Genomic DNA, 72089 nt, shown 5'->3' with positions numbered 1-72089 from the left:
TAAGTGAAATTGAACCATGAAGCAAAAGGTTGGACCTAAAGTTAGCCTCAAAGTTAGACCCCTAACTTGAAGGCTAACGTTAGGCATGAAGAATTCTCCCTGGGCTCCCCACGTTTGAGCCAACGTTAGCCCCCTAACTTGGAGGCTAACGTTGGCAAGAGAAACTTCCTCCCTGGGCCACCAACGTTTGCGCCAACGTTAGCCCCCTAACTTGGAGGCTAACGTTGGCACATAAATCACAAAGGGGGAAAAGGCCAACGTTTGCGCCAACGTTAGCCCCCTAACTTGGAGGCTAACGTTGGCGCCACTAGCACTAAGCATTGCCAACGTTAGGGTCAAAGTTAGACCCCTAACGTTGGCACCAACGTCCATACCAGAAGAATTTTGCTTGCTGCTATGAAAAGTTGGAGCCAAAGTTAGACCCCTAACTTTGGCTCAAACTTTAAGTCCAACTTTGGCTAACTTCAAAACCGGTTCAATTGGTTCACTTCGGTTCTTCTCCAAACTTCAAGAGCAATCAACCAAGGCCTCTTTCAACCCAATTCCACCAAGAACAAAGGCCCAACTCAAGGCTTGAAGATCATTTTGGAAAGTGTATAAATAGGATAGAATTCAAGTTATTCGGGGAGCTTTCCTTTTAGAATTTTCATAAGAGTTTTTGGGAAGCTTTTGTTACTGAGTGAACTTTAATTTCTTTGTTTCCATTGCTTTTAATTTCATTTTACTTTTGTCTTGGATCTTGGATTGGAGAATTGAAGAAATTCTGTTTCAATCTCAATCTTGGATCTCTCTGTTTCTTTACTGTTAATTGAATTAGCATTTCCGTTTCTGTTACTTGATCTTCATCTCTTTTCTTTGCAATTTACAATTTCCTGGCAATTGTTTTTGTTGGATCTAGGAAGGCATTGAGATCTAGACTTGGTTTTCTAGTCTCTGGGTCCTGAGATCTAAATTTCCATTTCAATTCCCTGTTTACTGCTTCTTATGTTCATTTACTTTTCTGCTTTATTTCCGGTTCAATCCCAATTCCTTTTTACTCTTCTGTTTGATGCAATCTAATTTTTCCTTGTTTAATTTCTGCATATCCACATCCCAATCCCCTTTACATTTCAAGCAATTTACATTCCTTGCACTTTAAGATTCCGCAATTTACATTTCTTGCACTTTAAGTTTCTGTCATTTAATTTCTTGTTCTTTAAGTTTTAGCAATTTATTTCTTGTTCTCTTTACTTCAATGCAATTTAATTCTGCAAGTCACAAAACCATCAACCAAATCTTGATTCGCTTGACTAAATCAACCACTAAACTAAAATTGCTCAATCCTTCAATCCCTGTGGGATCGACCTCACTCCCGTGAGTTTTTATTACTTGATGCGACCCGGTGCACTTGCCGGTTAGATTTGTGGTGTTTTGGAAGAGATTCGTTTCTCACCAAAATATCTCATCAGGCATGCAGGATTCTACAGGAGGTTTATAAAGGATTTTTCAAAAATTGCAAAATCCCTGAGTAATCTGCTAGCTGCTGACACGCCATTTGTGTTTGACACAGAGTGTCTGCAGGCATTTGAGACTCTGAAATCTAAGCTGGTCACAGCACCAATTATTTCTGCACCAGACTGGACTTTACCATTTGAACTAATGTGTGATGCCAGTGACCACGCCATTGGTGCAGTACTGGGGCAGAGGCATGACAAGCTTCTGCATGTCATTTATTACGCTAGCCGTGTTTTAAATGATGCCCAGAAAAATTACACAACCACAGAAAAAGAATTGCTTGCAGTGGTTTATGCCATTGACAAGTTTAGATCATACTTAGTAGGATCAAAAGTGATTGTGTACACTAACCATGCTTCTCTTAAATATCTACTCACAAAGGAGGATTCAAAACCCAGGCTCATAAGATGGGTGTTGCTTCTGCAAGAGTTTGATATAGAAATAAGAGACAGAAAAGGGACAGAGAACCAAGTAGCTGATCATCTGTCCCGGATAGAACCAGTAGAAGGGGAGTTTCCTCATGCTATTAAGATCTCTGAGACCTTTCCGGATGAGAATTTATTTGCCATTTAGGAAACACCATGGTTTGCAGACATTGCAAACTATAAAGCTGCAAGGTTCATACTCAAGGAGTACAGCAGGCAACAAAAGAAAAAATTAATTACTGATGCAAAGTACTACTTGTGGGATGAACCCTATCTCTTTAAGAGATGTGCAGATGGAATAATCCGTAGGTTTGTGCCTAGAGAAGAAGCACAAAGAATCTTATGGCATTGCCATGGATCACAATATGGAGGCCATTTCGGAGGTGAGCGAACAGTCACCAAGGTCCTCCAATGTGGCTTCTACTGGTCTACCCTCTATAGAGATTCCCGAGAGTTTGTACGTAACTGTGACAGTTGCCAAAGAGCTGGTAATCTGCCTCATGGTTACGCCATGTCTCAACAAGGGATCTTGGAGATTAAGTTGTTTGACGTATGGGGAATTGACTTCATGGGCCCTTTCCCACCATCATACTCAAACACTTACATTCTGGTGGCAGTCGACTATGTATCCAAATGGGTAGAGGCCATTGCCACACCCATTAATGATACTAAGACAGTACTGAAGTTCCTCCAGAAACATATCTTCAGCAGGTTTGGTGTCCCTAGAGTATTAATCAGTGATGGGGGCACTCACTTCTACAACAAACAGCTTTACTCTGCCATGGTCCGGTATGGGATTAGCCACAAGGTGGCAACTCCATATCATCCACAGACAAATGGGCAAGCTGAAGTCTCTAACAAAGAACTAAAAAGAATCTTGGAACGGGCTGTAAGTACCTGTAGAAAGGATTGGGCAAGAAGCTTGGATGATGCTCTGTGGGCTTACAGAACAGCATTCAAGACTCCTATAGGGACCTCTCCATACTAGCTTGTGTATGGTAAGGCCTTTCATCTGCCCGTGGAACTGGAACATAAAGCCTACTGGGCAACCAGATTCCTGAACTTTGATGCCAAATTAGCCGGGGAAAAAAGATTACTCCAGCTAAATGAGCTAGAAGAATTTAGACTCACTGCTTTCGAAAATGCCAAGCTTTATAAGGAGAAATAAAAAAAGGTGGCATGACAGAAAGCTGTCATCAAGGGTCTTTGAACCAGGACAAAAGGTTTTGTTGTTTAACTCTAGGCTCAGGCTATTTCCTGGGAAACTGAAATCCCGGTGGAGGGGACCGTATGTGATTACAAGTGTATCACCATATGGTTATGTGGAGCTTCAAGACATTGATTCTGATAAAAAGTTCATTATTAATGGACAGAGAATCAAACACTATCTTGAAGGCAATGTTGAGCAAGAGTGCTCAAGGCTGAGGCTAGTTTAAAAGCTCAGCAAAGTCCAGCTAAAGACAATAAAGAAGCGCTTGCTGGGAGGCAACCCAGCCATTGGCAAAACTCTTTCTGTTATTTTTCCCTATTCTTTATTTTATTTATTTATTTTTAAAGTATATAAGTTCAATGTTAATAAGGTAAAGATTCAATTACATAGGCTCACAGGGTTACAGAAGGATTCAGCACACAAAACAGAGAAAAAGAGCTCACTGGCAAGAAAACGCCAGTAAGAGGCACAATTGGGCGTTAAACGCCCAAAACGAGCATCTACTGGGCGTTTAACGCCAGTAAAGATAGCCATCTGGGCATTAAACGCTAGAAAGAAGCAGCTTCTGGGCGTTTAACGCCAGATTTACAGCATCCTGGGCGTTCAGAAAAACGCCCAGTGACAAAGGGGTTTCTGGCGTTTAACGCCAGCTAGAGGCAACAGCTGGGCGTTAAACGCCCAAAACAAGCACCAACTGGGCGTTAACATGCAGCAGTTGGGTGTTTAACGCCAGGATTGTGGGGAGTAGGCAATTTCGTTTTCAATTCAAATTTTTTTCAATTTTTATGTTTCAATTCATGATTTCTTGCACAAACATGTTACAAATCCTAATTTTTCAAATCCTTTTTCAAAATATATAAAATGTATCGTAATTCATAAGCCCTTTTTCTTAATCCTCTTCAAATCCTTTTCAAAACAAATCTATCTCTTTTCACTCTAAAATCTTTTCAAATCATCAATATCTTTTTCAAATCTTCACATCATCTTTTTCAAAATTCAGATTTATCTTTTTCAAATATCTTTCATATCTTTTCAATTTTAAAGTATATCTTTTTCCTATCATACTTATCTTTTACAAATCATATCTTCTATCATATCTCCTTCAAAATTCTCGAACCCACCCCCCCTTTCCCCTTTAAATCCTAATTCGGCCTCCCCCTCTCCTCCATAAGTTGCGCTTGGCTCTCCCTCTTTCCCTCTCCTTTCTTTTCTTTTGCTTGAGGACAAGCAAACCTCTAAGTTTGGTGTTGGTTTATCCGTGATCACTAAGCCAATATCCACTAAGATCATGGCTCCCAAGGGAAAACAAACCGACTCAAGAGGCAAAAAGGAGAATATTCCGAAACCACTTTGGAATAAAGGGAAGTTCATAACCAAAGAACATTCAGACCATTTTTACAAAATAATGAGTCTAAGATCAGTGATCCCAGAAGTTAAATTCGATCTGAAAGAAGATGAATATCCGGAGATCCAAGAGCAAATTCGAAACAGGAGCTGGGAAGTCCTAGCTAATCCTGAAACAAAGGTGGGAAGAAACATGGTTCAGGAATTCTATGCTAATCTATGGCAGACGGACAGGCAGAGGATAGCTGGAACCGCATTCTATGATTATAGGACTTTGGTCAGAGGGAAGATTGTTCACACCCACCCTGATAAAATAAGGGAGATATTCAAGCTGCCTCAACTGCAAGATGACCCAGACTCCTTTAATAGGAGAATGATGAGATCAAACCTGGGCTTGGATAAAATTCTAGAGGACATATGCCTCCCTGGAGCCAAGTGGACAACCAACACAAAAGGTGCCCCGAACCAACTCAAGAGAGGAGATCTCAAACCAGTCGCCAGAGGCTGGCTGGACTTCATTGGGCGCTCTATACTACCCACTAGCAACCGCTATGAAGTCACCATCAGAAGAGCAGTGATGATTCATTGCATTATGCTGGAAAAAAAAGTGGAAGTTCATCAGCTGATTGCTTGTGAGCTTTACAAAATTGCAAATAAGAACTCCAAAGATGCCAAATTGGCCTATCCAAGCTTAGTTTCTCTGTTATGTAAAGATGCTGGGATAAAGATGGGAGTAGATAAGTATATCTTAGTTGAGCAACCAATCACCAAAAAGTCTATGGAAGGACAACAAGTGCAGGACGACCCCATCAAGAAAAAAGCAGAGGAGTTCCTCCCGGAAATCCCTCAATTTAAATACTGGGAGCGCCTAGAAGCATCTGTCACCAAGTTGCAAGAGGCTGTAGATCAACTGAAGGAAAAACAGCAAAATCAAAACAGCATGCTCTGCAAACTGCTTAGAGAACAAGAAGAGCAAGGGCGTAAACTGAAGGAATTAAAGCGTCAGAAACTATCTGTTGAAGGGCCAAGCACTCTACAGACTAAAGAGGCATCCACCTCCCAAATTCAAGGTTGTTGAGTTCTAATCTTAGCCTTAACTCTGTGATAATTGTTCTTATTTGAGTTTTACCTTAGAAGTTATATATGAGTAGTAGTAATTAGTATCTATATTGTGATTTTATCTTCAATTAAGCTATAATTTATTTTTCTCATCATCACTAAACATGAATAAAATAGCAGATTTTCTTTAGAATAAGGAGGCAATGTTTTTCGAGTTTTTAATAAGAAAAATTCTAATTATTTACATATAGTGGCAATGCTTTTTGTCTTCTGAATGAATTATTGAACAGTGCATATGTCTTTTGAATTTGATGTTTATGAATGTTAAATATGTTGGCTCTTGAAAGAATGATGAAAAAGGAGAAATGTTATTTGATAATCTGAAAAATCATAAAAAAATGATTCTTGAAGCAAGAAAAAGCAGTGAATATAAAAGCTTGCATTCAAAAAAAATGGCGAAAATAAAAGAAAAAACAAGCAGAAAAAGCCAATAGCCCTTAAAACCAAAAGACAAGGGTAATAAAAAGGATCCAAGGCTTTGCGCATCAGTGGATAGGAGGGCCTAAAGGAATCAAATCCTGGCCTAAGCGGCTAAACCAAGCTGTCCCTAACCATGTGCTTGTGGCGTGAAGGTGTCAAGTGAAAACTTGAGACTGAGCGGTTAAAGTCAAGGTCCAAAGCAAAAAGAAGAGTGTGCTTAAGAACCCTGGACACCTCTAATTGGGGACTTTAGCAAAGCTGGGTCACAATCTGAAAAAGGTTCATCCAATTATGTGTCTGTGGCATTTATGTATCCGGTGGTAATACTGGAAAACAAAGTGCTTAGGGCCACGGCCAAGACTCATAAAGTAGCTGTGTTCAAGAATCAACATACTAAACTAGGAGAATCAATAACACTATCTGAATTCTAAGCTCCTATAGATGCCAATCATTCTGAGCTTCAATGGATAAAGTGAGATGCCAAAACTGTTCGGAAGCAAAAAGCTACTAGTCCCGCTCATCTAATTAGAATCTGAGCTTCACTCAAGAACTCTGAAATATTATTGCTTCTTGAATTATTTGTATTCTATTTTATTTGTCTAGTTGCTTGGGGACAAGCAACAGTTTAAGTTTGGTGTTGTGATGAGCGGATATTTTATACGCTTTTTGGGGTTAATTTCATGTAGTTTTTAGTATGTTTTAGTTAGTTTTTAGTATATTTTCATTAGTTTCAAGGAAAAATTCATATTTCTGGACTTTACTATGAGTTTGTGGGTTTTTCTATAATTTCAGGTATTTTCTGGCTGAAATTGAGGGAGCTGAGCAAAAATCTGATTCAGGCTGAAAAAGGACGGCTGATGTTGTTGGATTCTGACCTCTCTGCACTCGAAATGAATTTTCTGGAGCTACAGAAGTCCAATTGGAGCTCTCTCAATTGCGTTGGAAAGTAGACATCCAGGGCTTTCCAGCAATATATAATAGTCCATACTTTGCTCAAGGATAGATGACGTAAACTGGCGTTCAACGCCAGTTCCATGTTACAATCTGGCGTTAAACGCCAGAAACAGGTTACAAGTTGGAGTTAAACGCCCAAAACAGGTTACAACGTGGCGTTTAACTCCAGAAACAGCCTAAGCACGTGTAAAGCTTAAGTCTCAGCCCCAGCACACACCAAGTGGGCCCCAGAAGTAGATTTCTGCACTATCTATCATAGTTTACTCATTTTCTGTAAACCTAGATTACTAGCTTACTATTTAAACAACTTTTAGAGGATTATTTTGTACCTCATGACATTTTAGATCTGAACTTTGTACTCTTTGACGGCATGAGTCTCTAAACTCCATTGTTGGGGTGAGGAGCTCTGTTGTGTCCTGATGAATTAATGCAATTATTTCTTTTTTCTATTCAAACACGCTTGTTTCTATCTAAGATGTTCATTCGCACTTTAATATGATGGATGTGATGATCCGTGACACTCATCACCATTCTCAACCTATGAACGCGTGCCTGACAACCACCTCCGTTCCACCTTCGATTGAATGAGTATCTCTTGGATTCCTTAATCAGAATCTTCGTGGTATAAGCTAGAATCCATTGGCAGCATTCTTGAGAATCCGGAAAGTCTAAACCTTGTCTGTGGTATTTCGAGTAGGATTCAGAAATTGAATGACTGTGACGAGCTTCAAACTCACAAGGGTTGGGCATAGTGACAGACGCAAAAGGATCAATGGATCCTATTCCAGCATGAGTGAGAACCGACAGATGATTAGTCGTGCGGTGACAGCGCACCTGGACCATTTTCACTGAGAGGACGGATGGTAGCCATTGACAACGGTGATCCACCAACACACAGCTTGTCATAGGAGGAACCTTGCGTGCGTGAAGAAGAAGACAGGGGGAAAGCAGAGATTTAGAAGACAAAGCATCTCCAAAACTCCAACATATTCTCCATTACTGCATAACAAGTATTTAATTCATGCTTTGTTATTTTTCGCAATCCAAACTGATAATTATAATTGATATCTTGACTAAGAATTACAAGGTAACCATAGATTGCTTCAAGCCAACAATCTCCGTGGGATTCGACCCTTACTCACGTAAGGTATTACTTGGACGACCCAGTGCACTTGCTGGTTAGTGGTACGAGTTATGAAAAGTGTGATTTACAATTCGTGCACCAGAAACCCCTCATTCTTCTTACCCGTTCCATTCTCCTTCTCTCCCACAGCAGCAACGGCAATGGCAGAGCCTTCACAACGGCAGCGGCAGCTCAGCGATGGCGGCGACAACAACGCCGTCCTTCCCTCGTCCGCGCGCGTGCTTTCTCTCTCTCGTCGAATTCCTCCCTTACATCCCTCTCGTTCATAGTTCAGTTTCTGACACGGCTCAATGACGATCGGCGGTGACGACCAGATCTCCAGCAACGACAACGAGGTGCGGCAGCGCAAGCAACGCCTCCTTCTTCTTCGTTGCACGCTCCTTTTGCCCTTTGTCTTTCTTTCTCTGCCCGATCTCTCTCTCTCCCTCTTCCTTGTGCGACGACGGCGACAACAGCGTGGAACACGGCGACACGTTGTGACGCCGAGCTGGGTGGTCGCGGCACGGACAGCTGGACGTAGTCTCCCTCTCTTCCCTCCTCTCTTCTCTTCGCAGCCTTCTCGTCTCTTTCTTTCTTCATTTCTTCCATGTGGGGGGGGGGGAGGGCTTGGGGTGAGTGGTGAGGTGATGCGGTGGCTAGGTTAGGTTTGGGTTAAAGTGTGTTTTAAATTTTAAAGTTAGGGTTTAATTTGGAGATTTTGGGATTGATTTGAGTTTGGTTAATTTTAATAAAAATTAGGAATCATATAGTAATTGAAAACTAATTTTAATCCAACAAAATTATATTTAAAAGAAAGTAATATTTATTTATAAACTTACAAATTATTTTCAAATAATTACTCTAATTCAAGACTTAGAGACAATAAAAATTAATTTTCTTTAAAATCATAAAATAAAGTTCAAAATTTAATTATTCAAATTAAAGCATATAAAATCCTTATTATTATTTAATTACTAAAATTTTAAATCATAAATAATTTATTATTTAATTTTTAAAAATCTGGGATCTTACATCCTACTCCACTTATAAAAATTTTCGTCCTCGAAAATTCCTACAAAATGAAAGAGGATTATATCATCTTCACTTTTGAAAGCATGTAGGGAAAAAGCAAAAATATCTTAGTATATATACATACAATTTCAAATACTTAGATTTTCATATGGCATAAAGATATAAGGGTGGAAGTGCGATGCAAAGTAGAGGTTATAAGGCAAACTTGATGTAAAAGATGACATGGTTCAAATATGCGATGGTAAAGTAAGACGGCGGAAGGTTATAAAATAGGCGGGCTTAAAACGATGTGCTTCACGTCCACACACTAATCTCGTACCAACTTCAGAGCTTTAACTTCCCAAACTTCAACTTCTAATATTTTCCAAACCCCACAATATGCGTTACCTATTATTTCTATTTCGCCAACGATAACCTGTTAGTGCTCTCATATACATAAACCATCAGTATTAAGTCGGCCAAACTTAATACTGTGATGTATACAATTGTAGACTAACGGCATTAATCAATATGCAATCATGTGCATAAAACTCTAATTCTCGTCATCAGGACAAGACCTGCAACATGACAGATGCTCAGAGTATGCAACTGAAGCATAGTCAGTCCATTCCTCAGGCTCTATAGGAAAGACAGATCTGATACCATAATTTGTTAAATATAATCTTAATTAAATATAATAAATCATAAATAATTTATTATTTAATTTTTAAAAATCTGGGGTCTTACAATGCTGCCAAAATTTTTATAAAAATTAGAGACTTCATTTGAAGTGGTTATTTAGAAAGATTTGGATTTAAGAATTTTATGATTTGATTTTGAGTTATTAAGAAAAGGATTACATTTTGAGTTTAATTTATTTAGAAAAGAATGAATTGTGTTTTGAGTTTGAATTATTGATGAACGAAATGGAAGGTGTGATAATAAGGAATGAAGGATGATGAGGATTGATTTTAAAGTATGATTATTGAATGAATTGAATGATATTGAAAATGGATTTGAAAATAAAATTGAATTTGATTGAGATATATGTGACCTGGTAAGAGGTAGTGGCGTTGTCCACTTGCTCCAGATAAAAGTTCGAGACACAGGTAAGAGCCGAGGGTTGAGTTCTGTCACCACTTACTCCGGGTTGAGAATTCTAACACCGCCTGGGTAAGAGGTAACGGGTGAGGTGGTTACCCTTGTTCTGGGTACGCGGGTGAGATGCAAGGGTTACGGTTTGCTCCCACTTGCTCCGTGTTTGGTGTTCTATCCAGGATTCGCTACCAGACATGTCGGGTTTGGCTATATAACTGACAGATGAGACTCATCAGTCATAGGGCAGACATGCATCATATGCATTTGCATGCTTTGTTTGAGTTTGAATTTGTTTTGGTTTGCCTAATTGCTTAACTGTTATTAACTGCTATCTGAGCTATTTGTTGTAACTGCTATCTATACCTGTGCTCTCGTTATCTGTTTTGCCTGTGTTTGCTTCTGAGAGATCCCTCTGGCAGGTAGAGGAGGTGCCGAGAGTTGTTTCTGATGTGGTACTTTTGTGATTGAGTATTGGTGACGAGATGATGATAGTGTTGATTGATTATGTGATGGACTGGAGGACATGATTGGTTTTTTATTAAGATTTAGTTAAGTATGAAAAATCAAGCTGGTTCAGCATAGACTTAATGAACATATGCTTGGAACAGGTTCGTCATTCATATAGTCTAAGAAACTTTTAAGATTTTCTTATAAGAAAAGAAAGGTTTTGGATTTTGGATAATTAACTAATTTCTTTTAAAAAGGTTTTGCATTTTTTTTTGGATGTTAAACCATTAGTTTTTAAAAGATTCATAAGACAACAACTGTGCTTGAAAACAGTTTTTTTTTTAAATATCTTTTTATGATAACTCTAAAAATTTGTGGTGAGACCATGTGGTTAAGTTCTCACCCCCTATAGCTTTATCTTTTTAGGAATCGGATGAAGAAGCTTACGAAGATGTTTAATTGTGTTTTTCTTACACAATATTGTTATATTAGTTTTTAAAAGAATAGTTATACAATATCGAATTTTACAAAGGCTTATATTTTATTATTAAGTATATGAAAGTCATCGTAATACTCCTAACTATCAGAGTGGCACAGCCAAAAGCATGACATTATGATAGTAAGGGTGTTATACTAATTCTATTACCCTTCTTTGTGTTTATATTGACGATATAACTGATAACAATGATATCAAACTTCAATTACTAATTCAACAATTACATTTAATATTCTCTTTAAAAGATCTTGGCAAATTCAATTTCTTCCTTGATTTAGAAGCAACATACATTAATAACACAAATTCTTCATGACACATGACAATTCAGCTCCTACTCCAATGGTTAATTCTAAAAAATTAAGCTCTTTAGATTCAACACACTTTGAAGATCCTAAACTATTCAGATTTATTGTAAGTGCACTCTAGTATTTGACACTGACAAGGCCTGATTTGACATATGCAGTCAGCAAAATATGTCAATACATGCATAATCCTATAGTGTACCATTGGAGAGCACTGAAATGTATTCTCAGATACATCAAAGGCACCATGGATCAATGACTCCTTTATACATCTTGTACTGACTCGAAATTATTTGCCTTTTCAAATGCTGATTGGGAAGCTGATGCAGATGATCTAAAATCTATTATAGGATATTATGTATACTTGGGCACCAATTTGATTGCTTGGAAGAGTAATAAACAACATGTTGTTAGTAGATCAAGTACCGAAGCAGAGTTTCCTGCACTAGCAGCAGCTCAATCTGAATTGATTTGGACACAGAACCTACTTCAAGAATTACATCACTCCCTTACAGCACCTCCAACTATATACTGTCATAATCAAAGTGCTTGTGTACTTGCAACCAATCCCATTTTTCATAGCAAGTCTAAGCACTTTGAATTGGACCTCCATTTTATTAGAGATCAAGTAACTCAATGAAAAGTAATCGTCAGCAACATTCCTTCTTAAGATAAAGTAGTTGGCATCTTTACTAAACCAATCTCTATCACTCTTTTTACCAAATTTTGTAGCAAACTTCGAGTGAGCTCATATCCCACTCTTAGTTTGAGGGGGCCATGAAGGATAAAGATAAAGATCAAGAAAGAAGAGTTGTATTAGAGAATGGTTAGTTAGAATCTATTAGAAAGTTAGCATAGAAACTGTTCTGTTAGAGTTAGTTAGTAAACTTCCTATATATAGCAGTTGGCTTCTATTCCAAGTAATGCATTAATGCTTAGTTTCCAAAACGTAATACAAATTTGATTTTCTCTCTACTCTTTGTCAATCTCTCTTCAATCCTTCTATCATTCATTCTTTATTTTCATTAATTCATTTCAATCTATCTTCTCTGCATAACTGCAAATATTAACAAGGACCATGACTTAAAAGTTGATAAGATCACAAAACAAAGCAAATCAACCTTGTCAGTGCTGTACACGTGGTTGCTCGCCTATGCAGTAGCTAGAAGCTGGTACATGCGGACGACTGCATGCGTGGTGCACGAAATCGTGATTGTTCATTCCCAGCAACGGCGTCAAAAACTCAGTACGCACGTTCTGACTCTTAATTATTTTTCATAATTCCGATACAACTAACCAGCAAGTGCACTAGGTCGTCCAAGTAATAAACCTTACGTGAGTAAGGGTCGATCCCACGGAGATTGTCGGCTTGAAGCAAGCTATGGTCATCTTGTAAATCTCAGTCAGGTGGATTCAATTAGTTATGGAGATTTGATAATTAAAATATAAATAAAATATAAGATATGATAGAGATACTTATGTAATTCATTGATAGGAATTTCAGATAAGCATATGGAGATACTTGTGTTCCTTCTGAACCCCTGCTTTCCTACTGTCTTTATCCAATCATTCATACTCCTTTCCATGGCAAGCTGTATGTTGGGCATCACCGTTGTCAATAGCTACATCCCATCCTCTCAGTGAAAATGGTCCAAATGCACTGTCACCGCATGGCTAATCATCTGTCGGTTCTCGATTATGTTGGAATAGGATCCAGTGATCCTTTTACGTCTGTCACTACAGCCAACACTCGCGAGTTTGAAGCTCGTCACAGTCATCCCTTCCCAGATCCTACTCAGAATACCACAGACAAGGTTTAGACTTTCCGGATCTTAGGAATGGCCGCCAATAATTCTAGCTTATACCACGAAGACTCCGATCTTTTGGAATGGAGGCTAAGAGATACACATTCAAGCTTATTTCCATGTAGAACGGAAGTGGTTGTCAGGCACGCGTTCATAGGTGAGAATGGTGATGAGTGTCACATAATCATCACATTCATCATGTTCTTGGGTGCGAATGAATATCTTAGAATAAGAATAAGCTTGAGTTGAATAGAAAAATAATAGTACTTTGCATTAATTCATGAGGAACAGCAGAGCTCCACACCTTAATCTATGGTGTGTAGAAACTCTACCGTTGAAAATACATGAGTGATGAAAGTCCAGGCATGGCCGAATGGCCAGCCCCCCAAAGGTCTCTGAACATAAAATTATTCAAAGACTAAGCATAGATCTAAAATAAATCACTAAAATTAGTTTTTATACTAAACTAGTAGCTAGGGTTACATGAGATAAGTAAATGATGTAGAAATCCACTTCCGGGCCCACTTGGTGTGTGCTTGGGCTGAGCATTGAGCTTTCATGTGTAGAGACTCTTTTTGGAGTTAAACGCCAGGTTGTAGCCTGTTTCTGGCGTTTAACTCCAGAATAGGGCAGGAAGTTGACGTTTGAACGCCAGTTTGCATCGTCAAAACTCGGGCAAAGTATGGACTATTATATATTTCTGGAAAGCCCTGGATATCTACTTTCCAAAGCAATTGAGAGCACGCCGTTTAGGTTTCTGTAGCTCCAGAAAATCCATTTCGAGTGCAGGGAGGTCAGAATCCAACAGCATATGCAGTCCTTCTTCAGCCTCTGAATCAGATTTTTGCTCAAGTCCCTCAATTTCAGCCAGAAAATACCTGAAATCACAGAAAAACACACAAACTCATAGTAAAATCCAGAAATATGATTTTTGAATGAAAACTAATAAAAATATAATAAAAAGTAACTAAAATATACTAAAAACTATGTAAAAATAATGCCAAAAAGCGTATAAATTATCCGCTCATCAATGCGCTAAGTATTGCCACTTACGCGGCTGCGCAAACACATGACGTGCTTAAGTAAAGCACGTGAGATCACGTTTTGGGCCCAAAGACCCCCCAAATATTAAAGGGAACAAGGGTAAAATAGTTTTAGGTTCTTATTAGGTTTAGTTTTATGTTTTTACTAGAATTTTTAGAGAAAAAAGTTCTCTCGTCTCTTTAGAATTAGGGTTTGGTTTTATGTTAGATTTTTTACTTTAATATTAACTAAATGTTGCAAGGTTCAATCTCTAAGTTATCATTTCGTTCCATTTTCATTTGGTTTGCACTTTTTTTTGTTTTATTTCACTTCATGTTATGAATTAGTGTTTGGACTTTTAATTTGAGTTTAGTGAATAATTTTTTTAGGTATTTTGAATTTGTTTTTTTGTATTGATTTTATGTTATTGCAAATTTGGTAATCTTAGACTTAGACTTTAATTACTTGCAAGTTTATGTTTTAATCATGCTTATTATGTGTTTGTTAAAATGTCTAATTTAAAAATAGAGTAATTTACTTATTTGGTTTTGGAATATGAGCTTGGTTAGTCTTCAGCTACACAATTGGTCTTAATTAATTGTAATTAAGGTGGTTGAATTGGCCTAATTAACATCACTTTAACTGCCTTGCATATTATTGGTGGTTGACTGGTTAGAATTTTGTTAGTTAGTTGAGAAACTCTAGTAAACTTCATCATTATTATAGGTTAACGTAATAAGACAACTTCACCGATAGGATTGATCCGAATTAGTCTGGCTAGGTTAGCATAATTCCAATTGATCTTCTATGTTATTGATGGTTGATTGGTTTGGATCTTGTTAGTTCAATTAGTTGACAAACTTTAATAATTACTATCACAATATTGTGGTTGACTTGTTAGAATAATTTACTCTCTTTTATTAACATAAGTAAAATAGCAGTGATACTACAATATTTTGGGTCTATGCCCACGGTTTTTTTGGTCACGGTAAAAAATCGTGACTATAGAGAGTCTATGGTCATGATTTTTTACCGTGACAAAAAAAAATTATGGTCACGGTTTTTTAAAAAAAAGTGGCCTAAAAGGGTCTGTGGTCACGATTTTTGGGGGATGACCTAAAGGGGTCTATGGTCACGATTTTTCAAAAAAGGGTGATCTAAAAGGATCTATGGTCACAGTTTTTTGGGGTGAATTAAAGGGGTCTATGATCATGGTTTTTGGGGTGACCCAAAGAGGTCTATGGTCACGGTTTTTCAAAAAAGGGTGACCTAAAAGGATCTATGGTCACGGTTTTGGGGGTGACCTAAAGGGGTCTATGGTCACGGTTTTGGGGGTGGCATAAAATGGTCTATGGTCACGGTTTTTCACCGTGACCAAAAGTCATATATGGTCACAGTTTTACGAAAAGGGTGACCTAAAGGGGTCTATGGTCATAGTTTTTTGGGGTGACTTAAAGAGGTCTATGGTCACGGTTTTCAGGGGTGACCTTAAATGGTCTATGGTCACGGTTTTTCAAAAAAGGGTGACCTAAAAGGGTCTATGGTCATGGTTTTGGGGGTGACCTAAAGTGGTCTATGGTCACGGTTTTTCACCGTGACCAAAAGACATCTATGGTCACAGTTTTGAGGGTTGACCTAAAAGAATCTACGGTCACGATTTTAAGAAAGGGTGACCTAAAGGGGGTTTATGGTCACGATTTTTTGGGGTGACCTAAAGAGGTCTATGGTGACGGTTTTGGGGAGTGACCTTAAATGGTCTATGATCACGGTTTTTCAAAAAAGGATGACCTAAAAGGGTCTGTAGTCACGGTTTTGGAGAGTAACCTAAAGGTTTCTATGGTCTTTACGTCGTTTGTCGCCAGCCCCTCTCCTCTGGTCATCAATCGCTAGCATGGTTCTGAAAATTAGACCGGTCGAACCGGTCTAACTGTGAACCGATATGTTTTATGGTTCGGTTCTTTAGGTAAAATAGTTGATTCAAAAACTGGATGCAAATCGCTAAACTGGCCGGTCAAACCGAATCGGAACCAGGTTAGTTCAAATGAAACGACGCCGTATCGCTTCAGAAAGCATGCGAGTGCCGCCAGCCCTAGAGCCTCCTTTCTCCCTTCTCCTTCCTTCTCCCCAGTCCCCAAAGAAAAAGGAAGCCCTAGCCTTTATCAACGCTGCGTCCGTCAAACTCAACCCTAGCCTCCATCGTCACTGCCATTCTTCTCACTGCCGCCGTCCTTATGGTCTGGTCGTCTATCTACTGTCCAATCGGTCGCCTCCAATCCCTCTATACATCACAAGCTTCTCTGCGTCGTCCGTCGCACGTCATGGGTCGTCATGCTCGTCTCCTGTTGTCCGTCGTCACCCCAAATTTTTGAAAATTAAATAATAAATTATTTATAAGATTATATTTTTAAGAGATTTTATATATAAATTAAACATTTTTTTAATTTATGATTTAAAACTTTAATAATTGAATAATAATAAGGGTTTTATATACTTTAAGTTAAATAATTAGATTTTTAACTTTATTTTATGATTATAGAAAAAATTGATTTTTATTATCTCTAATAATTAAATTAGAGTATTTATTTAAAAATAAATTTTAAATTAATAATTAAATAATATTTTTATAGATATTATTATTGAATTAAATTTTGTTTTAAATTAATATTCTACCTAAATTCTAATTCGCAAAGCAAAACCTTAATTTAACCCTAACTTCCCAAATTAAAACCCATTAACCCTAACTTAACCCTAATTTCACTGCCTCACCGCCATTCACCACCACACTTCCCTTTTTTACCATCAGCAGCCACCAAACCCCCCATTTCCCTTTCCCTCCACACACACACACACACACACACATGGACCTCCCTCTAGACACCCACACTCAGCCTCACACACCTCCCTCACCCTCCATTGTCGTGCCAGCCACCCATGCAGAGAGAGAGAGAGAGAGAGAGAGAGAGAGAGAGAGAGAGAGAGAGAGAGAGAGAGAGAAACGGAGGAACGTCGCCGGCAGAAGGAGAGGTCATCGCCGCTGCCGAATCGTCGAGTCGTCGCGCCCTGCCACCGCGAAGCCACCGAACTGCATGCGTCATCGCCGCAGTTGGAGGAAGCCCGTGTCGCCGTCTTTCTCGCCATTGCCGGAGAAGCCTGAGGAGACGGGGAGACAGAACACGAAGGATGCCATCCGCGTCACTGCCATCGAGCCACAGTCGCCGCTGTGAAGGCTCTGCCATTGCCGTTGCTGCTGCGGGAGAGAGGGAGAACGGAATGGGTAAGAATGAGGAACTGGGATCGCCGCTATTGAGGGCCAGCCACCGCACCGAGCTTCTGCCGCCATCAGGTCTGCCGTCTGGTCACCGGTATCACGCGGGTGTAGCCGGAATCACTGCCAGTCCTTTCTTTGTGTGGTGAGTTATTTTACCCCTGTTCTTTATGTTTCAATTTTTGTTGCTGCATCACTGCACTTTGATTTTGTTGCTGAAAGTAATTTGTTGCTGAAAGTGTTGCTGAAATTTGTTACTGATTATCATGAACCTTGAATTTGTTGTTGGCTTTCCAAAATAATTACTTAAGTTTGCAGTTGCATTTTTCTTCTATTATATCGAATAAGATTACAAAAACTGTTCCCATTCATGTAGAATGAAGTCACTTAGTGTTTGTTCTCTCGCTAAGTGTATAGTTTGCCTATTGATACATAGATAGTTATCATGTTATCCCCTTTTACTTATTTTCTTTGTTATTTCTCCTTGCTTTGTGGTTTCCAGTAGGTCCATGTGTTCTCTTCAACTAGCTCTTTTATTTTGAAAAAGTAATTGCATTGCATTCATGTTATGTTATTTTTATATTCTCTGGTGTCACTCAATTTTTTCCTTTTAAGGTTGGCAACCTGGTATCCAGGAAGGAGCTACTGACTGGGATAAAGATTGGGATAAGCTTGAAGATAAAGGTATATTTATTTGTTAATATATATAAAATTTTGAGGTATCTTTACATAAGGTTATGGAAAGGTCATTATTGATCATTATTCTTTCTGAGGGATAAATTTTGAGTTATATAGTTCAGGTGACTACAAATAGATTATGGTTTAACTGCTATTACTTTATTTCTCCATTACAGGTTCACCTAAGAGTGATAATGAGTCAAAAAAACCCCAGACCACAGATGAACAAGAAGTTGACAATGAATCTGTTCATAATGAGTCAAATAAAACATGTAGTTTATTTTAATTTTTTGGGGGTTCTGAAAAGATAATTCGCTCTTTGCTTGATCAGTTATATGATATCCTTGATTCAGTTATATCTCCTTTAATCAACAATTTGTTATAGTGATAGTAGCTATGCTTCCTTAGATACTTTTTCTTTTCTATTTTTTCCGTTATTCCCTATGTTTATCTATGAGCTTCTTGTGTCATGAAAATTGATTTGAGATATTTTGTTTTGTGTGATATCTGATTTGTTCATATCTCATGAAAGAGTCTAGTTTTATCAAACACTATATTCTATAATCTCATTGTTCATGCTGTCATATATAACTTTTTTTCCCTTTGTTAGGTCTCAAAGATAAGAAGTGTGTGCCATGCAATCTGAAGGAACTACGACTGATGACGAGGATGCAGCACACACTTTGATGCCACACATTTATTTGTAATCATCATAATCATCATCATCAAAATAAAGCTTTTTCAACTTAAAGTGTTTTGGAAATTGACATTTTCTGGTTAGGTTTCTGAGTGGAATTTGGTAAAAGAAGATGGCATATTTAAACTGAAGAGGACATGGAAAGTAAAGACTTTCACCAAAGGCTTGGAATTCTTCAAGATAGTAGCTGACCTTGCTGAAAGTGAAGGTATCATTCTCTGTTCTCTTTTTCTAATCGCTTTTTCAAACTCAAACAAAGCGATCAACTGTTTCAGATTTTTTAGATCTTGTGTGTCTAATACTCTAATGTGTTTGTGTGTTTTTTTAATGTAATTTGTCATGTTCTAACTAATTTCTAATCAATTGTTCAATTGTTCAATTTTTTTTTGGGTTGCAGGTGAAAAACATTACAAGATGATCGAACAAATTAGAGAAGAATTTTTTTTTTTTTTGGTTTTCAAAGGATGAGAAGAATATGTACTATATTAGAGAATATTTTTGTTTTCACAATATAATATTTTGATGTCTTTTGTAATTTTTTAAGAGCTTTTACTTGGTATTATATGTAATGGATAAATTATACATGTAATAGATACATTTATTTTGTGATTATCATAATTTTAGGATCTGATTATGCTTTAAAAAAATAAATCTAAAAAAACAGAGTAAATTATGGTCACGATTTTAAAATAGGGTGACTATAGATAAGGCTATGGTTAGGGTAAAAACCGTGACCATAAATAAGGTTATGGTCACGGTTTTAAGGATGGGTGACCATAGAGGCTATGGTCACGGCGAAAAATCGTGACCATAGGCTATGGTCACGGAGAAAACCGTGGCCATAGATAAGGTTATGGTCACGGTTTTAAGATGGGGTGACTATAGATAAGGCTATGGTCACAATTTTAAGGTGGGGTGACCATAGAGGCTATGGTCACAGAGAAAACTGTGACCATAGATAAGACTATGGTTATGGTAAAAAAACGTGGCCTAAAGTGCCAGAATTTGAAAATTGAAACCGTGACCACAGAAACCGTGACCATAGATAAAAAAATCGTGACCATAGACTTATGGCCACGGTAAAAAATCGTGACCATAGGTCCAAAATCGTGACCATAGATCTATCGTCATCCTTTTTTACTAGCTATTACCGTGACCATAGATAATCCTAAAAAATATGTCTAAGCCAAGTTCCAGTTTAATTCCCTTTAGCCCTGTTTACTTTAATTGCTTTAATTTGTAATTTCGTTGCTAATTCTCCTTTTTAATTTGTTTTCTTAGAATGCACCCAAAACTCTTCAATCCATAATTAATCTATGGGGAATGCTAGGTAAACAATGACCATCTTGAACAACATGAACAACCACCAATCAAATAAAAATATACTACACTTCCAAATTACCTACCTAAATCTTAATATTAAAATAACCATTCGTACACCTAGTGAAATGAACATCCGATATATTTATTCTTCACATTGTTTAGTATTTTCAATGTCTACCTATATTTTTCCTTAATCTATACAATCCTTTCTTGAAATACGACTCGAGTCTAAACTCCAAATTTAACTTTTAGAAGGTTTAAAGAACCTTTTATTATTATTTCAAATTTGATTATGGAAGCTAGTATTCGGAGTGTACTATAATGACAACGATATAACAACTTAAGATTTTACTCTGGATTCAATTTTTGCACATCAATTACTAATGATAAATGATTTCTTATCTCTATCTCATGTAACTCAAGATTGAAACATACTAACAAGAATACTACTTTGTAGTTATGTTCTAAATGAGTCTTTCCACAAATTGAAAAGACAGGCTCTTTGAAACTATTGTCTTCGTTTATATCTCCTTTAATTTGATTTTATCTTTCATGAATTTATGCTTTTTTCTCATGGTATTAATACACAATCTTTTTGCATTTCTAAGTGAAATTTTTTATATTAGATATATTAATATAATTTAATTTTAAGGTATTGACAGTGGCAGAATTGAGACAAAACTTTGGGGAAAAGGAGAGGATTTTAACAAAAAAAAGTTATATAATAGCATTTATATTGAATGAAATTTGTAAATATAAATATTCTTGAAATATGACACTAGTATATTAATAAATGAATAACTTTACAAATTGTTGAGTTTGAAAAACTAATAATATTTTATAGATGATGTCTAAATATTAATATTAGATTAAAATCTAATTATGTGCTTGATTATTTTGTTAAGTGTGTAGAAAATTAAGTTAATCAAAACAGACATAATGAAGCAAGAAAATAGACATAAACAAATGAAGCCCAATATTGATCAAACAAAGTACTCATATCATATATTCAATTGAAAGAAAGAGTGGCTAATCTCCATCAGAAAATGAAAGCAAACAATCTGACCAAAACAAGGAAAAAAAGAAAGCAATTGGCCCAAGATCATAAACAAGCCCAAATCGGTGGTCCACATCCAAATCCATTCATTTAACTTAGTTGCTAACTAAGTAATTCAATTTCATCTCAATTTGAACCAGACTCTACCACCGAAACCAAATTCTCTCTTCTCTTTGTCCAACCCCACGTGATTTTTCAGAAGAAAAAGTAAGAAAAAGGGGGAGCTCTAAGTTAAGGCAAAATTAAAGAACAAAAAAGCAAGTTTCCAAATCCAAGCAAAGAAGAGTAAGTCAAAGAAGCTAGGGCAAAAGTTAAGATCACATCCGAAGGGCAAATCACAAAAAAAGAAGTTTTCACATTTGTGTTTCATTGAAACTCGATGAAGAAATCCTCTCTTTGCAAGCACAGAAGTAGAAAGTTGAAAATATTGAAGATCATGGAGCTCTGCTGTGAAACAATGTTCAAGAATCTGACTTGGAGTCAAAGCAAGAATGAAGGATTTAGATTCAACAAGCAAGATGAAAAAGGTTGAAAGAGAAGATAGAAGGTATGGATGCATGTATGGTTAAGTCATTGCTTCTACCCTATCTCTCCTCTATCATGCCGCTGCTGCTTCTGATGTTTAGGAGAAGAAGTCAAATAAGTGCTGAAGCAAGTTTCAAGTCCTGGAAGTTTCACTCCTCTATTAAAAGGGTGAACAGCCAAGAATTGAAATAAGGAGAGAAAGCACAAAGTTTGGGTTTTCATAGCTCACTGAGCTATCCATTCTTCTCCTTCATGGTTCTCATTGAATGTCTTATTTTCTCAATTTAGTCTTTCTTTGTTTTCAATGGAAAAAGGTAATACATTGAGGATTGTATGAAAAAGTCATTGAGTGGAAAAAGGCAAGAGATTTAGACTTGGAGAAAAACCTATGTTTATTTCAGAAATTCTTTGTAAGTTTTTCTATTTTGTTGTCATGATCTTGAGGGGATTCCCTTACAAGTTGGGTTAGCACTTTACTGTTGAAAACTAGGGTGAGTTCCAAGTCAAGTCTAGTTTGAGTTAGAAACTGGATTTGTCCCATATAGGATTAGTTAGAATCCTAAGGAGAATTGATGATTGTAATTTTGTTGAAAGATAGTGAAATTCTGTCATTATTGTGATGTAGACTGGATGTAAGCTGCATTGCACTAAGTAGCCAAACCAAGATATATGGCCGTGTCACTTCTCTTTCTCTTCTCTGTTTCTGGTTCTGTACTTTAGGAGACAAAATAAAAGTATCTCCTGATTCTTCTATTCAGCTATACTTCACTGTAACACACCTTGCTCGTAACTCTATTTTGCCTCCTACCATGTCAAGAGACAAAACCAAAGTATCTCTTGATTTTCTACTTAAAGTGTCGCAATAAAATCCCAGTTAAAAAGTAAAATAAAAATAGGCCAAGATTCAACCCCTTTTCTTAGTTACTGATATCCATCACAAATAAGAATTATAAAATACTTAAAAATGATACTCTTTAAATCTTAAGTAATTTGATATTTTTAATAATTGAAATAAAAACATAATTTTTAAAATTTTTTTATCAATATGAATAACCAAAATAAATGAATATTTGAATGCCTTTGTTTAAAAAATTTCAATTAAAGAATTCATAATTTATAAAAAATAAAATAATATTAAATTAAGTAAAAAGAATAAAAGAAAAATAAAATTTTAATGATAGTAACTGAAGATTAGAAAAGGAGACAAGAAAAGATATTTATGGAGGCAAAAGCTTTTGTGGGATGTTTTTAGTTAGTCAAAATTTGAAAGTATGGATTCGAACATAAGTATTCAACACTACTAAAAAATTATTTATTATAGACGAATATTTTTAACAAATTTTATTCCATGAAAATATAGATGAAATTTGTGAGTAATTTTTTGTCAGAAACAAAAAAAAATGAATTAACATAAATTATAAACAGAAAAGAGAATTCATCAATAATTCTGTTAGAAAAATTAATTTTTTTCGTAAAAAATAGTTACCGACAAAAAATCTTTCTATAATTTAAAATATTCCATCGAAAAGGTTGATATTCTGCATTTATGATCCTTGTAGTCAAGTTTGTGCCCGAACTCCATTTATTCACAACACACAAATCAAACGAGCTAAACCTAACATTCCCCTCTCCGTCGACGAGCTTTTTCTTCTCCTTTCCTCACCCACAGCGCCACCGCTGGCCACCCTAACCGCCGCAGCTACCTTCTCCTTCTTCTCCTCTTTTTTAAACATTAAACCAGTAGAACACATCCCCTATCTCTCTCATTCTTTCTCATTTGCATAACAAAGCAAGCTCAAGCTACACCACCGCCGCGCCTCTCTCTCTCCGTTTATCCCCCTCAGTTCTGGCTCGCATATCTTCTCAGCGTCGTAGCCATCATCTCCTCCAGTCAATTCCGCAGCTACCTTCGCGCCTAGCTCAGTGGCGACCAAAATTGGTTCCACCGTCACGCGGTTCCACCTCTCTCTTTCCCTCTGTTTGAACCGTAGAGACCTGGGAATCCTTCTTTCCCTGTTTTGATTGTCTCTGCTTCCAGGTTTTGGTTTCAAAATTCTTTTAATTTCTGTTGAATTCAATTAATTTTGTTTAGTTAGTTTGATTTTAGTAATTAGTTAAGTTAGATTTGTTTTCTGATTAGTGGATTTTTAGGTTGTTAAAATAGGATTAGATTAGGTTCTGATTCTGAATAGCTGAGAAATATTTAGATTGTTAATCTGGATTGCTGAACATTGTTAATATGAGCTTGATGAATGCTATAGTGCTCTAGAACAGAAATTTAATTCAGTTAATACTAGTTTGGATTCATCATTTTTAGTTTTTAAATTCAACTCAATATCCTCAGCTACAGTACGATTTTTTCTTTGTTCCTTGTTTTGTTTTTTTCTATCATTTTAACACAAAAGAGAGTAATTACTTGCTTCTTCCTTTGCAGACTATTGTTCTGGTCTGTATTTTTGCATGTGTTTGATGAAGATGACAATGAATTAGAAGTTCTTGAAATAATTCATCATTATGTGGAGATTCTTGATCGGTATTTTGGCAGTGTGAGTTCTCATCAAAGCTTTAACTTTTGAATACTACTATCTAATTTACTAGTGGAAGTATTCCCGTTCTGTTTCGAAAGATATAGTGTTGATCTAATGACTGAACTGCTTTTGACCATAGCCAATATTGGTGCTATTCATTTACTGTTATAATCGATGCTGACAGATAAACAAGGGGAAAATTAAGAAAGTTAGTATTGGATTTTGTTAATGGTGAGATTTAGATTTACATTAGAGATACACACTACATATAAGATGGTAACTATCAAGAAACTAACACATTGTAGTAGCCAACATCCAGAAGTAATTAACCTCTAATTAAGTCACTAATATCTCTAAAATTTAACTTGACTGGTTGAGTGATTAAAGGATTGGACTAAGATTTTTCTTTCATTGAAAACTTCAATTTTCAGACGGAGAAAACCAAGAGATCTGATATAAATAGACCAAAAGGAATTATCAGCTCAGTTGAAATATCTACTGGTTTTGGATTTGGTTACATATTAGGCATTACCTTTGCAGTTACTGATATCCCTTACCTATTGAGTGAAGACAATGATGCTGGTGGATATGCCATTGCTCAAATATTTTATATGGAATTCAAGAAAATATATGGCCATGGATTTGGGGTTTTTATGTGCTTGGTGATTATTGCTATTACCATATTTTTCTGTGGTATGGGTTCAATTACCAGCAACTCAAGGTAAATGTACCTAAAATTTGGTGCTGTGCATGTTGCATTTGCATATTAGAGGCTTTATAATCTCTCTAGTTGTTTATATTTAAGTACTTAAAAAATGTACAGGATGGCTTATGCTTTCTCAATAGATGGGGCCATGCCCTTGTCATCATTGTGGCATAAAGTTAATTAGAAGGAGGTTCTTATAAATGCTGTTTGGCTTTCTGTTTTGATTTCATTTTGCTTGGCTCTAACGGTATGTGCTTTTTTATTTTGTTAAGAAATATTAAATATTTTAAATTTTAAAATGCTCTTAAAACTACATCTTCTCTTATTTGTCCTTGGCAACAATGTAGGGGAACTAGTATTTATCTAACTCTGCTAGAGATTCATAAGCACTATTCAGTTTATAGTCTCTAGTACAAGTGTTATGCTAACTGAAAGTAGAAACTAAATAACAGAATTGTAACTAACCACTAACTGTGAGCTAACCAATTCTATATAAACAATGCTATTTGTGTGTGTGAAATCTGTTCTTGGCAAATATCTAACTCAACTCTAATTCTATTATAGTCTCTTGGAAGTATGGTAGTATTTCAGGCCACAGTGTTAATAGCAGTAATTACTATTTATATAGCATATGCACTTCCAATATTCTTCGGAGTGACATTGACAGCAAAGCATTTTGTGCCTGGGGCTTTCAACTTGGGCCGGTATGGGCTCATTCTGGGTTGCAGTTATCTGGGTTGTGATAAGCTTTAAAGTCGTCAGGATGATTTAGAGTCTCTTGGCTATGTGCTTATGTATTTCTTAAGAGGAAGGTATGTTTTTTCCCACTATTCGTTCTAACTTTCAAGACATATTAAGTTTTAAAAAAATGTTGCATATCAATTGAACAAGAAACGGGTCTTGACTATTTAGTTTTTGCCTTTCAGCCTTCCCTGACAGGGTCTGAAAGCTGTCACCAAAAAGGAAAAATATGATAGGATTTGTGAGAAGAAGTTGTCAACTCCCATTGAGGTATGTGTGTGTTTTTTTTTTCAGTTTGATAAAATGATTGATCTTCGAACTTAAGATTGAGTACTTGAAACCTTGACTAAAGATTGATATGTTTTTCTCCTAGATGCTTTGCAAGTCATATCCCGTGGAGTTCGCTTCTTACTTTCATTATTGCCACTCCTTGACATTTGATCAACTACCAGATTATGGATTCTTGAAGTGCTTGTTTCGTGATTTGTTCTCTCGTGAAGGTTTTGACTGTTTGCTTTTATATACTTGATTTGATTTTAACTAATTTGCCAGATAACAGGAAAATTTAGTCTATGTTTAGTAAGGGTAATAATTTGCTTGTGAATTAGTATTTTGATGGTACCAATTAACATTAATCCTAGGATTTCAAAACTTCATGGTATGTGTTCTATTTTAATTCTTCCTTGTCGAAATAATCTTATTCAGCCGAATTCAATGTGCAGAATTTGAATCTGACAATTTGTTTGACTGGACCATTCTAAAGTACCAGCAGACACAGCAGAGACACAAATAGCTACAAAATCAAACAACTGTTAGTAGTTTCTCGCTATATTTTTATTATCCTTTTTGAACAACTTTCACACCATAATTGCATGTAGTTCAATATTTTTATTACCCTTTTAGAACAAATTTCATGCCATGGATTGATATTGTTAATTGGCATTTGTGATAGTTTCTTTGAATGATGTCCTAATCTTATTCTTTTTCTGACATGATGAGTGTTTGGAAATTTTCAGCCTTCAGCTGTTGTGCCTAGCAGTTTAGAACCCATGGCTACGGACAAGAATACAGGTAACTTCATTCTTGTCACTTACAAGGCGAAAAACAATTATTAGAAAATAATCATAATAGCTAACTTAGGTTATTTTCATGAAACTTGTTGTCTAAATCTTAAACACAAAACCTAATAGCTTCTGATATAATCCTAAGATGGGAATATGAGAACATATATTTTCCAACTAACTCTGTCTTATCTTAACTGTTAACTGCATTCCAAGAATTTTCAGTATAGTGAAGTGATGCTTTATGATCCTGATGCTTCACATTCCATTTCAGGTTCAGGAGTCAATGATTCAACTCATGTAACTGCAACAAGACAGTTGGCGAACCAGAGTCATGATCGTCCAAGCGCAACTGCACAGTCATGAAATTGCAAGTCTTGCATTTCTTGCCTCCAATCCCTCTTTAAATGTGTATTCTTGTCCTTCCTGTGTTTAAGAAATTTTAGAAAATTCTAAGGATGCTACTCTACTAATGTTTCTGAGACATGGATGTAATTTTCACTCCATATGGATATATAACTGTACATTATTGAATGAATTGAGTTATATGCAAAGAAATATTATATAGATAATCTATTTTTCATATATCTCAAAGGAAAAAAATAATATATAATTTATATGAGTTGAGTTGGGTTTTTTATATTTATTTTGTATGAAAACATGTTTATTTTTGCAATGAAAAAATCTAAAAAAAAAATTCTATTTTATCTTACTGATGGATTTACAGACGAATTTTCTGTCTATATTCAGGGTTTGGAATGGTATTCCAAGGCTCAAATTACCGATGAAAAATCTGTCTCTAATTACCGACGAAAAATCCGTCAAAAAATCTGTCTCTAATTACCGACGAAAAATCCGTCAAAAAATCTGTCTCTAATTACCGACGGAAAACCCGTTTGAAAATTTGTCTCTAATTACTAACGAAAAATCCGTTGGAAAGTTTGTCGCCCAAGGGAAATGGAGGGGAGAATTTACTGAGGGAAAATCTGTCGGTAACTAGTAAAAATCTGTCAGTAAATTATCGACGGAAAAAAATCTGTCGGTAAATAATTTCTGACGAGACTTTTACAAAGGGACGAAATCTGTTAGTAACCAAAATTCATCTGTAATAAAGACTAAATCTGCCTATATTAAACAATTTTCTAGTTGTCTCAAGTTATTGAGTTAAATAATTAAAAAATTCAACTAATTGGACAAATACTACTCTATGCAAAAAAAAACTTTAAATTCATCAATCAAAACTTCAAGAACTTAAAATTTGCAAATATTAACAAAGCACTTGAACCAAAGGAAAATGAGGGTAAATGTGATGTAATTAAAGAGAAATTAAAGAGTACTTACAAAAGAGTTGATCAAAATCCAAGATGAAAACTTGAAACTATAAAATGCTACAAATGGAAATTTAGTAAACCCTAAGGGAGAATTTTCTACTCTACACTACTTCTACTCCTAATGCATATTTTTAACTAATCTAAACTAATGAAAACCTAATAAAACCTAATGCCTTCATATGTCTTCATTCCCCCTTGATATATCACTTCCAAAAGGCTTCAGCACTCCAAAAATTGGGCCAAGAGAGCCCCAAAATCGCAAACCACGTGCTTCATTAATGAAGTCACGCGTAGGGACCTGTGCGTACGCACACTTGCTGTTTTGCCACTTGTGCATACACATGGATGGTTGTGCGTACGCACACCTCTGATTTTTGTACTGGTGCGCACGCACAGATGGTTGTGCGTACGCACACTTCAGTGTGTGCTTCTCCTTTGCTTTCTTCATGTGTTCTCCCATTTTGCATGCTTCCTTCCACTTTCTACCAACCCACTCTTGCCTAATTGACCTGAAATCACTGACAAAACATATCACGGCATCGAATAGCATAAAAGTGGAATTAAATTGCTCAATTTAAGCACAAAAACGCATGTTTTCACATTTAGGTTCAATTTAGGGATAAAACACAAAAGTATGCTATTTTGGTGATTAAGTGTGAGTTTATGTGATGAAATCCATCCAAATTGAACAAAAAATTATCATCAAATATGGACTCATCAAGCATAAGAGGAGAAGACCTCCATCATTGTAGAGCTTACTCATTCTAGTGGAACAGGAACTTCAGGCGAGTGTATCTAGCATGAAGGTAGTCGACGCTAATAAGGGTGATCATGAAGCTTCTCGCGACATCACGATGGCTACTCATTAACGGGTACCTGATTCCTCTCTCTCTCTTTTTTTTTTATGGTTATTATGGATAGTACAAATTTCAACATCTTGACTTGGAATGTGAGGGGAGCCTCTAATAAAATGGCTAGGGTTTACTATAAGGAACTAGTTAAGAGATATCATCCATCGTTTTTTATTTTGGTTGATACTCATGTCCCTTTTTCTAATTTAAAGTCCTTTTGGGAGAAGTTGGGGTTTCATGATGTGGGTATTGTTAAGGCATGTGGCCATAAAGGGGGAATTTGATTTCTCTCATCTGTTAGTAATGTTAGCTGCAATATTATGGAGTCCTTCCCATCAATGTCTTACTGTTGATGTTCAGTTGGGTGATAAAAGATGGTTATGCAGTGCACTATATCAGAGTCTGAAACATTCCAATCGTGCTCTCCTTTGGGATCACCTCGTTTCTCTATCTTCTGCACATCAATGTCCCTGGATTTTTATAGGTGATTTTAATGAAGTTTTGTTTTCGAAAGAAGTAAGAGGTGGTATTTTTAATGAAACTAATTCTGGTGTCTTTGTTGAGACATTAGACGATTGTGATCTTCTTGATTTGCCTTGTAAAGGTAGAGGTTTTTACTTGGTATTGAAAAATTCAGGTGACAACAATATTACCAAAAAACTTGATAATGCTATTTTGAACATTTCTTGGAGGTACTGTTTTCTAGAAGCTTATTTGGAAGTTTTATCTAGACTTCATTCAGATCACTGTCCCATTCTTCTTAGATACTTTGGTTTGGCACAACCAAAAGGGAACAAACCTTTCAGATTTCAACAAGCTTAGACTACTCATCCTAGTTATAAGGAGGTGGTGCAACAAGCATGCAGAAGGAACACACTTTGAATAACTGATTATTTAGTTGAAGTGCAAAAGAGTTCTCTGAAATTCAACTGAGAGATCTTCAGGAGGTGGTATTTTTAATGAAACTAATTCTGGTGTCTTTGTTGAGACATTAGACGATTGTGATCTTCTTGATTTGCCTTGTAAAGGTAGAGGTTTTTACTTGGTATTGAAAAATTCAGGTGACAACAATATTACCAAAAAACTTGATAATGCTATTTTGAACATTTCTTGGAGGTACTGTTTTCTAGAAGCTTATTTGGAAGTTTTATCTAGACTTCATTCAGATCACTGTCCCATTCTTCTTAGATACTTTGGTTTGGCACAACCAAAAGGGAACAAACCTTTCAGATTTCAACAAGCTTAGACTACTCATCCTAGTTATAAGGAGGTGGTGCAACAAGCATGCAGAAGGAACACACTTTGAATAACTGATTATTTAGTTGAAGTGCAAAAGAGTTCTCTGAAATTCAACTGAGAGATCTTCAGTAATATCTTTGTGAGGAAGCAAAATTTGAAAAATCAGATTGAAGACATTGAAAAAAAACTTGAGCATTCAGATGTTCTATCTCTCAAAGTAAAGGAGAAAGAGTACCTTGAAGAATACAATGTTATTCCGCTACAAGAAGAGATGTTGTGGGCTTAAAAATCAAGAAAAAAATGAGTTCTTTTGAGTGATAAAAATAATAAATTTTTTCATACTCAAACGCTTGTGAGATAGAAATACAACAAGATTCATGGCTTATTTATCAATGATGGAACCTGGGCAACGGAGGCAGATATCTTACAAAGAGAAGCAAGGACATTTTTTCAAAATCTTTTTTGTTCCACATAGGATGTAGTGCTAGACAGCATGGGCGAGTGTCCTTTGCCTTCTCTCCCTCATGAAGCTTGTGATGCTTTGACAACTCCTGTAAGGTTTGAAGAGGTGAAATAAGCTTTGTTTAGTATGAGTCCCCTTTAAGGCTCCTGGATTTGATGGATTCCAAACCATCTTCTTTAAGAAATATTGGAGTATAGTGGAAAAAGATGTCTAGACTTTGGTTACTAGTGCTTTTTCGGGTGCTCCCATCAATTCCTCGATTTTGAAACTTTAATTATTTTAGTCCTGAAGGATAGTTCTCCAACTAGTTTGAAAGAGTTTAGACCTATCAGCTTATGCAACGTGGTTTATAAGATTATTACTAAGGTCTTGATTAATAGACTACATCTCTTTTTAACTGATATTATTTGCCCGTTGCAAGGTGGTTTTATTACGGGTAGAGGGACCACTGACAACATCATCGTTGCTCAAGAGGTCTTGCATTTTATGAAACGTACCAAATCCAAGAAAGGCACTTTGGCCTTCACGATTGACCTTGAAAAGGCTTATGACAGAGTTAATTGGAGATTTCTAGAGCAGACTTTACAGCTTTTTGGTTTCCTTATTGCTACTATCCACCTTATTATGTCTTGCGTTCATTCATCCTTTTTATCTATTATGTGGAATGGTTCAAAGCTTGAAGGGTTTTTCTTTTGTAGAAGTCTTATGCATGGAGACCCGATGTCTTCCTATTTATTCATTCTCTGCATGGAGCGATTAACCTGTCTTATTAGTACAAAGGTGGATGAAGGTTTGTGGGAGCCGGTTGCGGTGTCTAGAGAGAGGCTTTGGATTTCTCACTTTATGTTTATCGATGATCTGCTTCTTTTTTGTAAGGCTACAAAATCCTAGGTCCAGCTTGTGATGAATGTGCTTCACTTCCTTAGCAAGGCCTCAGGTTTGAAGGTGAATGTAGATAAATCCAAAACTCTTTGCTCCAGAAACGTTTCAAATAGAATAAGAGAATTATTTACTAGCATTTCATTTATTCGTTTCACTCATAATCTGGGGAAGTATTTGGGGGGTAAACTTGAATCATGAGAGGGTTAATAGAACTTCTTTTTCATGGAGTTTTGGACAAGATTCGATCTAGACTAGCTAGATGGAAAGGTAAGCTTCTTAACAAGGCCGGTAGATTTTGTCTCATTAATTATGTTGTTGTATCTATTCCCGTATACCATATGCAAATTGCTTTCTTTCCTAATTTTGTTTGCAACAAAATAGATTCTATGATGCATCAATTCTTGTGGAAGGAGAATTTGAGGGGAAAGGCTTAGCTTGGTTAAATGGACAACGGTGATTACTCCCAAGTGGTACGGTGGTATTAGAATCAGCGATGCTTACTGTGTTAACATTGCTCTCTTGGAAAAACTTATTTTGCATCTTTTATATTACAAAGACAAGCTCTGGGTTCAATTGATGATTGTTAAGTATTTATCTAATAGATTTCTTTGAGAGTTTTCTTATGTTTGTGCTCCATTTTATACTTGGTGCAGTATTGAGAAAGCTAGTAGATGGCTTAGAGAGGGTTACTCTTGGTTTATTGGACCTTTGGACCAATCTTTTTGGTTTGGCAAATGAAAACCAGAGGGCCCTCTGATAATAAAAGTCCCTTACGTCCATATTAGTGATTCGGATCTCAAACTGTAAGACGTGGAAAGATGGCAGGTGGTTTTAGAAAAGTGCTACTCTTCTATTTTGAATAATGTGCGGTTTGAGCTCAATAGGTACAATCCAAATGTTCAAAGCGGATCAAAGGCTGGTTGGATCTAGGGACATTATAACTTTTATACAACCAAGAATGGGTCTGAATGGGTTGCGTAGAGAAAATTCAATTGGCAGTGGGTGTGAAAATTACAAACTTTGCAGAAGATTAAATTTTTTGTGTCACTTGCTCTTCATAAGGCTTTGCCTATTGCATCTTTCAGAGCTAGAAGAGCTCTTGCTAGTTCTGATATTTGTTCTCGTTGGAATAATGAAGTGGAGTCTATTTTTCATTATTCGAGTGACTGCAGTATGGCAAAAAATATTTGGTATAGGCTCGGTTTTTTTCTCAATCTTTCTTCTCGAACTATAACTTTTAGGATTGGTTTACTTTGAATGTTAAGAAGGATGTTTTTCTTTTCTTATCTGATGTGTGGTGGATTTGGCGTAGTCGCAATAATGACATTTTCAATTCTGATCATCCTTGTTCTCCAACTAAACTTCAAATCCTTATTTATAATTCATGTCAAGACTTCATTAATTCAGTTCATATCCGAGAAGATGTTACCCCTCCTTTTTTGTTGACTGATTGGATGGTCCCTTCTTGAATAAGTTCAAGATAATATTAGTTTAGCAGGGGTTTGGTTGTAACATTAAAAATTCAGTTGGTGAGTGCGTGAAAGATTATGTTGGTCCTCTTTCATTTAAATCAATTCTTATAGGGGAGCTTTTTGCTATTTAGAAGTGTCTAACTTTAGCTTGAGAGATGGATATTCGTGATGTTACTTGTGAAACAGACTGTCTCAAAGCTATTTTTCTTATTCAAACTACAAATGCCTTTATTCATGTCATGGATAAGGATATTGTAAAAAAAATTAAGATTTGCTGATGAGAGACTAGCCTGCTTCGATTAATTTAGTACTGCATTCTGCTAATATTGTTGTTGGCTCATTAGCTAAAGATGCCGCAAAAAATAATGAGTCTTATAACAAGTGGGCTATTCTTATTAAGTATATTAGAAGACTAATTCAAAAAAATTTTAAAAAACTTTTAACTTCTTAATTGTATTATCTGCTATTTTTTTTCTTGTTGGTTTTTATTTATTTATTTTTTCTTTCTCTATCAAACACCAAAAACCATGGTTTTGAAAATGGAATCGGACCGGCCAGTTCAACCGGGTTAACCAGGAACTGATCACCTAGCCGGTCCGGATAAGCCTATAAATTGCCTGACAAAAAATCGGTGAAAAAATCGGCCGAACCGAAAGTTAATCGATGAACCGGCAGAACCGTCCGATTTTTTGGCGGGTTTTGGGTTTGAAAATAAACCCTCTAAACGGCGTCGTTTGGTCCTTTAAAAAAAAAAGAGGAAACAAACTAAGAAAGCCTAAGCTAACTAACGAAGTGCTGAACCCATCTTCTTCAGTTAGTACTCAGCAGCAACTCATCTCATCTCTCTTCTCTGAGAACCATAGAAGCCACCAACACCAATCGAGCAGCCCACCGCCACCGCATCCGGCAACCACCGCGTCCCCCAGCCACCGCATCCTGCAGCCACATCAGCGACGGGTTTGACCACCGCAGCCACCACCACTGCAGCCCATCGCTACCGCATCCCGCAGCCACCGCGCTTCTCAGTCCGCTCAATGGCTCACTCTGCTTCCCCTTTCAACAAAATCACCATCCAAAGGGACAACACTGTTAGTCTTCTTTCCCTCTCCCTTTCCCATTTATTTTCCAGGTTTTCAGTTCTGGACTCGGAGTCTTTGTTTTATTGTGTACATCCACTTTATAAATTGTGTTCTCAATATCATCTTTCTAAGCAAATTCTAGGGTATCGAATGCAATACTACTCTGTGTATACTATGCACCTGTTCTAAGCAAATTCTAGGTTCCTAATTTGCGGTATCTATTTTCAATTATTAGACATTTGATGCATACATCGTTAGAAAAGAAGATGCTCCTGGAATTGTTGTTCGTTAGAAGTGGTGGGGTGTGGATTTTGAAATCAAGAATCATGCTGTCAAGATTTTTCAGCTAGGTCCCAGATTTAAAGCTCTTATTCCAGAGTAAGATAACGGTGCTTTCATAAGATTTGCTGATCTGAATTCTTTATCCGTTATATGATATTATAATCTTCAATTGGATAACTTATGAAAATTGAAATTGCTTCCATTGTTCTTTTTCTTTTTTTTTTTTGGTCAGAAAATTGCTTCCATTGTTCCACTCTGTATAAAGGAAAGGTTGGTCTTGATGTTGCGGAAGCCCAACATTTGATGGATGGGCTAGATTGGCAAGGCGCTGTAAAGGATATAGAGGCCTTGGTTAAATGGCTTAAAGAAAATGGTTCAAAGAAGGTTTGTTACCGTTAATTTGTTTTGAACATGATCTGATGGATATGTTAATTTCTTCACTAGTTTTTTAATTTTGTAATTTTATGATCATTCCCTGGTTGACTTGAACCTACAAAAGCATAAATTAGCCTTAGCTTTATGATTTGAAGTAAATTAGTTTGAAACTTTTGGTGGTACTTCTGAAGATGGTGGCTTTGGATTACCTGTTTATGATGGAGATATTAAAACACTTAATAATGATTATGATTTGTGATGAGTTGCACCTTTGACTAGTTGAGAACTTGTTAGTAATTGTTTCTTTTGATAGTAAAACATTATGTGTTTGTCATTATGTGCTTTTTGTTGTTTTTAGTTATGAACTTTGAAGTTGTTTGTGAACTTCTAATATTAAATTATGGATAATTTATTACGTGAAATTTTAAATTTTTTAAGTTAGAAATTATTTAATTTATATATTTAATATTTAATTAAGCCGGTTAAACTCCGGTCGAACCATTGAACTATTGAACCAGTGTTCTCACCGATTTATTGACCAGTCCGGTTCTTGCAACCTTGCCAAAAACCAACACATGGAAAAAAATATTTTTTCTTCTATTTTCTTTCTACTTATTTCTTTTTCTCTCATATTCTTTTGTTCCATCAGACATCAGCTATCCAAACCAAGGTTCTGAAAATCGGTTCGAACCGATCAGTCGAACCAGTTGAACCATGAACCGTTGCCAAACATGGTCTGGTCAGAAATTAAAATCGTAAAATTTAAAAACCAACATTGGACCGCTGAATTGGCCGAGAACCGATCAGTCGAACTGAACCATGAACCGGCCGGTTTTTGAAATGGGTCAAAAATCAAAATTTCCAAAAACAGTGCGTTGAAACTTGGTTGTGATTTTTGAACCCTAATATGCCTAACACACAGTAACACCCCTCTTGGCCTCTCCTCTCCAAGCAGAACGCGAAGCAGCACATAGTAACACCCTAGCCCTAGGTTCCTTGCCGCCGCCGTCCCCAGGTTCTCGGCGCCTCCACTTCTTACTCTTCCCCCTGTCCGGAACCCAGGTAGCTCAGCTCGTCGTCCCCATCTTCCCTGGCTTCTTTGTTCGTGGCTTGGAGCAGCTCGCCGTTGGGTCGCCGCTTGCCGTTGCCTCGCCTATCGCCGTCGTCTGGCCAGTTGCCATCCGTGTCTTCGTCGAAGGTTAGTGATGGCTCTATTTAATTTTGCTTCTGGTTACTTATGGCTCTGTTAGTCTGTTTAATTTTGCTTCGCATCCGCTCTTTCTTTTTAATTTTGCCATGGTTAGTGGTTACTGATGAGTGATGAGTGATGGCTCTGTTTAATTTTGCTTCTGGTTACTGATGGGTCTGTTTAATTTTGCCTCGCATCCGCTTCTTCCTTTTTATTTTGCTCTGTTTACTGATGAGTGATGGCTTTGTTTAATTTCTGAATGCTTGGTGGTTCTTATTCTTTTTAATTTCTGGAATTTTTGTTCAAATTTTTGTGTAATGTTTTGTAATGTTTTATAATGTTTGTTGCTGTTTTGTAATTGCTAGTTGCTGGGTGCAGGATTAGTGTCATCACTGTTTTGAAATGTTTATGTACTAATTTTTGTTTCTATTTTGTCATTGCTGGTTGCTGGTTGCTGGATGGAGGTTTAGTGTAATTATTGGTTAATGATTGTTGCTCAATGCTGATTGTTGAGTTTAGATATGGTCTTGTTGCTGAATGCTGTTTGTTCTGAATGGTAAATGTTTGTTGCTGAATGCTGCTGCTGTTTTTAATTTCGTGAATGATTTATTAATTTCATTGTTCTTAATTTCTGTTCTTATTAAAAAATTTGCAATTGGTGATCTTTTAATTTATTATATGCTTCATGTTTTTAATTTCACTCTGCTTCTAGGCTTTGAAATCAGTTTATGATAACTGTGATGCAATTATTTAGTTGGATAACTGATGTAATTATTGAGTTCAAGAGACTAGTTTTTCTGTTCTCGTTATTAGTAAGACATGGATAGTTTAGAATTTTCTATTTCTTTCCCTTACTTCTGAAGTTCATTATTTCAGAAGGTTCAGTGTTGGCTTCAACTTTCAAATGGGAATTGGGAGCTGGTGAAGATAATAACATCTTTTGGAAGTGAGTCTGTTGTTTCCTTGCCTAATGGAAAAGTAAGATATGATCTAGAATTACAACAATACACAGTGATGTTTGTTACATCTATAGCTGGACTCAGTGAGACAACTGGAAAATGTTCTTTTTATTTAACCTTGTTAACCGTATGTTGTACAATTCAGACAAAAGCAGGACCTATTTTGGTTGCCATAAATCCCTTCAAGAAAGTTTCTCTGTAGAATTAAAATGGCCTGTTTTGTTTTACTTTTTGACTACATTAAGACAATATTCTCTATCTTTAACTTGTGCACTATAATTCAATCTAGTTATTTTTAATGGAAATATAATTATGTTAATTGTGAACAAATTTGTTGTATGTTTTTGTGTATTTTGATGATTAATTACATTTAGTTGGTGATATTTTATGTATGGTTTTAAATTTGAAAGATATTTTATGATGTTTATTTATAATTTATTTATTATTTTATTAAAGAACAGTTTTTTCGGTTGAATCACGGTTAGATCGGTTGGACCAATAAACCAATAAACCAATGACTAGAACGGTTCGATAACCGGTTCGATTTTCAGAACCTTGATCCAAACAGAGTGAAACCTCCAATTTTACCCTTATTCCCTTAAGTCTATCCGCGAACACTCCTGTCCGCCCAGCCCCAGACCTCCTCAGTCCTCACTCCTCAGACACAACCCCTCGTCCTTCAATCTCCTCCGCCATCCGCCGGACAGCAGCAGCCGCGGAGGCCCTATCCGCTTTCCCTCCACCCTCCTCAACTCTCTGTCAGCCCTATCCTCTCCCGCTCCCTTCGTCGTAGTCGCGCTCCCTCTCCGTCGCCCTCCACGCAGCAGCAGCCTCTGTGTCGTCCTCCACGCAGCAGTATCCCGTGTCGTCCTCCGTGCATCGCAGCGCACTCCAGCTGGCAGCCACTTCCGTGTCTTCGTCCTCTCCTTCCTGCACTCTGCCACATCATCAGCATCATCAAGAATGGAGCCTTTGACTCAGGTTGGTTCTTGATTTTTTGTCTGATTTTTCCCTGCTTATATTTTTTTCTGTTCTTGATTTGATTCTGGTCTGTTCTTAATTTTTTTAGTTCTTGATTTTTGTTCTTGATTTTTGTTATAATTTTTAATTTGTTCTTGATTCTTGGTTGAGATATTTTCTGAAGTTCTCTAGTGTTTTTTTGGTTGCTGTTCTTGGTTCTTGTTTTTTGGTTATGATTTTCGACTGCTGTTTTTTTCTTCTGTTCTGTTTTTGAGCTGATTCTGTTCTTGATTTTTGTTCTTAAGTTTTGTCTGCATCTATTTTTCACTGCCAGTTTCTGTTCTGTTCTTGATTCTTAGATTTTTGTTATGATTTGAATTTGTTTTCTAACTTTTGTGGTTGTTTTATTTGATTTTAACTTGTAGTTTGGTGTTCTAATTTCAATTTTGGTTTAGTGTTCTCTGTTCTTATTTTATTTTATTGTTTTTGATATTACTGCAGTTTGATAACAGTACAAGTGACAACATTGGTGAAACAGGAAGACCGAAAAACCAAATCAAATCAATCCAATTACAATTGGTTTAGTTTGGTTTGGTTAGCCTTAGATAAAAAACCAACCGAATATTTGTTCAATGTATTGGATGGCCTTTCCTCTAACAACCGAACTATACTGCACTGTGAACACCGGTACATAATATTGCTTGTACCTGCTTTATTTATTTATTGATTTATACAGAGCAATGTTAGGGGGCCAGCAACATTTGTGATTGGTAGCCATCAACTAGCCATCAATGATGATTTGATGGTGTGAAATTGGTGTGAGATATCATCCAATGACTCACATTTCTCTGCTGGTTACATGCTGGCCAAAATGCAATAAATTTGCTGGCCCCCTAGACTTTTCCTTATTTCACATGCTTGCACCTCCAGCTAGGATTAGCCATACCTTTCTGTATCTTTTCTTTTCTTTTAATCATCTGCAGTTTCGGCCTTTTCTAAAACTCGGGTTTGGGCTCCACATGAAATGTTATTGTTGTTGAAGCCCAACTCATTCTCACAAGGTTCTGAAATTCAAACACTTGGAAGTGTCTCACTATATATTCTGTATCTGGAAGTGTAATTGTGAAGAGGAGAAATCATGTGTCATAGTTACAAAGCTCTGGTTCTAATTCAAAAAATGGTGAAAGTGCCTCCAACAAAAGCACTTTCTTTGTTCAATTCTTTAAACCATCACCACACCCCTCAGTCTATTTCCTTCATTCTTAACCATCTTCTCTCCTCTGCCATGCTCTCCCATGCCCATTCACTTCTCCTCCGCCTCATCTCCAGCAGAATTTCCTCTCCTTTCTTCTCTCCATCATCACTCATGCACCAACTCACACACACCCAGTTCATTCATAATTCAACACATACTCTTCTCTACGAGGCAATCATTAATGCCTATGTTCATTCTCACTTACCTGATCAAGCTCTCTGTTTCCTCAACCACATGGTTCGTAATGCCCATTTTCCCACATCAAACACCTTTAATAACCTTTTGATCTTGCTCCTTAGATCTAATTGTTTTGGTAAAGCATGGCTGCTTTTCAATGAAATAAAGGGTAAGGTTGCTATGGATGTCTACAGTTTCGGGATTATGATCAAGGGTTGCTGTGAAGTTGGTGACTTGATCAAGAGTTTTCGGCTTTTGGCTTTGTTGATTCGCATGGGTTTCTCTCCAAATGTTGTCTTATACACTACCTTGATTGATGGTTGTTGCAAGATTGGTGATGTTCATTTGGCAAAGAAGTTGTTTTGTAAGATGGAGGGGTTGGGCTTAGTTCCCAATCAGCACACTTATAGTGTATTGATAAACAGGTTCTTCAAGCAAGGCCTTCAAAAGGAAGCATTTCTAATGTATGAAAATATGAAGCAGAGAGGAACGGTGCCCAATGTTTATGCTTACAATTGTATCATCAAAGAATATTGTAAGGATGGGAATGTAGATAAGGCTTTTAAGGTGTTCAATGAAATGCGTGAGAAAGGTGTGGCATATGGTATTGTAACGTATAATATTTTGATTGATGGGTTGTGCAGGTTGAAGAAGCTTCAGGAAGCAGTAAAGTTGGTTGATAAAGTGTATCTTGTTGGCTTAACTCCTAATTTAGTTACATATAATACACTAATCAATGGTTTTGTGGCATTGGAAAGATGGACACTGCTGTTAGATTATTTAATCAATCAAAGGCAATTGGACTATCGCCATCATTGGTGACCTACAATACTTTGATTGCAGGGTATTGTAAGATTGGAAATTTGGATAGAGCTCTTAACATGGTCAAGGAAACGGAGGAGAGAAGCATTGCTCCTTCCGAAGTGACTTATACAATCCTTATTGATGCTTTTGTACAATTAAATCATATGGACAAAGCATTTGAAATAAAGTCTTTAATGGAGAAGTCTGGTTTGAATTTAGATGTTTTTACATGTATCCTTTTGCATGGGTTTTGTATGAACGGTAATATGAAAGAAGCATCAAAGCTCTTCAATTCATTGGGTGAGCTGCGCTTGGAACCAAACAGTGTCATTTATAATATCATGATTCATGGTTATTGCAAAGAAGAAAGCTCTTACAGGGCTCTTAGATTACTCAAAGAAATGATTGACAATGGAATGGTTCCAAATTTGGCTAGCTTTTGTTCAACCATAGGGCTTCTTTGCAAGGAAGGAAAGTGGAAGGAAGCGGAGTTTCTCATACAGAAGATGATAAATTCAGGATTGGAGCCCTCAGTTTCTTTGTACAATATGATTTACCGAGCCAAAAGTGAAGTTCTGGTACAATAGCCATGAAAATAATATAACAGATTCATAGCTTTACTTTATCTTCCATTCTGCTTCATATCATAGTATAAATTATGATAATTAATCAAGCAAATTTAAGAATATTTTTTAATTTATTTGTTGCTCAATTTGATTATGATAGAATATCTTGAGTGCATATTTCTGCAGGAGGTGCAAGCATGTGAAATAAATCAATAAATAAATAAAGCAGGTACAAGCAATATTATGTACCGGTGTTCACAGAGCAGTATAGTTCGCAGTGCAGTATAGTTCGGTTGTTAGAGGAAAGGCTATCTAATACATTGAACAAATATTCGGTTGGTTTTTTATCTAAGGCTAACCAAACCAAACTAAACCAATTGTAATTGGATTGATTTGATTTGGTTTTTCGGTCTTCCTGTTTCACCAATGTTGTCACTTGTACTGTTATCAAACTGCAGTAATATCAAAAACAATAAAATAAAATAAGAACAGAGAACACTAAACCAAAATTGAAATTAGAACACCAAACTACAAGTTAAAATCAAATAATTAAAAAACAACACAAAAGTTAGAAAACAAATTCAAATCATAACAAAAATCTAAGAATCAAGAACAGAACAGAAAACTGGCAGTGAAAAATAGATGTAGACAAAACTTTAAGAACAAAAATCAAGAACAGAATCAACTCAAAAACAGAACAGAAAAAAAACAGCAGTAGAAAATCATAACCAAAAAACAAGAACCAAGAACAGCAACCAAGAAAACACTAGAGAACTTCAGAAAATATCTCAACCAAGAATCAAGAACAAATTAAAAATCATAACAAAAATCAAGAACTGAAAAATTTAAGAACAGACCAGAATCAAATCAAGAATAGAAAAAAATATAAGCAGGGAAAAATCAGACAAAAAATCAAGAACCAACCTGAGTCAAAGGCTCCATTCTTGATGATGCTGATGATGTGGCAGAGTGCAGGAAGGAGAGGACGAAGACACGGAAGTGGCTGCCAGCTGGAGTACGCTGCGATGCACGGAGGACGACACAGGATACTGCTGCGTGGAGGACGACACAGAGGCTGCTGCTGCGTGGAGGGCGACGGAGAGGGAGCGCGACTACGATGAAGGGAGCGGGAGAGAGGATAGGGCTGACAGAGAGTTGAGGAGGGTGGAGGGAAAGGGGATAGGGCCTCCGCGGCTGCTGCTGTCCGGCGGATGGTGGAGGAGATTGAAGGACGAGGGGTTGTGTCTGAGGAGTGAGGACTGAGGAGGTCTGGGGCTGGGCGGACAGGAGTGTTCGCGGATAGACTTAACGGAATAAGGGTAAAATTGGAGGTTTCACTCTGTTTGGATAGCTGATGCCTGATGGAACAAAAGAATATGAGAGAAAAAGAAATAAGTAGAAAGAAAATAGAAAAAAAATATTTTGTTTTTCATGTGTTGGTTTTTAGCAAGGTTGCGAGAATTGGAGCGGTCAATAAATCGGTGAAGACTCTGGTTTAATAGTTTAATGATTCGACCGGAGATTAATCGGTTTAATTAAATATTAAATATATAAATTAAATAATTTCTAACTTAATAAAATTTAAAATTTCACGTAATAAATTATCTATAATTTAATATTAGAAGTTCACAAACAAATTCAAAGTTCATAACTAAAAACAACAAAACGCACATAATGACAAACACATAATGTTTTACTATCAAAAGAAACAATTACTAACAAGTTCTCAGCTAATCAAAGGTACAACTCATCACAAATCATAATCATTATTAAGTGTTTCAATATCTCCATCATAAACAGGTAATCCAAAGCCACCATTTTCAGAAGTATCACCAAAAGTTTCAAATTAATTTACTTCAAATCATAAAGCCAAGGCTAATTTATGCTTTTGTAGGTTCAAGTCAACTAGGGAATGATCATAAAATTACAAAATTCAAAAACTAGTGAAGAAATTAACATATCCATCAGATCATCTTCAAAACAAATTATCGGTAACAAATCTTCTTTGAACCATTTGCTTTAAGCCAATTAACCGAGGCTTCTATATTCTTTACAGCACCTTGCCAATCGAGCCCATCCATCAAATGTTGGGCTTCCGTGACATCAAGACCAACCTTTCCTCTATACAGACTAGAACAATGGAAGCAATTTTCTGACCAAAAAAAAAAAAAAAAGAAAAAGAACAATGGAAGCAATTTCAATTTTCATCAGTTATCCAATTGAAGATTATAATATCATATAACGGATAAAGAATTTAGATCAGCAAATCTTATGAAAGCACCGTTATCTTACTCTGGAATAAGAGCTTTAAATCCGGGACCTAGCTAAGAAATCATGATAGCATGATTCTTGATTTCAAAATCCACACCCCACCACTTCTAAAGAACAACAATTCCAGGAGCATCTTTTTTGCCAACGACGTATGCATCAAATGTCTAATAATTGAAAATAGATACCGCATATTAGCAACCTAGAATTTGCTTAGAACGGGTGCATAGCATACACAGAGTAGTATTGCATTTGATACCCTAGAATTTTCTTAGAAAGATGATATTGAGAACACAATTTATAAAGTGGATGTACACAAAAAAACAAAGACTCCGAGTCCAAAACTAAAAACCTGGAAAATGAATGGGAAAGGGAGAGGGAAAGAAGACTCACAGTGTTGTCCCTTTGGATGGTGATTTTGTTGAAAGGGGAAGCAGAGTGAGCCATTGAGCGGACTGAGAAGCGCAGTGGCTGCGGGATGCGGTGGCAGCTGGCTGCAGTGGTGGTGGCTGCGGTGGTCAAATCCGTCGCTGCGGTGGCTGCGGGACGCGGTGGCTGCGGGATGCGGTGGCGATGGGCTGCTCGATTGGTGGTGGTGGCTTCTATGGTTCTCAGAGAAGAGAGAAGAGATGAGTTGCTGCTGAGTACTGACTGAAGAAGACGGGTGGTGGTGACTTCTATGGTTCTCAATCTTAATTTGCAAATTGGCATAAGGTATAATAAGCCTAAAACTTTGTTTATCTGTTATGGTATATTTTGCAATTTTTGGTTGAATATTTATTGCTGAATTTTGCCTAAAACTTCTGATTTTTGTGCCTTTTTGCTTTGAAACTCCTCGAAAATGTTCCAAAACCTGCATTGCCTAACTCTTCTTCTTGTAAAAGACTTCAGTTTCTTGATTTGAGTAATAACAGATTATAAATTAGAACATAAAATTCTAAGATACTAATAATTTATAAATTCAGAAAATCTCTCTCGACTCACCGACTCTTTGAAATCTTCCATATAATAATATTGTTACTACTTTCTTCTTCTCATGATTTTCTTCAGAAGAGTAGTCTCTATGTATATAGTACTACTAGTACTAGTATGTATATATATATATATATATATATATATATATATATATATATATATATATGCTTTAAATTATCATTTTTATGTAATTGTAAATTTTGATTTTATTCTGATTTATGTTAATTTTATACCCTCAGTAATTTTAATTTTATTGATATAGGTATTTTCAAATTACTTCATGGCTAGTAATGCTAGAAAAGACACACAAAGCAATATTGTTAATTTTCATTTATGTTAATTTTTTACATAGTACCAATTAATTTGTTAATTGTTATCTCTTTTGATTTTCAGGTTTAAATCTTGATTTACAAACTTTTTAATGATGATGAAGATGATGAAAGTGATCAAGAATAAGGGTTGAATATTCTTTTATATCTAATATTGTAATTTCTTTATTATGGTGAATCTAAATTTGTAGTGATCTAACACTTTTTTTTTTAATTTCTAGTTATTTGAGTTAATGACATTGTATGAATTTTATGTTTGTATTTTAATTTATCTATAAAGTTTAAGTTTTTGTCTTAATTTATATAAGAATATGTAAAAATTAAAATATTTAATTTTTATAGGGGCGGGTAGGGGTGGGGCGGGTACCTGCAGGGGCGGGTTCGGGTACTACAATTTACTACCCGCGGGTAGTGACGAGCCGGGTAGTACATGAGTAACAGGACGGCGGGGCGGGGTCGGATAGGGTAAAAACCCGCCCTTACCCGCCCCACTACCACCCCTATTTATATGCATGCCCTGTTGTAAAAAGCTACTAAATTTAGGAATTGATGTAACTAGATACAACTTTTTGCTACACTTAGTAGATTAATGATGCTTCATTCTGTACCTTGTACTTTCATCTAAACTAAGGTGATGTCTATGCAAATCTAATTAAGATTCAAGTGTTAGGTAGGTGCTGCCTCAATATTTTCTTCAGTAGGTGGTGCCGGGATGCTAGATGATGCATTAGCATCACTTCTAGCTTGTTGACCATATCTCTGAAGCACCCTCTCTTTATTTATGTTCCACCATTCTTCTGCTTGTTGCTCATGAAACCTTCGCTTGCTGCATAAATAAATAAAAAAATCATATAAAAGGTTTGAGAGGTATAGGAAGAGTTTAATTATTATGCACTAGAGGTATGCAAAAGAGTTTAACATTGTGATCCAGTAAAAAGCTTGTGTAACTTGGGTGCCATGAAAAGCTTTCCAAGTGATTTATCAAAAAATCATGTTGCACACATGCTAATGTCATACAATAATTCAAACAACATATATTATTTAGTAATAGCAAAATTAAAGAATGCGTCCATGCAAATTTCTGCAACTTCTTTTTAAAAAAATGTGTTGTGCATGCAGATCAAAACCAGAGAAATGGTTTAAATATTGTAGCAGCTATTTTGATCACACATTGATGTACATATTTCAAAAATGGGTATACACACCTTCACCTGAGATAGGAGAAGAATACAAATATAATTTTGTGAAGCTGACTACTATAGTGACTCATATGTTCAATACAAATCACACTGATACAGAAATTGAAAATGTAAAATTTATCAGATAAACAAGTAACTGTAGTATACCTGAATCTAACTCTCCTGAAAATTTTGACACCATTAGGCCTTACTATTAGTGTCACGTAAACACCAGGCTCAAATTGTTCAATAACTTGTGTTTCTCCATCTCTTGCCAACCTTGACGTCTCCTCGGAGCTTTGTGGTTGCACTGCTGTTCTATTATCGGATACAGATGATCCATTTCTTTCTTGAAGGACATTCCCCTCATCATGAGATGGGTCCGAAGCCGCCGTTTCATGATTTTCTTCTGTATTGTGCTCTTGCATTTTTGAATCCCCAATATCTGTGGCAGGATCAGGTGCATTTTGTCGAGTAGACTCTGATATTGATGGCGCGGAAAATGTTTCAGATGTCGAGTTTTCTTTCAGAAAATCTTCAGCTTGAGTAAGTGCAATTCTCAAATTTTCAGTTTCTAAAATCTCTGGTGGCAACTTCTCAGCCATTTGCTTCAACTAGATTGAACAAAAGGCAAGTATACTTAATCAGGATGATGTACTTGAAATTCTGATCAAGGAATTTGTTCTATTTCTCATATATTCTTATTGAAGTATTTTACGCCAGTAATTTGGGCGACTAAGAATTTTTTATAAAGAAATATGATGCTCAAATACTAAAGCAGTTTGTAGTAAGAAGTGTGGAATTGAAAGTTGAGCAATCGAGACATTTACATATATAAGTCAACGATTTCAACTATATCCTTGGTAAATAGAATGAAGATACCTGAATAATAGTGCACTCAAAAATTTCTAGCATTGCTTTATGCTTAGAAGACTCATCTGCTGCCAATGTTGTAGCTTCCTTAATATGTTGGCGAAGCTTTTGATTTTCCACATCTTTCATGTCACTTTTCTGTTTCAAACTTTGAATCTACATAAAAATAATATTCATTAACTTAATATTGGTGATCCTTGAGGTTTTTCAGAGAATATGGAAAGTGAATCAACAGGAAACTTACTTGTTTCTGCAATTTTGACACTTCTTGATTCTTAAGCTCATTTGTTTTCCTCAAACTATCAATAAGACTTCTAGAGAATCCACCAGTGCCGGAACGCGTAGGGCTTGGCCTTCTTGCATACGGGGATGCGGGCCTTGAAATGAGTGGTGGAGTTGGTGGTGGACTTGGAGTTGGAGGTATGGCAGCGATGGTAGGCTTCAAAAGATTTTGCATTATTGAACCTGTTGAACTTGGGAATGCAACATCTTTCAATTGCACTAGTGATGGAACCTGAACAACTTGCTCTGTAGTAGTCTTGTGAATCCTTGAGAGAGGGAAGAGAGTTCTTGAAGATCTTATTTCTCCCAGGGTAAATCTTTCCCTTCCATCTATAGAAGTACGAGGTGGAGTAGTAGCTCTTCTATTAAAAATGGCACCAGAATTCGACTCAACATTTTTAATCTTAGTATAACAAGAATCACACACACGATGAGGTTTTCCGGGTGTTGGAGCCAACGCTGCCCTCAATGCCTTTTTTGAACTACAACCATGGCAATGCACTAACCCACAATTATAACAATTGTGCCTTTTTCTAGTAAATCCAAATGGTTGCCTACATGCAGTACAACTAGATTGGTCAACTCCTGAGACCCATTTATGGATGCATATGCAAGTTGTAAACTTCGACCCACACGAAATGTTTTTTACATGCCTTTCTTTCAAGGCTTCCACTATTGTTGGACCCTTCCTATCTTCTGTGTCTCCATGTCCCAATCTTCCATTGGCACCTTTCCCCCATGTATATAGTTCACTTCTTGATGTCAATACAGCCACATGATGAGATCCACATGATATTTCCTCAACATACTCACCTACCAACTTATCTTGTACTAGCATTGGTACTTTTCCATCGGACAAAGGATTTCCTAGTTGACCATGTTCAGTGCCTCCCATAGTGAAAATATGACCCGATGTAGTGAGGGCAACAGTCATAGTGTTTCCACATGCTATCTGGTGGAAATTTAATTCTATAAGAGATGAGACACAAGTCGGTTGAAGGTATGTTTCCTTGTTTCCATGCCCCAAACGATACTTATCACCATCACCCCAAGTAAAGAGCTTCCTTGATGAAACATTTGAACTAGACTGAAGTGTTACCTCTACAATAGCTGCAGTGTGCCATACTCCACATGCAACTTTAAGTGTCCTCAATCCACTTAATAACTGCACTTCCTTTGGATATAACACACTCTCTCTATCTCCATGACCTAAGACACCAAATGTTCCATCACCGAACGTAAAAAGTTTTCCATTGGCAGTTGCCAATGCCGAATGCCATGTGCCACACGCAACAGATATAACTTGATGTCCTTCTAGAGGGCCACTAACTCTCTTTGGTATCCAATGGCTAGAATCCGAACCATGGCCAAGAAGTCCAACATTATATGCACCATCACCCCAAGAATATAGCTCATCTGATGTAGTCAGAGCACATGTATGGTTCTCTCCACATGCAACATAATCCACATTAGTAACTGCCAAGAACTCAACAAGATGGGGTTGACCAAAATCTTTATCGATTCCATGACCAAGTCTTCCCCCAGATTCCTCTCCCCAAGTGAAAACTTCACCTTGCCTTGTAACTAAAGCAATGTGGTGGACACCAGATGCAATCTGTTGAACATCAAGAACAATATTTGCCTCTAACGGTTTAGGAAGCAAAACATCAGTCATGGGAGGGAGCTGAGTCCCAAAACTATCAGGTGAAACATCTGCCCAAATTTGTCCCCATATATAAAGATCACCTAGAGACTCGATGTCCTCTGGTCCCGATCCCCCACTTGAACAGCTAGGTGTACTTGACACACTAACACGAAAACCATCAATACTTGTCCTAGGTAGCATACTTGCTTGCTCTACCCTCTCATTTGAGCTTATTGAATGCAATGAGGTTGACAGGAAATTGAATTGACACCATGCTTGAAGTAAACTCTAGCGCTGCACTAAAATGATGACCATTTGAAATAATATCAACCTGATCCTGAAACTAAAATTAAAAAGGCACTTGAGTTATGAAATAACAAATTACCATGCAGGATACACATAAACAACATGAATCTTAGGAAGCACGTATGTCATGAGATGGAATTATGCATGTTCTAATGGAAAAGAAATTCATAGCCACCTAAGGGCTTACTCATTTAATTGATACAATTTTTAAAATAAATTGTGAGAAAAAGGACAAAATGACTATTCAATGGATTTCTGTTAGAACTTACACTACATAGTTCTTTAGTATTCCATCTATTAAGTTTTCCAGTAGAAATCAATGTCTAAATCTGCCCCAATTTTGTACTTGCACATCTATCCAAAAAAAAAAAAAATCACTCTTCAATTTTTTTTCCTCAAGGAATTGAGAAAATCAAATACATTCTATGATTCAAATAATTTTTCCTAACCTGATTAAATGTCTATTCCAAGTTAAAAGGAAAGATAATCTTTTTTGGGTTGCAAATATCTTCTGAAAACAATCTACCTAGAAATGATCATTACAATTGTTACATATCTTAACAGATTGTTAACATGACCAGAAATATTAGCTGTTGTCTAAAGACCTACTTAACTTACAGAGCATGATACCGAAGAAAATTTTAAATTTATTTCCTTTTCACAAGATAGCCAATCATTGTTGTTTCATCCCATTAAGGCCACTAAATATGTCAAATTCATCATACACATGCCAACTCTAGATATTGGAGTATGCATGCCCATGATTCTACATTGAAGCCTCACCACGAGAGTTCGAATGGGCAAAGTGAGTACCAATCTTTAGAGCAATGAGTTCCTTTAATAGAAGCTAAAAGCAAACATTACCGAAATCCTAAATGATGAAATCTATATTAAAATAAAAACAGATCACGGGTGACATCTATAAACATACTTGTAGTGACTGCACGATATATTTTTTTCCTTAATTTTCCCAATGAAGTGATTTTATTATTGAGCAACGAAATGTAAACCTCGTTTTGCAAATTCTCAGCTTGTCCCTCTATGAATCTCAGCCAGCTCTTGATATTATGTCAAGTAATATGATCCATTGTTACATCGTTTTACCTACATATAAACTCATAAACTTCTTTCTAGTTTCTTCACATTCTTCCAATACTTTTAATTGTTAAACCATTCAATTATAAAACATCCTTCCCACTTCTCATTACCACTATGATCAAATTTTGGCTTTGATTTGCTTCTATTTCTCAATTCTATTATGTACAAAAAATGCAATGGCTGAAATTGTATTGTTATTTATTTTCTTTTGAATCTTCTTCCAACATTTTTTTCCTTGTTATCAAAGAAACCGCAATTCACCCTACTTTTTTTAGCCAAATTGATTTTAAGCATAGAAAGACACAATTCTACACTAAGAAAAACTACCAATGGTCAATACTGCATAATAGAACCATTTAATTCACATGCAATTGAATTTAAAAAATATATATATAAATAAACAGAGAGAAATCGATCATGAACGGAACAATTTTAGACATGTTGAGGAAAATGAATTTGCCAATTGAAGAAACTTTGGCGCAACTAACCTGGTGGACATGACGATCAAAATATCCATAGATGGCTGGTGGTTTCTTCTCTGTCCTCTGATACGAATATTGGAACAAAATACAAGAGAGGAACCAGCAGTATTTCCATGCACTTGATCCAGAAAAACAAAAGGATGAGAAAGAGAGCGAAAATGCAGTGAGTTTTCTGGGAAAAAATTGGAGTATGGCCAAAGGAAGCATGAGAGATGGAAGAATCGCAGATGAGATGAATGTGTGAGAGAGAGAAATGGCGAAATGAGTGGGGAAGTAAGCGGTTACATATTTTCTCACATTAATTATTCATGAACTATGAATTCATAACATACTTGCCCCATCCATGTTTAATTTATTTTCCACCACTAATTAATTTTTTATAACAATTTATAAAATTTATATTTTTAATGTATTTGTTATATATTTATTTAAAAATTTAATTTTGATGCATTAGTAATATAAAGTAGTTTTACATATATATTAAATTATGTATAGTTTATATCAATAAGATAATTATATTTTTTATTGACTTTGAAATAATTATTTAAAAAAATAAATATATTTAAATTGTGTAAAATATTTTATATTATTAATGTATTAAAATTAAATTATTTATTTAAATAAAAATTTTATAATTTTTTATTAATAATAATGTTAATCCTCTATTTATTTAGCTATATGATATGATACACTTTATAAAACAATAATTTTAGAATGTCTGACCATTGTAATTATTAAGATCAAACAATTTAATATTTATTAAGATAATTCATGAATAAATACAAATTGTGCTATTACAAGTTTAATAGCCCGTTTTATGTACGAAGCAAAATCATGTATTAACTATATAAATTATAATTTGTATATGTAAGAAATAATATATAAAATATGTAAATAATAATTATTATAAATATATATTATTGTATTTTTATTACATAATATGCAAAAATTTACTTACACTGAATTCAATGAAAAAATATATGATTAAGGTCCGAATTATAAATATAAAATTGTTCATATTTGAACTGATTAAAATATTAAAATTAACTATAAAATATTGTATTACTGACAAATTTGACTATAAAAAACGAAAACTAATATATAGTTATAAAAAATGAGTTTTTTTTTAATAAGATTTTTTAAACTCAAAAAAATTATTTAAAATTTTCAAACTACCTTTTTAACTTGTCTTAACTGGTCCGAATTCTAACTCCACTTTTTTTCTATTATCTCAAACTTTTTCGCTGCCACCACTCTAACCTCATGTCCTAAGAACAACTCTAATGATTTGGTTTTAATTACACTTTTTTTAACACAAAAAAAAAAAAACTAACCATTAAAAAAAAGGAGAATTTTTATACAATTTTTGAGAGAAAAAAATTTATCTAAATAAAAACTTACAATGTTCAATAACAACTTATTATGTGGTAAGTTATCTTTAAAATAAATAATGATATGAAATTATAATTATTTAAATAATTATATTAAATAATTATATTATAATTAATTTATTAAGAATTATAATAAATTAATATAATTATTAATTAATTAATTATAATTTTATTATTTAATTAGTTATTATAAAAATAAATATTTATATAAAATCATAATTAATTAAATAATTATATTAAATAATAAAATCATAATTAATAATTATAATAATTTATTATATTAAATAATTATATATCTATTTAATTAATTATTTTATAATTAGTTATATTAAATCATAATTAATATAAATAATTATATGAAATTAATATCAAATATTATTTATATTATTATATTAAATTATAATTAATTAAATTTATTTACATAAAAAATAAATTTTATTAGATTATTTATTTTTATTTTTAAAATATTAAAATACTAACCAAATTTAAGTTATCTATTTTTGTATTTTTAATATTAAATTATTTTTAAAATTATAAATTTTAATCATATTATTATAAAAAATCGTAACTGCGTTAATTTTAATTACTTTAATTAATTAATTAAAAAATCACAATAATGACTAAAATTATTTTTTTAATAGAGAAGAGAAAAATACTTTCAGTTTTTATTTATTGTCTACTTAATATATTAAAACTGAGTTTTTCTTCTCGCTAATGGAAGTGAGGTGTCGATTCCTCATGAATCCATTTTCCCGCCAAAATAGATGCACTATTTTCTCTTCTAAGTTTATTTTATAAAAATATCTTTATTATAATTATACTATAATTAGTATTTAAGTAATAATGCATAATTATACTAATTTAGAAAAATATCTTTATTATAGTTATATAAAATTACTATTTAATGCATTATTAAACTACTTATCAATTATCAATCGAAAATATTTTTAATCATTTTAATAATAATAATAATAATAATAATAATAATAATAATAATAATAATAATAATAATAATAATAATAATATGATAATTATATGATAATGGCACAGGTTATTAATAACCAATTTATATTTCTCTAAATAAATTTATTTAGAAAATAACTTTATTATAATTATATTACTATATTACAATTAATATTTAATAAATAATACATAATTATACTAATTTAAGAAATATCTTTATTAATAACTATTTTAGAGTGAATCCAATTAACACTAGATTAAAAAAAAACAAACAATATATAACATGTTATTTTTTATTAATCAAATTATTATAATTCAAAATAATTTTAAAAATAATTTAAAATTATAATTTTAATCTTATCACGTGCATAACACGGGTAATTACACTTGTTTGTGATATAAAAACTGATAGAGAATTTCTTTTTCAAAAATGCTATTTGTACACTACTTTTCAGCCACCAATTCAGCCACTCTCACTAAAATACAGTAAAAAATACGTTATGTATAAGGAAGTAAAAAAATACGGTTATGAGAGCATATACGTTACAGTAACAACCGCGCTGGGAGTGGGTTTCTTCATCAGCACGTGGGTTTCTTCATCGCGCCAAAATTTCTCGCGCTTTCTTCTCTTCTCACGGGTTCCATTGCATGCACCTCAATTCTCTTCTCTTCTATTCGATTGCACCAACCTCACTCCTCACTTTCTTCTCTTCTCCGCGGTTTCCTCTGCTTTGCTTTGCACCGTTTTTGGTTCTTGTTATCTTAGGATTTTGATTATAACTTTTGATTCAATGGAATCCACAAGCTTGAATGATGAGGTTTGTGTTTAATTTACTTCATTTGTTAATTTTTTATTCTTGATTTGACTATAATTTTTTGATTATCCATGTTTTACTTTCTTCTGATTTGGCTTATGCTTTGATTTGAGCGACATCATTGATTTAGTAAATTATCATACACCAAGCAATATTACTTTTCAGAAAATTTTAGTAGCATAAGCCTGTTAGAAAGAGGAGCATGTCACAAGCTTATGCCAATGGAAGCATTTGCATATACAAAAGTAATTGCCTTTGATACACAAGCTTATTCCATAGGCAAATTTCTAATAGTTATGCTTCTGATATGTGGCTTCATTATGTCATTTAGATCTTTTTACATCATGTACGTTGTGTGATTATATCCTGAAAAATTTATGTTATAAATTTGTGTAGTGAGAAAAATATTTAGCTTATGGATTGGAGTCAAATTGGTAGTTTTGTTTAAAATTTCTGCATTTGCTTAGATTAGATGATGATGTTGATTCTATGAATGTGTTGGAGTTTAGTGCTATATTCGACTATTGAGTTTGATTATCATGTTTACCAAGTTTGATTATATTCAGGATCAGTGCTATATTTGACTACTGAGTTTGATTATACATGTTTACTGAGTTTGATTATACTCAAGTTCAGTGCTTGACTACTAATTTGTTTTGTTCATTCATAGAAAATTGAGAGCATTTTTATACCTGATTTGATTTTATTAAATTTTTTATTATCTATATTTTTAGGTTGTTCCAAACATAGGAATGGCATTCTCCTCTGTGAAAGATTATGAAACTTTTTATACCAATTATGCAAAAAGGGTTGGTTTTTCATGGAATATAAGAACTACTAAATGGGATCAAAATAGACAAACTACATACCAAATCTTGGTATGTTCTAGAGTTGGTTATCGAAGATCAAAAATTGATCCACTAAAGAAAACAAATCTAACTTTCGAGCAAAATTGTAAAGCTAGGATTATTGTGAAAAGGGATAAGAAGATGGAATATGTGTTAACCTTTGTGAATCTCCAGCACAACCATGCTATTGGTCCTAGCATGGCAAATACACTGAGAAAGAACATAGAACTAAGCTTGCATGCCAAATGGATAGCTAAGATCAATGATCAAGCTGGTGTTACAATAAGAAACACCTATCAAAGCTTAGCAACTGCTGTTGGTGTCTATGATAAATTAACTTTTACTCAAAAAGATCTTCAGAATCATGTAGCAAGAAGTGTCAGAGTCATAGAAAAAGAAGGGGATGCGCAATAATTAATGCAGTATTTTCATAGGATGCAAGAACAAAACCGCAACTTCTTTTATAAAGTTAAATTGGACGAGCAACATCACATAAAGCATGCTTTTTGGGTTGATGCTAGAAGTCGTGCTGCTTATGAGTACTTTAGCAACGTTGTGAGCTTTGATATGACGTACCTAACAAATAGGTATGACACCACAATTATATATTTCAAGTTAATTATATGCACTTTGGTTTTTGCATGTGTTTGATGTATAGGGATAGGCAGAATAGAATGAATTTGCTGCTGCTGTGCATGATATACTAAGTTTGATTATGTAGTCTTGTTTTTGCATATGTTTGATGTATAGATACGTACATTAGAATGAGTTTGTTGCTGCTGCTGTGAATGATATACTGAGTTTGATTATGTACTCTTGTTTTTGCATATGTTTGATGTATAGATAGGTACAATAGAATGATTTTGCTGCTGCTGTGCATGTTATACTAAGTTTGATTATGTACTCTTGTTTTTGCATATTTTTATTATAGGTATGATATGCCTTTTGGCACATTTGTTGGGGTTAACCACCATGGCCAATCATTGCTACTTGGTTTCGCTCTTCTTTCATGCGAAGAAGAGAATTCCTTTGTTTGGTTATTTGATTGTTGGATACGATGTATGGGGGGCAAGCCGCCTATTGGCATATTGACGGATCAATGCAAAGTTATGCGGAATGCCATTGAAAAATCGTTACCAATGACACGACATCGATGGTGTATTTGGCATATCACAAAAAAAATTTCAGAAAAACTAGGAGCATGCAAGCAAGAGAACTCTTGCATTTTTTCCAGTTGTAATAGTTTTACATGTGGTTAGTGAATTTACACTGAAACATTCTGAGTTATCTAAAATTCTGAGTTATTATTGGCTTAGGAACAAAATGATTGGTGATCTCTATTCTCTAAGTCACAACAAATATTTAACTATACACTTCTAGCTATGGTGAACTTAATAAATAGTAACATCTAACAAGGCTTATTGAATATTATAAATGAAATCCACAACTTCTTACTCGAATTTTATTATAATCAAACTCAATAGTCAAATATAGCATCGAAGGTGACTATAATCAAACTCAATAAACATTTATAATCAAATTCAGTAGTCAAATATAGCACCAAACATGACTATAATCAAACTTAATAAACATTTATAATCAAACTCAGTTGTCAAGCACTGAACCTGAGTTTGCACCGAACCTGACTATAACCAAACTCAAGAAACATTTATAATCAAACTCAGTAATCAAATATAGCACCGAACGTGACTATAATCAAACTCAATAAACATTTATAATCAAACCCAGTAGTGAAATATAGCACCGAACGTGACTATAATCAAACTCAATAAACATTTATAATCAAACCCAGTAGTGAAATATAGCACCGAACGTGACTATAATCAAACTCAATAAACATTTATAATCAAACTCAGCAGTCAAGCATTGAACCTGAGTTTGCACCAATCCTGACTATAATCAAACTCAATAAACAGTTATAATCAAACTCAGTAGTCAAATATAGCACCGAACGTGACTATAATCAAACTCAATAAACATTTATAATCAAACTCAGTATTCAAATATAGAACCGAACTTGACTATAATCAAACTCGATAAACATTTATAATCAAACTCATTAGTTATTTATAATCAAACTCAATAGTCAAGCACTGAACCTTAGTATAATCAAAATCAGTAGACATATACTAATCAAATTCAGTAGACATATACTCAATATAGCACTAAATTTGAGTATAATCAAACTCAATAAAACATGATAATCAAACTCAAAAGTGTTTATGGTTTAGGGTTTAGGGTTGGTGGGTTTAGAGGTTTAGATAATTTATACCCTTTTTGGCATTATTTTTAGGTAGTTTTTAGTATGTTTTAGTTACTTTTTATTATATTTTTATTAGTTTTTATGCAAAAATTAAATTTTTGGACTTTACTATGAGTTTGTGTATTTTTCTGTAATTTCAGGTATTTTTTGGCTGAAATTGAGGGACCTGAGCAAAAGTCTGATTCAGAGGTTGAGAAAGAACTGCTGATGTTGTTGGATTCTGACCCTCTTGCACTCGAAGTAAATTTTATAGAGCTACATAAGTCTGATTGGCACGCTCTCAATTGCGTTGAAAAGTAGACATCTTGGGCTTTCCATCAATATATAATAGTCCATACTTTGCAGGAGATTTGATGGCCCAAACTGGCGTTCAAATGCCAGCCAGGGACCCCTTTTCTGGCATAAAACGCCAGAACTGGCACCAGAACTGGAGTTAAACGCCCAAACTAGCACCCAAGCTGGCGTTTAACTCCAAGAATGGCCTATGCACGTGAAAGCTCCAATGCTCAGCCCAAGCACACACCAAGTGGGCCCTGGAAGTGGATTTCTGCACTATCTGCACTTAGTTACTTATTTTTTGTAATCCCTAGTAACTATTTTAGTATAAATAGCACTTTTTACTATTGTATTTGTATCTTTGATCTATCTTGAGACATTGGAGGCTGGCCATTCGGCCATGCCTAGACCTTTCACTCTTATGTATTTTCTACGGTGGAGTTTCTACACCTCATTGATTAAGGTGCAGAGCTCTGTTGTTCTTTATGAATTAATGCAAGTACTATTGTTTCTCTTTCAATTCACGCCTACTTCTTCTCCAAGATATACTCTCATACTTAATTTAGTTAAGTCAAAATGAAGGGGTGACCCGTGACAATCACCCACTATCTTCGTTACTCGCTTAGCCAAAATCCGCGTGCCTGACAACTACAAGCGGTCTACATGATGTTCAACGTAGTCATTAGACGACAGCCGAAGTATAATCTCTTGGGTCTCTAATACACGAACCGAGTCCGTGAGATTAGTACCTTCGTGGTATAGGCTAGAACCAATTGGCAGCATTTCTTAGATCCGGAAAGTCTAAACATTGTCTGTGGTATTCCGAGTAGGATCTGGGAAGGGATGACTGTGACGAGCTTCAAACTCGCGAATGTTGGGCGCAGTGACAGTGTGCAAAAGGATAGAGAGATCCTATTCCGACGCTAGTGAGAACCGACAGATGATTAGCCGTGCGGTAGCTGTACCTGGTATTTTTCATCCGAGACGAGAAATCCGACAGTTGATTAGCCGTGCAGAAACCGTACCTGGTATTTTTCATCCGAGAGGATCATACAGCTTGCCATGGAAGGAAGCACGCATGATTGGAAGAAGACATTAGGAAAGCAGAGGTTCAGAAGCAACAAAGCATCTCCAAACGCTTATCTGAAATTCCCACCAATGAATTACATAAGTATCTTTATCTTATTTTATGTTTTACTTATCTTTGAACTATCAAAAACTCATAACCAATTAAATCTGCCTGACTAAGATTTACAAGATGACCATAGCTTGCTTCAAGCCGACAATCTCCGTGGGATCGACCCTTACTCACATAAGGTATTACTTGGACGACCCAGTGCACTTGCTGGTTAGTTGTGCAGAGTTGTGAAAAGTATGATCACAATTTCGTGCACCAAGTTTTTGGCGCCGTTGCCGGGGATTGTTCGAGTTTGAACAACTGACGGTTCATCTTGTTGCTTAGATTGGGTAATTTTATTTTATGTTTAAGGTTTTTATTTTTATTTTATTTTCGAAAAATATACAAAAAAAAAAGAAAAAAGTTTTCGAAAAATCATTCAAAAATTTTTAAGAATGAATTCTTGAGCTTCATGAAACATGTTGAAACCTGGCTGGCTGTTAAGTCATGTCTAATATTTTGGACTGAGGTTTCCACCTTCCAATGTAGAAAGGACATGTCTGTATGTGTTATGCTAAAGCTTGACTAATGGCCATGTCTAATTCTTTTGGACCAAAGCTTTAGACTAACACTGCATGAATCCTGGAATTCTTATTAAAAATTTTGAATTTCTTTATTTCCTTTTTCCAAAATAATTTCGAAAAATATACAAAAAATTAATAAAATCATAAAAACTAAAATTTTTTTTTGTGTTTCTTGTTTGAGTCTAGTGTCAAATTTTAAGTTTGGTGTCAACTGCAAGTTTTTAATTTTCTTAAAATTTTCGAAAATTCATGCATTATGTTCTTTATGATCTTCAAGTTGTTCTTGATGATTTTTTTTGTTTAATCTTGTGATTTTCTTGTTTTGTGTTTTTTGTTGTTTTTCATATGCATTTTCGAATTCATAGTGTCTAAATATTAAAAATTTCTAAGTTTGGTGTCTTGCATGTCTTTTTTTTCTAAAAAATTTTTCAAAAATATGTTCTTGATGTTCATCTTCATCTTCAAAGTGTTCTTGGTGTTCATCTTGACATTCAAAGTGTTCTTGCATGCATTATTTGTTTTGATCTAAAATTTTTATGTCTTGTGTCATTTTGTTATTTTTCTCTTTCTTCATTAATTCAAAAAATAAAAAAAATATCTTTCCCTTGTTTTACTCATAAATTTCGAAATTTTGGGTTGACTTAGTTAAAGATTTTTAAAATTTAGTTGTTTCTTATTAGTCAAGTCAAAATTTCAATTTAAAAATTCTATCTTTTCAAATCTTTTTCAAAAATCAAATCTTTTTCATTTTTCTTACTAATATTTTTGAATTTCTTAAATAAATTTTCAAAATCTTTTTCTTATTTTTATTTCACATTTTCAAAAACTTTACTAACAATTAATGTTTTGATTCAAAAATTTCAAGTTTGTTACTTTCCTGTTAAGAAAGGTTCAATCTTTAAATTCTAGAATCATATCTTTTAGTTTCTTGTTAGTCAAGTCATCAACTTTAATTTTAAAAATAAAATCTTTTTAATTTCCTTTTCAATCTTTTTCAAAATAAATTTCAATCATATCTTTTTCAAAATTTAATTCCAAAATCTTTTTCTAACTTCTTATCTTTTCAAAATTTATTTTCAAATCTTTTTCAACTAACTACTTGACTTGTTTGTTTTAATTTTAAAAAGTTTACTATTTCTTATCTTTTTCAAAACCACCTAACTACTTTTCCACTTCTCATTTTTCGAAAACAACTAGCCACTTTTTTAAAATTCTTTTTAATTAACTAATCGTTTTAAATTCTAATTTTATTTTATTTCTTTTAAAATTTTCGAATACTAACCAATAAATAAAATAAAAACAAAAATATTTTTCTTTTTCTTTTAATTAGTATTCGAAAACTCTCCCTCTCATCTCTTTCTATTTATTTTATTTATTTACTAACACTTCTCTTCTACTCATAATTCGAACCCTCTCCCCCTCCCTGTGTTCGAATTCCTCTTATTCTCTCTCTTCTCACTCTTCTATTCTTTTATTCTTATACTCACATAAAGGAATCTCTATATTGTGACATAGAGGATTCCTCTTCTTTTCTGTTATCTTCTTTTTCATATGAGCAAGAACAGTGATAAAGACATTCTTGTTAAAGCTGATCCTAAACCTGAAAGGACTCTGAAGAGGAAGCTAAGAGAAGCTAAAGCACAACACTCTGGAGAGGACCTTATAGAAATTTTTGAAAAAGAAGTAGACATGGCAGCCGAACCCAACAACAATGGTGGAGATGGAAGGAAGCTGCTTGGTGACTTTATTGTGCCATCTTCTGACTTCTATGGAAGAAGCATCTCAATTCCTGCAATTGGAGCAAACAACTTTGAGTTTAAGCCTCAATTAGTTTCTCTAATGCAGTAGAATTGCAAGTTTCATGGACTTCCATTGGAAGATCCTCATCAGTTCTTGGCTGAATTCTTGCAAATCTGTGACACTGTTAAGACCAATGGGGTTAATCCCGAGGTCTACAGACTTATGCTTTTCCCCTTTGCTGTAAGAGACAGAGCTAGGATATGGTTGGACTCACAACCTAAAGAAAGCCTGAACTCTTGGAAAAAGTTGGTCAATGCTTTCTTGGCCAAATTCTTTTCACCTCAAAAGATGAGCAAGCTTAGAGTGGAAGTCCAAACCTTCAGACAGAAGGAAGGTGAATCCCTCTATGAAGCTTGGGAAAGATACAAGCAATTGATCAGAAGGTGTCCTTCTGACATGCTTTCATAATGGAGCATCTTATGTATATTCTATGATGGTTTGTCTGAATTGTCCAAGATGTCATTGGACCACTCTGTTGGTTGATCTCTTCATCTGAAGAAAACGCCTGCAGAAGCCCAGGAACTCATTGACATGGTTGCAAATAACCAATTCATGTACACTTTTGAAAGAAATCCTGTGAATAATGGGATGACTTAGAAGAAAGGAGTTCTTGAGATTGATACTCTAAATGCCATATTGGCTTAGAATCAAATATTGACTCAGCAAGTCAATATGATTTCTCAAAATTTGACTGGAATGCAAGCTGCATCCGGCAGTACTAAAGAAGCTTCCTCTGAAGGAGAAGCTTATGACCCTGAGAATCCTAGAATGGAAGAGGTGAATTACATGGGAGAATCCTATGGAAACACCTATAATCCTTTATGGAAGAATCATCCTAATTTCTCATGGAAGGATCAACAGAAGCCTCAACAAGGCTTCAATAATAATAATGGTGGGAGAAATAAATTTGGCAATAGTAAACCTTTTCCATCATCTTCTTAGCAACAGACAGAGAATTCTAAGCAGAGCCTCTCTGACTTAGCAACCATAGTCTCTGATCTATCTAAGACCACTCTCAGTTTCATGACTGAAACAAGGTCCTCCATCAGAAACTTGGAGGCACAAGTGGGTCAGCTGAGTAAAAGAGTTACTGAAATCCCTCCTAGTACTCTCCCAAGCAATACAAAAGAGAATCCAAAGAGAGAGTGCAAGGCCATCAATATACCCAAAATGCCCGAAGCTATAGAGGAGGAAGAGGTAGTGATTTCCAGTGAGGAAGACCTCAATGGACGTCCACTGACCAATAAGGAGTTCCATATTGAGGAACCAAAGGAATCTGAGGCTCATACAGAGACCATAGAGATTTCACTGAACTTACTGTTGCCATTCATGAGCTCTGATGAGTATTTCTCCTCTGAAGAGGATGAAGATATTGTTGAAGAGAAAGTTGCTCAGTATCTAGGAGCAATTATGAAGTTGAATGCCAAGTTATTTGGTAATGAGACTTGGGAAAATGAACCTCCATTGCTCATCAATGAACTGAATGCCTTGGTTCAACAGAAATTACCTCAGAAGAAACCGGATCCCGAAAAGTTCTTAATACCTTGTACTATAGGCACCATGACCTTTGAGAAGGCTCTATGTGACCTGGGGTCAGGTATAAACCTCATGCCATTCTCTGTAATGGAGAAACTAGGGATCTTTGAGGTACAAGCTGCACGAATCTCACTAGAGATGGCAGACAAATCAAGGAAACAGGCTTATGGACTTGTAGAGGATGTCTTAGTGAAGGTTGAAGGCCTGTATATCCCTGCTGATTTCATAATCATAGACACTGGGAAGTAAGAGGATTAGTCTATTATCCTTGGAAGACCCTTCCTAGCCACAGCAAGAGCTGTGATTGATGTGGACAGAGGAGAGTTAGTCCTTCAATTGAATGAGGACTACCTTGTATTTAAGGCTCAAGAATCTTCTTCTGTAACCATGGAGAGGAAGCATGAAAAGCTTCTCTCAATACAGAGTCAAACAGAGCCCCCACACTCAACTTCTAAGTTTGGTGTTGGGAGGCCACCATTAAGCTCTGAGTCTCTGTGAAGCTCTCTAAGAGCTCACTGTCAAGCTATTGACATTAAAGAAGCGCTTATTGGGAGGCAACACAATGTTATTTAATTATATTTATTTTTATAGACATTTGTTTTCCATTGTCATGTTATGTTTTCTTTAGGTAGATGATCATGTGGAATCACAAAAACAGCTGCAGAATTAAAGCAGAATAAAAACAACATCAAAATAGCACACCCTGGAGAACAGGCTTACTGGCGTTTAAACGCCAGTAAGGATAGCAGAATGGCCGTTTAATGCCCAGTCTGGCAGCATTCTAGGCGTTAAACGCCAGAAAAGGGTGTCTAGTTGGAGGCTGGTGTTAAACGCCAGAATTGGCAGACAGACTGGCATTTAACGCCAGAAAAGTGTGTCTGGTTGGCGTTAAATGCCAGAAAAGGGCATCAGCCTAGTGTTTAACGCCAGAAAAGGGCATCAGCCTGGCGTTTAACGCCAGAAAAGGTAGTAGAGATGGCGTTAAACGCTAGAAATGGCACACAGAGGGCGTTTAAATGCCAGAAAGGTGCAGGGACCAGAATTCCTTGACACCTCAGAATCTGTGGACCCCACAAGATCCCCACCTACCCCACCTCTCCTTCTCTCCTCTTCACACCTTTCCATAATACTATTTCCCAAATACCCTTCATCTATCCAATCCTACCCTCTTCTCCATCATCTCTTCACCACTCATATCCATCCAATATTCCCCAAAAACCCATCATAAAACCCCACCTACCTCACCATTCAAATTCAAACCATTTTCCTTCCAAACCCAATCCCTTCATACATGACTTCCCTCTCTCTTTTACCCTATAAATACCCCTCCTTTCCACCTTCAATTTCACACATCATAAACACTTAAACCCCCCTTGGCCGAATCTACCACACCCCTCTATCTCCTCTATTTCTTCTTCTTCTACTCCTTTCTTTCTTCTTTTGCTCGAGGACGAGCAAACCTTTTAAGTTTGGTGTGGGAAAAAGCTATGCTTTTTGTTTTTCCATAACCATTAATGGCACCTAAGGCTGGAGAAACCTCTAGAAAGAGGAAAGGGAAGGCAATTGCTTCCACCTCCGAGTCATGGGAGATGGAGAGATTCATCTCAAAAGTCCATCAAGACCACTTCTATGAAGTTGTGGCCAAGAAAAAGGGGATCTCCGAGGTCCCCTTCATGCTCAAAAAGAGTGAATATCCAGAGATCCGATGTGAGGTTCGAAGAAGAGGTTGGGAAGCTCTTACCAACCCCATCCAACAAGTCGGAATCTTAATGGTTCAAGAGTTCTATGCTAATGCATGGATCACTAAGAACCATGATCAAAGTGTGAACCCGAACCCAAAGAATTGGCTCACAATGGTTTGGGGGAAATACTTAGATTTCAGTCCGAAAACTGTAAGGTTGTCATTCAACTTGCCAATAATGAGAGGAGATCCTCATCCCTTCACTAGAAGAGTCAACTTTGATCAAAGGTTGGACCAAGTCATCATGGACATCTGTGTGGAAGGAGTGCAATAGAAGAGAGACTCCAAAGGCAAGTTGGTTCAACTGAGAAGGCTTGACCTTAAGCCCGTGGCTAGAGGATGGTTGGAGTTCATCCAACGCTCTATCATTCCTACTAGCAACCGATCTGAAGTTACTGTGGACCGGGCTATCATGATCTATAGTATCATGATTGGAGAGGAAGTAGAAGTTTATGAGATCATATCTCTAGAACTATACAAGGTGGCTGACAAGCCCTCCACTTTGGCAAGGTTAGCCTTTCCTTATTTCATCTGTCACCTATGCAATTCATTTGGAATTGTCATAGAGGAAGACATCCTCATTGAAGGGGACAAGCCCATCACTAAGAAGATGATAGAGCAAATAAGAGAGCCCACTCATGGACCTCAACAAGAGCATGAGGAAGTTCCTCATCAAGAAATCCTTGAGATACTCAAGGGATGCATTTCACTCCACACAACTATTGGGAGCAACTCAACACCTCTTTAGGAGAATTGAGTTTCAACATGGAGCAACTAAGAGTGGAGCACCAAGAGCACTCCATCATCCTCCATGAAATCAGAGAGGACCAAAAGGCCATGAGAGAGGAGCAACAAAGGCAAGGAAGAGACATAGAGGAGCTCAAGCACTCCATAGGATCTTCAAGAAAAAGAACTAGCCGCCGTCACTAAGGTGGACCCGTTCTTTAATTTCCTTGTTCTTATTCTTCTGTTTTTCGATTTTTATGCTTTATGTTTTGTCTATGTTTGTGTCTTTATTACATGATCATTAGTATCTAGTGTCTATATCTTAAAGCTATGAATGATTCCATGAATTGCTCACCTTTCTTAAATGAAAAATGTTTTCTAAAAAAGAAAAGAAGTTCATGAATTTCAAATTCTATCTTGAAAATAGTTTAATTATTTTGATGTGGTGGCAATACTTTTTGTTTTCTGAATGAATGCTTGAACAATGCATATTTTTGATAGTGAAGTTTATGAATGTTAAAATTGTTGGCTCTTGAAAGAATAATGAAAAGGAGAAATATTATTGATAATCTGAAAAATCATAAAATTGATTCTTGAAGCAAGAAAAAGCAGTGAAGAACACAAAGCTTGCAAAAAAAAAAGGGGCGAAAAAAATAAAGAAAAAGAAAGAAAAAGAAAAAGCAAGCAGAAAAAGCCAATAGCTCTTTAAACCAAAAGGCAAGAGCAAAAAAGCCAGTAACCCTTTAAACTAAAAAGCAAGGGTAAAAAGGATCCAAGGCTTTGAGCATTAATAGATAGGAGGGCTTAAGGGAATAAAATCCTGGCCTAAGCGGCTAAATCAAGCTGTCCTTAACCATGTGCTTGTGGTGTGAAGGTGTCAAGTGACAAGCTTGAGATTGAGCGGTTAAAGTCGTGGTCCAAAGCAAAAAGAGTGTGCTTAAGAGCTCTGGGTACCTCTAACTAGGGACTTTAGCAAAGCTGAGTCACAATCTGAAAAGGTTCACCCAGTTATGTGTCTGTGGCATTTATGTATCCGGTGGTAATACTGGAAAACAAAATGCTTAGGGTCACGGCCAAGACTCATAAAGTAGCCGTGTTTAAGAATCAAGATATTGAACTAGGAGAATCAATAACACTATCTGTATTTCTGAGTTCCTATGGATGCCAATCATTCTAAACTTCAAAGGATAAAGTGAGATGCCAAAACTGTTTAGAAGCAAAAAGCTACTAGTCCCGCTCATCTAATTGGAACTAAGCTTCATTGATATTTTGAAATTTATTGTATATTCTCTTCTTTTTATCCTATTTTGTTTTTAGTTGCTTGGGGACAAGCAACAATTTAAGTTTGGTGTTGTGATGAGCGGATAATTTATACCCTTTTTGGCATTATTTTTAGGTAGTTTTTAGCATATTTTAGTTACTTTTTATTATATTTTTATTAATTTTTATGCAAAAATCACATTTTTGGACTTTACTATGAGTTTGTGTGTTTTTCTTTAATTTCAGGTATTTTCTGGCTGAAATTGAGGGACCTGAGCAAAAGTCTGATTCAGAGGCTGAGAAAGGACTGCTAATGCTGTTGGATTCTGACCGTCCTGCACTCGAAGTGGATTTTCTAAAGCTACAGGAAGCCCAATTGGCGCGCTCTCAATTACGTTGGAAAGTAGACATTTTGGGCTTTCCAGTAATATATAATAGTCCATACTTTGCCCGAGATTTGATGGCCCAAACTGGCGTTCAAACGCCAGCCAGAGACTCTTTTCTGGCGTAAATCGCCAGAACTGGCACCAGAACTGGAGTTAAACGCCCAAACTGGCACCCAAGCTAGCGTTTAACTCCAAGAATGGCCTATGCACGTGAAAGTTCCAATGCTCAGCCCAAGCACACACCAAGTGGGCCCTGGAAGTGGATTTCTGCACTATCTGCACTTAGTTACTTATTTTCTGTAATCCCTAGTAACTAGTTTAGTATAAATAGCACTTTTTACTATTGTATTCTTATCTTTGATCTATCTTGAGACATTGGAGGCTGGCCATTCGGCCATGCCTAGACCTTTCACTCTTATATATTTTTTACGGAGGAGTTTCTACACCTCATAGATTAAGGTGTGGAGCTCTGCTGTTCTTCATGAATTAATGGAAGTACTATTGTTTCTCTTTCAATTCACGCCTACTTCTTCTCCAAGATATACTCTCGTACTTAATTCAGTTAAATCAGAATGAAGGGGTGACCCTTGACAATCACTCACTATATTCGTTACTCGCTTAGCCAAGATCCGCGTGCCTAACAACCCCAAGCGGTCTACATGATGTTCAATGTAGTCATTGGATGACAGCCGGAGTATAATCTCTTGGGTCTCTAATACACGGACCGAGTCCGTGAGATTAGTACCTTTATGGTATAGGCTAGAACCAATTGGCAGCATTCTTGAGATCCAGAAAGTCTAAACCTTGTCTGTGGTATTCCGAGTAGGATCTGGGAAGGGATGACTGTGCCGAGCTTCAAACTCGCGAATGTTGGGCACAGTGACAGTGTGCAAAAGGATAGAGAGATCCTATTCCGACGCTAGTGAGAACCGACAGATGATTAGCCGTGCGGTAGCTGTACCTGGTATTTTTCATCCGAGACGAGAAATCTGACAGTTGATTAGCCGTGCAGAAACCGTACCTGGTATTTTTCATCCGAGAAGATCATACATCTTGCCATGGAAGGAGGCACGCATGATTGGAAGAAGACAATAGGAAAGCAGAGGTTCAGAAGCAACAAAGCATCTCCAAACGCTTATCTGAAATTCCCACCAATGAATTACATAAGTATCTTTATCTTATTTTATGTTTTATTTATCTTTTAACTATCAACAACTCATAACCAATTGAATCTGCCTGACTAAGATTTACAAGATGACCATAGCTTGCTTCAAGCTGACAATCTCCATGGGATCGACCCTTACTCACGTAAGGTATTACTTGGACGACCCAGTGCACTTGCTGGTTAGTTGTATAGAGTTGTGAAAAGTGTGATCACAATTTCGTGCACCAATCCTTAATTAGCTTAGGTTGAGGAGTGTGTTTCATTTAAGTGTGGGGGAATTTTGGGAAACATTGGTGGTGAATGAAAATGTTGAATTAGGGTATTGCATTGAAAATTTTGGAAAATAGGAACATTCATGGATGAACTACTTAACCATATGCAATTCTAAAATAAAAAATACTCTTCATTATAAAAAGGGTACAAAAGTCACCCTAAAGTGAAAAAGAAATGAATAAAGAATTGCATATGTGATGTTCTTGTGAGAAAAGCATACATGAGTGTTAGTGAAAAGAATTGATGGAAGGTTAGGATTGCATTTTGTTTTGATTTGGTTGATATAGGTTGATGTGGATGACTTAAACTAATCAAGGATTCAACCAATTTAGTCCACTTAGCCATATCTATCCCGCCTTTATCCTAACCCCATTACAACCATATTAAGTCCTCATAATAAGTGCATTCATGCATCACTTGTTGTTGATTGTTAGATGAAAAGCAATTCCTTGAAAACATGATTAGAGGAGACATGAGGGATTGAAACTCTAAACACCGAGTGATTAGAGTGTATACACACCTAGTGAGGGTTCAACTACTCAATTCTATATTTCAATTTTTTCTTATCATGTATTCTTTCAAGTTGCCTCACTTTGATGAGTTAAATCAATTCTTTAGATTTTAGATGCATTGGATTACGTCTTGGCTTAGCCCTATTTGTCTATACTTACTTGGGAATTTGATTGTTTGTTTTCACCAATTTCATATAGATACTATAGACAGATATATAGGTATAGATAGTAGTTACATACTTGCATGCATATAGATAGTTGCATTCAATAAGTTGATTACCCCTTTGATCATTATCCTTGTTAGTTTAGCATGAGGACATGCTATTGTTTAAGTGTGGGGGAGTTGATGAGTCCATATTTGATGGTATATTTTTTACTTAATTTGGATGGATTCTAGCATATGAACTCACACTTAAGCACCAAAATAGCATACTTTTGTGTTTGATCCCTAATTTGATCTTAAATGTGAAAACATGCATTTTAATGCTTAGATTAGTGATTTTTAATTCCACTTCTATGTCATTTGATGCCGTGATATGGTTTGTGAGTGATTTCAGGCCTTGAAGGCAAGAATGGATGGGTAAAAGTGGAAGGAAGCATGTACAAGGGAGAAAATATGAAGAAAACAAGGAAAAGCACACACAGTGAAGTGTGCGTGCGCACAACCCTGCGTGCGCGCAGACAAGCGAGAATTTCCACGCGTGCGTACGCACGCACCTGTGCGTACGCATAGGTCCCTGCACGTGATTGCATTAATGAAACATGTGCTGCGCGGATTTGGAGGTCTCTTGGCCCAAATTTTGAAGGCTTGAGGCTGAAATTGGAGTGCTATATAAGGTGGATTCAACACATATGAAGGAGAGCTTTTTATTAGGTTTTAGTTTAGTTTTTCTTAGTATTAGGAAGCTTCCATAGGAGTAGGAGTAGGAGTAGTGTAGCATTGCTCTCTTAGGGTTTATGCAATTTCAATTGTAGCATTTTATAGCAAGTTTGACTTTAGATTTTGCTTCTTTAAATTGTAAGTACTCTTTAATTTCTCTTTAATTACATCATAGTTGCTTTTATTTTCCTATGGTTCAAGTGCTTTGTTTATATATGCAATTTTGAGTTCTTGAAGTTTTGATTAATGAATTTCTTATTTCATGATTTCTTTATGCTTGTTTGGATGTTTATTGTTGATTTTGTGCATAGTTGGTTACTGCTTTCCATTTTCCTTTACAATTTCCCATGTTTTATTTTTATGCACACAAGGTGTTTGTGAAAATGCCAACCTTAGATTTTGAGTAGATTTTCACACCTTGGCTTGTGGTTTGAGTTCCTAGGATACTAGAGTCATAATGTCCGACATTTAGTGGTAATTCTTGGGTAGTTAGTTGACCCTTATTTCCATTGACGCTAGCTTTTTACCAACTAGCTTGGTAAGTTAGCTAGGACTTATGGATTAAGGTCAATTATGCTTGCTTGACTTACTCCTCGATGGTTGGGGTTGACTAGGCGAGATTGACTCATCATAATTATCATAGTTATGGTTATGGCGATGATAGGATTCCTTGGACTCTCATTCCCAAGTCAAGGCTTCTTTCATGCATTTTCACTAGTTTTGATTCTATTTACCCTTGCTTGCACCAATTTCCAATTTTGATCATTGTTTAGTTCTTTTATTGCTTAGTTTCTTTAATCTTTTGTTCTTTAATTACAAAACCCCTTTTGCCTTTCCTCACAACCGAAAGAGAAACACTTTCAATTGCGTCCTAGGGAGAACGTCCCAAGGTTGAAAGACTCTCGATTATATTTTGTTTTGAATTGGAATATTTGATTTGGGCGTTAATTATTGGTCTAGACTATACTTGCAACGAACATATTCTATTTTGAGAATTTCTAGATCGACGATAAATGCTTAACATCATGTCGTCACACCTCCACCGCGCCCTATTGTTCAATGATTTCGTTTCTGCATCCTGACGTTTGGATTTGGATTCATGCAACTTGTCAGTGAGTCTCCTGCGAGAGGTGATTCAGAGGCCACCGCAAACGTGGTTGTTGGCAGCAGCACATATCTCCAAGCAATAGAGGAAAACCTCCAAGAGCATTGAAGAATCTCTCCAAACAAAATGAGGGAGTGATATCATTGCTAGCTTGAAAAATAACACCTTTTTTGTTTATTCATTCTATGAATCTAACTCGTTTTGGGTTTTGCAGTGATTTTAGATCAAAGATGTTGACTTGCATTGGGTTTTTGTGTTCAAATTTATAGTATACGAAGGTCTTTATGGCTGATGGTTGATCCTTTAATTTTCAATTTTTTGTTTTTCATTTTTCTGGATTTTAGATCACTTTTTTTAATCTGATCTTGTTATAGCTAAGTTAGAGTAGTAGTTTTTAATTAAACGACGAATTATTGGCTTGTGATGAGCAGATAATTTATACACTTTTTGGCATTGTTTTTACATAGTTTTCAGTATATTTTAGTTAGTTTTTACTACGTTTTTATTAGTTTTTATGCAAAATTCACATTTTTGGACTTTACTATGAGTTTGTATATTTTTCTGTGATTTCAAGTATTTTATGGCTGAAATTGAGGGACCTGAGCAAAAATCTGATTCAGAGGCTAAAAAAGGACTACAGATGTTGTTGGATTCTGACCTCCCTGCACTCGAAATAGATTTTTTGGAGCTACAGGAACCCAATTGGCGCGCTCTCAATTGCGTTGAAAAGTAGACATCAAGGGCTTTCCAGAAATATATAATAGTCCATACTTTGCCCGAGTTTTGATGACGCAAACTGGCGTTCAAACGCCAACTTCCTGCCCTATTCTGAAGTTAAACGCCAAAAACAGGTTACAAACCAGAGTTAAACGCCACAAACAGGCTGCAACCTGGCGTTTAACTCCAGAAGAAGTCTCTACACGTGTAAAGCTCAATGCTCAGCCCAAGCACACACCAAGTGGGCCCTGGAAGTGGATTTCTGCACTATCTGCACTTAGTTACTCATTTTCTGTAAACCCTAGTGACTAGATTAGTATAAAAACTACTTTTAGTGATTTATTTCACATCTTTTGATCATTTTTGAGACTATCATTGTATCACTTTTGATCTCTTGATCACGTTTAGGGGGCTGGCCATTCGGCCATGCCTGGACCACTTTCACTTATGTATTTCTCAACAGTGGAGTATCTACACCCCATAGATTAAGGTGTGGAGCTCTGCTGTTCCTCATGAATTAATGCAAAGTACTATTATTTTTCTATTCAATTCAAGCTTATTCTTATTCCAAGATATTCACTCGCACTTCAACCTGAAGAATGTGATGATCCGTGACACTCATCACCATTCTCACCTATGAACGCGTGCCTGACAACCACTTTTGTTCTATTTGCAATAGCTTGAGTGTGTATCTCTTAGCCTCTTGGTTTACGACGCATGGTTGCCTCGCCTGATAACTGAGCCTTCTATTCCGTGAGATCAGAGTCTTCGTGGTATAGGCTAGAATTATTGGCGGCCATTCCTGAGATCCGGAAAGTCTAAACATTGTCTGTGGTATTTCGAGTAGGATCTGGGAAGGGATGACTGTGACGAGCTTCAAACTCGCGAGTGTTGAGCGTAGTGATAGATGCAAAAGGATCAATGGATCCTATTCCAACATGAGTGAGAACCGACAGATGATTAGCCGTGCGGTGACAGCGCATTTGGACCATTTTCACTGAGAGAACAGAAAGTAGCCATTGACAATGGTGATACCCAACATACAGCTTGCCATGGAAAGGAGTATGAATGATTGAATGAAGGCAGTAGGAAAGCAGAGATTTAGAAGGGACAAAGCACCTCCATACGCTTATCTGAAATTCTCACCAATGAATTACATAAGTATATCTATCTTATTTTATGTTCTATTTATCTTTTAATTATCAAAATCCCATAACCATTTGAATCTGCCTGACTGAGATTTGCAAGATGACCATAGCTTGCTTCAAGCCGACAATCTCCGTGGGATCGACCCTTACTCACGTAAAGTTTATTACTTGGACGACCTAGTGCACTTGCTGGTTAGTTGTGCGAAGTTGTGAAGAAGAATTGAGATTATGATTGTGCGTACCAAGTTTTTGGCGCCGTTATAGAGATCACAATTTCGTGCACCAAGTTTTTGGCGCCGTTGCCGGGGATTGTTCGAGTTTGGACAACTGACGGTTCATCTTGTTGCTCAGATTAAGTAATTTTATTTTAATTTTAAGTTTTTGTTTTTA

At 35.8% G+C, this 72089-nt stretch overlaps 3 protein-coding genes, 2 long non-coding RNA genes, 1 other non-coding gene and 1 pseudogene across 12 annotated transcripts; 4 read left to right on the top strand and 3 right to left on the bottom strand.

Annotated features, from left to right (window-relative positions):
* The first annotated feature begins 17030 nt into the window (after positions 1-17030).
* LOC112743796 (uncharacterized) lies at positions 17031-19523 on the top strand. Of its 5 annotated transcripts, XM_072214683.1 has the most exons (6): positions 17031-17681; positions 18152-18220; positions 18391-18486; positions 18825-18917; positions 18996-19119; positions 19309-19523. In XM_072214683.1, exons 1-2 carry the CDS (start codon positions 17203-17205, stop codon positions 18183-18185), a joined length of 513 nt encoding a protein of 170 aa, XP_072070784.1. In that variant the 5' UTR covers positions 17031-17202; the 3' UTR covers positions 18186-18220; positions 18391-18486; positions 18825-18917; positions 18996-19119; positions 19309-19523. The 5 variants fall into 5 exon arrangements, with proteins under 5 accessions (XP_072070784.1, XP_072070783.1, XP_072070782.1 ...); XM_072214682.1 differs by lacking the exon at positions 18391-18486; XM_072214681.1 differs by having other exon boundaries at positions 18391-18917.
* A 3866-nt stretch (positions 19524-23389) lies between these two features.
* Positions 23390-27424, top strand: LOC112743795 (casein kinase 1-like protein 4; annotated as a pseudogene).
* An 8299-nt stretch (positions 27425-35723) lies between these two features.
* On the top strand, positions 35724-40870 carry LOC112743793 (pentatricopeptide repeat-containing protein At4g11690). 3 transcript variants are annotated; one of them, XM_072214678.1, is made up of 5 exons: positions 35724-36024; positions 36892-36961; positions 37436-37955; positions 38436-38621; positions 38918-40870. In XM_072214678.1, the coding sequence occupies exon 5, from the start codon at positions 39073-39075 to the stop codon at positions 40186-40188; it is 1116 nt and encodes a 371-aa protein (XP_072070779.1). In that variant the 5' UTR covers positions 35724-36024; positions 36892-36961; positions 37436-37955; positions 38436-38621; positions 38918-39072; the 3' UTR covers positions 40189-40870. The 3 variants fall into 3 exon arrangements, with proteins under 3 accessions (XP_072070779.1, XP_072070778.1, XP_072070777.1); XM_072214677.1 differs by having other exon boundaries at positions 35762-36024; positions 36892-36993; positions 37431-37955; XM_072214676.1 differs by lacking the exon at positions 35724-36024 and having other exon boundaries at positions 36922-36961; positions 38436-40870.
* A 66-nt stretch (positions 40871-40936) lies between these two features.
* LOC112743794 (uncharacterized) lies at positions 40937-42204 on the bottom strand. Its single transcript, XR_011871169.1, has 2 exons — positions 41661-42204; positions 40937-41188 (listed from the first exon to the last, which is right to left on the bottom strand). It is a non-coding gene; the product is annotated as an uncharacterized lncRNA (long non-coding RNA).
* LOC140178329 (uncharacterized) lies at positions 42011-44606 on the top strand. The gene is made up of 2 exons (XR_011871170.1): positions 42011-43718; positions 44373-44606. It is a non-coding gene; the product is annotated as an uncharacterized lncRNA (long non-coding RNA).
* A 220-nt stretch (positions 44607-44826) lies between these two features.
* Positions 44827-48620, bottom strand: LOC112742992 (PH, RCC1 and FYVE domains-containing protein 1-like). The gene is made up of 4 exons (XM_025792228.3): positions 46604-48620; positions 46369-46515; positions 45655-46100; positions 44827-45134 (listed from the first exon to the last, which is right to left on the bottom strand). The coding sequence occupies exons 1-4, from the start codon at positions 48485-48487 to the stop codon at positions 44975-44977; spliced, it is 2637 nt and encodes an 878-aa protein (XP_025648013.3). The 5' UTR covers positions 48488-48620; the 3' UTR covers positions 44827-44974.
* Positions 48621-60544: 11924 nt separating this feature from the next.
* LOC112745838 (small nucleolar RNA R71) lies at positions 60545-60652 on the bottom strand. The gene has a single exon (XR_003173746.1). It is a non-coding gene; the product is annotated as a small nucleolar RNA R71 (small nucleolar RNA).
* Between the last annotated feature and the right edge of the window lie 11437 nt (positions 60653-72089).

This window comes from Arachis hypogaea, chromosome 14 (genome assembly GCF_003086295.3).
Source record: "Arachis hypogaea cultivar Tifrunner chromosome 14, arahy.Tifrunner.gnm2.J5K5, whole genome shotgun sequence".
Lineage (NCBI taxonomy): Eukaryota > Viridiplantae > Streptophyta > Magnoliopsida > Fabales > Fabaceae > Arachis > Arachis hypogaea.
This window is presented reverse-complemented; position numbering and strand designations above follow the sequence as displayed.

What these genes read in the sequence shown, in the direction of transcription:
- LOC112742992 (XM_025792228.3), bottom strand. Translation starts at nt 48,487, where the DNA reads ATGCTACCTAGGACAAGTATTGATGGTTTTCGTGTTAGTGTGTCAAGT. An exon ending in TGTCAAAATTGCAGAAACAA is followed by an intron (nt 46,516 to 46,603) that starts GTAAGTTTCCTG and finishes ATTTTTATGTAG; the next exon opens with ATTCAAAGTTTGAAACAGAA. An exon ending in TTGAGTGCACTATTATTCAG is followed by an intron (nt 46,101 to 46,368) that starts GTATCTTCATTC and finishes TGTTCAATCTAG; the next exon opens with TTGAAGCAAATGGCTGAGAA.
- LOC112743796 (XM_072214682.1), top strand. Translation starts at nt 17,203, where the DNA reads ATGCAGAGAGAGAGAGAGAGAGAGAGAGAGAGAGAGAGAGAGAGAGAG. An exon ending in GCCAGTCCTTTCTTTGTGTG is followed by an intron (nt 17,682 to 18,151) that starts GTGAGTTATTTT and finishes TTTCCTTTTAAG; the next exon opens with GTTGGCAACCTGGTATCCAG.
- LOC112743793 (XM_072214678.1), top strand. Translation starts at nt 39,073, where the DNA reads ATGTGTCATAGTTACAAAGCTCTGGTTCTAATTCAAAAAATGGTGAAA.